This window comes from Dreissena polymorpha, chromosome 14, assembly GCF_020536995.1.
Source record: "Dreissena polymorpha isolate Duluth1 chromosome 14, UMN_Dpol_1.0, whole genome shotgun sequence".
Lineage (NCBI taxonomy): Eukaryota > Metazoa > Mollusca > Bivalvia > Myida > Dreissenidae > Dreissena > Dreissena polymorpha.
The window spans coordinates 52,415,123-52,487,211 of NC_068368.1; the positions used below are offsets into that span (position 1 = coordinate 52,415,123).

The 72,089-nt window shown below is 35.0% G+C and overlaps 7 protein-coding genes across 11 annotated transcripts in view; 2 read left to right on the forward strand and 5 right to left on the reverse strand.

Annotated features, from left to right (window-relative positions):
- Positions 1–1,547, forward strand: part of LOC127858725 (uncharacterized) — a 12,869-nt gene extending 11,322 nt beyond the window's left edge. Inside the window, exon 20 of the mRNA XM_052395960.1 lies at positions 1–1,547. This exon is cut by the window's left edge and continues 594 nt beyond it. The gene's annotated coding sequence lies outside the window, so the exon portion shown is untranslated.
- A 5,112-nt stretch (positions 1,548–6,659) lies between these two features.
- Positions 6,660–18,485, reverse strand: LOC127858302 (uncharacterized). Of its 2 annotated transcripts, none has more exons than XM_052395320.1 (9): positions 18,233–18,485; positions 17,176–17,354; positions 13,738–14,859; positions 11,571–11,738; positions 10,790–10,888; positions 10,125–10,367; positions 9,712–9,879; positions 8,194–8,392; positions 6,660–7,732 (listed from the first exon to the last, which is right to left on the reverse strand). In XM_052395320.1, exons 3-9 carry the CDS (start codon positions 13,934–13,936, stop codon positions 7,579–7,581), a joined length of 1,230 nt encoding a protein of 409 aa, XP_052251280.1. In that variant the 5' UTR covers positions 13,937–14,859; positions 17,176–17,354; positions 18,233–18,485; the 3' UTR covers positions 6,660–7,578. The 2 variants fall into 2 exon arrangements, with proteins under 2 accessions (XP_052251280.1, XP_052251281.1); XM_052395321.1 differs by having other exon boundaries at positions 8,194–8,356; positions 18,233–18,481.
- Positions 18,486–22,487: 4,002 nt separating this feature from the next.
- LOC127858342 (uncharacterized) lies at positions 22,488–37,463 on the forward strand. 3 transcript variants are annotated; one of them, XM_052395397.1, is made up of 12 exons: positions 22,488–22,653; positions 24,685–24,834; positions 29,187–29,365; positions 29,768–29,897; positions 30,437–30,619; positions 30,987–31,154; positions 31,850–32,206; positions 32,942–33,120; positions 33,519–33,648; positions 34,214–34,396; positions 34,775–34,942; positions 35,625–37,463. In XM_052395397.1, exons 2-12 carry the CDS (start codon positions 24,732–24,734, stop codon positions 36,539–36,541), a joined length of 2,697 nt encoding a protein of 898 aa, XP_052251357.1. In that variant the 5' UTR covers positions 22,488–22,653; positions 24,685–24,731; the 3' UTR covers positions 36,542–37,463. The 3 variants fall into 3 exon arrangements, with proteins under 3 accessions (XP_052251357.1, XP_052251359.1, XP_052251358.1); XM_052395399.1 differs by lacking the exon at positions 24,685–24,834; XM_052395398.1 differs by lacking the exons at positions 22,488–22,653; positions 24,685–24,834 and adding an exon at positions 26,350–26,469.
- A 3,190-nt stretch (positions 37,464–40,653) lies between these two features.
- On the reverse strand, positions 40,654–41,376 carry LOC127857370 (uncharacterized). The gene has a single exon (XM_052393768.1). The coding sequence runs from the start codon at positions 41,374–41,376 to the stop codon at positions 40,654–40,656; it is 723 nt and encodes a 240-aa protein (XP_052249728.1).
- A 7,810-nt stretch (positions 41,377–49,186) lies between these two features.
- On the reverse strand, positions 49,187–55,134 carry LOC127858214 (uncharacterized). Of its 2 annotated transcripts, none has more exons than XM_052395194.1 (6): positions 54,978–55,134; positions 51,822–51,932; positions 51,244–51,345; positions 50,601–50,765; positions 49,902–50,064; positions 49,187–49,560 (listed from the first exon to the last, which is right to left on the reverse strand). In XM_052395194.1, the coding sequence occupies exons 1-6, from the start codon at positions 54,982–54,984 to the stop codon at positions 49,254–49,256; spliced, it is 855 nt and encodes a 284-aa protein (XP_052251154.1). In that variant the 5' UTR covers positions 54,985–55,134; the 3' UTR covers positions 49,187–49,253. The 2 variants fall into 2 exon arrangements, with proteins under 2 accessions (XP_052251154.1, XP_052251153.1); XM_052395193.1 differs by having other exon boundaries at positions 50,601–50,768; positions 51,175–51,345.
- Positions 55,135–60,277: 5,143 nt separating this feature from the next.
- Positions 60,278–67,795, reverse strand: LOC127858218 (uncharacterized). Its single transcript, XM_052395204.1, has 7 exons — positions 67,705–67,795; positions 67,353–67,506; positions 65,810–65,982; positions 64,636–64,765; positions 63,332–63,514; positions 62,549–62,716; positions 60,278–61,750 (listed from the first exon to the last, which is right to left on the reverse strand). Exons 2-7 carry the CDS (start codon positions 67,456–67,458, stop codon positions 60,729–60,731), a joined length of 1,782 nt encoding a protein of 593 aa, XP_052251164.1. The 5' UTR covers positions 67,459–67,506; positions 67,705–67,795; the 3' UTR covers positions 60,278–60,728.
- Positions 67,796–71,704: 3,909 nt separating this feature from the next.
- The window catches only part of LOC127857371 (polyunsaturated fatty acid lipoxygenase ALOX8-like), a 3,620-nt gene continuing 3,235 nt past the window's right edge, over positions 71,705–72,089 (reverse strand). Inside the window, exon 3 of the mRNA XM_052393769.1 lies at positions 71,705–72,089. This exon is cut by the window's right edge and continues 495 nt beyond it. Coding sequence (XP_052249729.1) covers positions 72,076–72,089 — 14 coding nt within the window. The 3' untranslated portion in view covers positions 71,705–72,075.

Sequence of the window (72,089 nt, forward strand, 5' to 3'; positions counted from 1 at the left end):
CATTATTCTTTTCAATCGAATAGGACCTGTTTTTCAAAGTAATGCTAACATGTATTAATTCATAAAGTCCTTGTTAAAATCTATGCAATGTGTCAATGCTTGTATTGGTAAAAACGTCCGCGTTTTGGTCTATCATAAATCTACCACCAACAAGCGAAAACTATTGCATGCATACTAATCACAACACAAACAATGACGTTACGATACGCGACACAATTAAATATGAAAGATGTGTAATGGATACAGAACGCATTGAACAGCTTTCTGTTATTGTGTAGTACAGTCGACTTTAACACAAGTGTTTATATCTCGATATGTTTAAGATAGTGTGTATTGGCGTACACATGATAAATGTTTGCCTTAAAAAACCGTCAAAATGTTGGACTAATTTGGATGGATGACTACTTCCCTTAAACTTTATGTTGTTTCTTTGTAAATAATAAATTACAAAATGTATTGTGAAGAAATAATTCGTGTCGCATCGAAAATATAATTGCATGTGCAAATACCTAATAAGGAAAAAGTGTACTAACATAATATACATTTTCGTTTTGTTTTGTATCGTTCTTAAAATGATTGTATAATGTACTGTAAATCACCTTGTTTTTGCTTAACACAAAGGACATTAATAATTGCGTTTTTGTCTATCTACACACTATTGCAATGGGTGGGTATTCTCTTGTATTATTACGGATGATTGTCTTGTCATTGGAACTGAGTGATGAGTAAAGACTTATTAGCTGTATCAAATGTACCTGTATATGTACAGTTCTATAGTTATATATAGTTTTTATAAAGTGAAATGAGTATGCTGTATGCTGTATGCGGTAATACGTGTGGTAAATGCATGCACATTATCAAAATGTCTAAATACTTTGATCAAGTTAGGCATGTCCAATTTGCAGTCATTTGATAATGTAAATATAATGGGATGCAGCGGAGTGAGTGTTTTCGAATCAGCATCATTCAGATTAATATGGCTGACGGTAATCAAAGTCGTGTATATTTTGTGTTGATTCGTTGCCATAAGTCTTTTATTTAACGAAACATGCAACGTTAATTATATTGTATTACAATCACTCGATGATGAATGTTTCAATTACGATAATGCCGTTCGACGCTGCCTCTTATAAAATTCTGAATAGAAAAGTAAAAAGAAAGTAGACAAAGGCAGAAGATGTAAGAGTGAGAGTTCGATGACAAATGCTTCCAGTAGCAGGTGCTCATCCTGATATTTATTTAATGGAATGTAAGTTCAATATAATTTACTGCTTTGCTTTGACCGAGCCTTAATATACAAATGTCGGCCTGGACACACGTCGTCTTGCAATTAGAAATACTACTTTTTATTAATCGAGGTCCGCCACCAATTAAAATATTTCTCATGTTCAAATCAATATTAACTTTTCAGTTGAAATGTTGAATACATTTTAACATTCTTGAAATCTTTTCAGGATTTAAGCGTAAATACCAAAGTTATCGTAGCTCTTATTATGTTTAAACAATAATAGTTGTTCTTTATAATTGTATAAATTTATGCAATTTTGTGTTATTGTGTCGATTTTTATTTCCTATAGATATGCAATGCTATCATGCGCATGTGAGCATGAGCGTTGCTTTTTTATTTACTTTATTATATACACGAATGAATGTGGAAAAAAAATAAGTGTATCAATGTTATCATTAATTTTTATCCTTATGTGTCATCTTTGCTGAAATAATGTATTTGTAAAATTGTAACCGTTTAAGTATATCTCTGTTAATTTTAATAAAATAGTAACCGGTTACATTATAATTTGAGCATTTGATTGATCTTAAAGGGCTTTATAATTGGTTAAAATGTTTTCTTAATGAGCATCCTTCTTAAAACAAAGATATTACTGTGAATGTGATTACACCAGTTCTATTCATTGGTGAATGAAATGCTATTTTCTTTGCCCTGGGTATAAATTTTGACAACTTAGAATGAGCTTGTGCTTTACGCCTAAGATCAGGCCAGCATTTTTTAATTATCTGTTTTACGGGAGCGACCGACCCTTTTTTTCGACAAATACAAATAAAAATAAAAGTCACTTTCGTTTTTTTATTTACATTTCACACGCCGACCTAGTATTTTATCCAAATCTAGAACAAAAAATTGCGCAGATGGCCGAAAATATTGTTCAAAATTTGTTTATAATACGGGTTGTTTTGTTGTGCCAAATCGACTTGTAAAGCGTCAGCGATTTTCATTGGCTATTGCAGCCAATACCACACGCTATTAGCCAATCAGTGAGTATTTAACAAATGATTTTCATATTGCATTTCCGAAATGGCGGACAATAACATCAACGAGACAAATGTAGCATATTTTTAAAAATCAAATTAATTAAAAACGGAGCAGAAACAATTTCAATTAGAAAAGATAATTTTCAGAACACCATTGTTGACATTATGCCCATATTATGTGATACGAAATTCAAAATAATAATGAGTTTTGGAAGATGATGCAGAGGTGTCACCATCGATAACTTTCTGTGTGTTAAAAAGTTTTGGGTAGGTTTAATAAATATGCGTATTTATTAAAATGCATATCCTGTATTTTTTTATAGATAAAAATCAATATCCCGAAAATGTGCAAGAAGTACTACATTACGTTTCTTTATAATGAACATGAGGACTGAACCTCAGGTACTTGCATCAATAATCCCATTCCCCACCCACCCATATATATTCTTTATTTAGAAAAAAAGTATGCAACACAGCTTCTGAAGAAAATAACATTGGGTCCCGATGTTCGTATGTCCGTCAAAGTCACAAGAAAGTTTTATTTATTTTTCTTTACATTATTTTTCAAAAATGAGTTATTATTTAGCCGAAATATGATGTTCTATCAACTGTAAATAATGTTTTCATACTGCAAGATTTGTACTGCAAGGAATGCAATTAAATTTATCACACCTCAGGCTCTGTTGATAAATGTTTTTGGGGCCGAAATTCGGCCCTATTCCTACCTTAAAATAGTATTATTTTTCCCCTATTTCACCTAAAATTGCCCCCTCCAAAACAAAAAAAAAAAATAAAAAATATTTTTTTACTTTTATACCTATGTTGCCAGCTGGTATCTTGCTATAAACCTTTTATTAAATGTATATTTATGTAAATTACATTAAAATAGAGCAATCGTAAGTGTTGAATGATTGGTGAAAAGATGTTGTAAAATTCCCTTTTTTTCGCCGAAAACGACGTGAAATTCCCCCCCTCTAAGGGCCCCGGCCCCAATCCCCCAGTGTAGCAAGGGCCCTGGTGCTCAATCGGCTCTTTGCTTTAAGGGTTATTATTATCTTCACATTTATATAAGTCTCTCTGTTCATTATATATCCAAAACATGTTATTGCTGTTTCTCCTTAAAATAATACAGACAACACATTCCATAGAAATTTTCATTTGAACTTAAACTGTGAAATAAAGAGAGGGACAAAATAATATGTGCAAAAGTTTACACCATTTTATTTTGACAATACTGGGAGTCTTTTACGAAATTTTTAAAATAAAATACTATTTTAAAATATACAATTACATAGTTCAAAAGTTGTGTTCTTTATATAATTTATCTTGCGAGTAAGTTATATACAGTCAGCAGAGTAATTCTACTAGAACAATTAAAATCCTTGCTACATGTGCTATTTAATTCTTTATACGGCTTTCACTTAAGAAAATGTTCAATGAAATAAATCTAGGTTTCTAGGTATATTGTGTCTTTTACCTCAATATTTTGTTGGGGCTAATGTGAAGCCAATGGACATGATACAAAACCTACGAAGATTACCGCCATACAATGTCACATACAAAATAACTATCACCTAACCCGTGCGTTTTGAGAGAATAATATTGTTTAACTCTTTTTTTTATAAGTAAATATTACGCATACGAAACAAGGACGGGTTATTTTTAACTCCAATTGTATGAGTTGATCACACCTAGAGGAAGAAAACACTAACATGTTACACACAAAATATTGAACCCCTGACCCTTGCGGTGTCTTTGTTGTTAGGGATTATCGAAGACATTAATCTATATAAATCAGTTGACCCCTGAAGCGCAAACAGTTTTGACCACGGAGACATGCTTTGAGGAAACTTAGCAAAGAACCACTTTATGGTTGGCATGCAACGCAACAAACCAAAGGGCCTTGCGTTTTCAGAGAATGATTATATTATTTATATTTATAAGCAAAACAGTAACCCCTAGGGAGGGCAAATTTTCTGCATGATTTGAACACACTTCAAAGAGCACCTCATAACGATGTTACATACCAAATATTGTAGTCATGCCTCTTGTGTTCACTTTACATATATAAACACTATAACTCTCTTTGAATATAAAATAAAATGCAGCACATATTTTTATAAGTCTATAACTCACGGTTTCTTAAATAAAATATTCACATTTTATGTACTAGAACTTTCACTACACAAAGTTTGAATCAAGATCAATTCAAGCGCAGTCTGATCAGGATCCAAAGTGTTCGCTTAACATCTTTAGAAGTACTGCCTGAATGACAATAATGTTGAACAGTTTGGATCCTGATCAGACTGCTCTTTTGGAGCCAAAATGGTCGCAATCGCCCTAAGGTCCACTGTCCTGTTATGTGGCTCATTTTTCCCACGATTGATACAAATTATCATGATATAAAGCAAGTCTGTTGTATATTAAGTAGTATTTTTAGTGCGCATATTCCTTCCATGGATGAAAGTTACAAAGTTGGTTGTTATTTAAAGCTATTAAACAATTTAAAAAGTTTTCAATTCTTTTTTATTTAAGTCAAATGCATGCTATATTTGTTATAAACATACATATGATTAACACTCAACAAAAGTTTAATGATCACTATAATACACTACACACCTGGCGTGGTTAATGGTCTCTATTGAAGCAATATAGTATAATACATGCCAAATATTCTTATACATATAAATATATATAAAAATATGTTTACTATTATTATAAAAAGCTTCTACAACAGTGTAATAAGATATATAAAATACTTCAAGGTTAATGCAAGTAAACATAAGGTTAAATTGGCTTAATTTTAAATTTGCAAAAATAAAATAAATAATCAGTTTAGACAGTTTTATTTTATTTTTTTGGTAGACGGCTCACTTTTCATGTTTTTATTTTTATTTTTATTTATCCCCCCGACTCAATTTTTTTGAAAAAAATCCCGTAAAACAAAAATTGAAAATGCTGGCCTGACAACCAATATCTAAAAGCTACATCATAGTACCGTATCAATTCACGAGTACTTTGTCAAACCCATTTGTACTATTTCTTTCAGCGCGTAATGACCCTTTAGTGATGTTATTCATTAACATGCAATTAAAGAACCTCTTAAAGAATTGCTTATAGAATGGCTTCGTTCTGATGATTTCCCCGAAAGAGTTACTTGGATATTCACTCGATATGCAACTGTATATTCATATTTGATTAAAATGAATACTCCCTTTTGCGCCATGATGTTTTAACTTCTTTCGGACTAAATCGCCCAGACAGAACCCCACATACGGTCCTGAAGATATTCATCATGTGTATGCCCAGTGGGTCAGATCCTTCTTCTGTTTATTGGTCAACGTAGTTCTGCTTAAATACATGTTGGCCAGTATAATGTTTACATAAAGCGAGGTCCATTAAAGTCATGTTAATAAGGTCAAACTAATTTGTTTACAGCATTGATGGACGCGCATTTTGCCAATCAATACGAAGACCAATACCAATTTACCATGCACTCTTGTAACGAAATGTAGTTGAACAACCTGAAGGCATTTACATACATGCATCTACTGTTACCAATAAGTCGTGGTATTCTCAGAGGCTAGATCCTTGGCGGTAATAACTAAATGACGCATTTTTGTAAGTCATTTTCGACAAACCTCACTTTAACACAGTCAGCAGACGTATATACATGCCCCACCACCCGAATGTTATTTAGAGTTGATGCATTTTTTGTTCTATTTATTTCATTTGAATCCAGTATTGAATGTAAAATTGTATGTACATCACCCCGTTATAATATTATTATATTGTTTTACAATAATAGTAAAAACACAGTACTTTGCCTAAAATTTAAATTATAAGATAAATCAAAACAAAATGTCATACATATTCATACCACGATGCAAACATGATTAAACACAGCTCTAGTGAACTATTTAATATTAAGTTATTTTCAATAAATGATTTCAATATGTAAAAAAGTGAATGATTTGTAAATATCTGCCTGATCCCCTAAAAATTATGCTCAAGCGATAAGACGCGAACCTAAGATCTCTAACTTGATTTAACGATGATGAAAACACTATTTGCCTTCCAATACGCTTCAAGAAAAAAATCTGTGTATTGTATCTTGCACTCGATGTACGTCACCAATAAATCCCGAAAGATTGCCGTGTATATTATAACGCATTTAACCAACGCGAAATTATTCATCCATAGCTATTTTTGGAAGCCCGGATAAAACAAAAAAGACGCAATAAAGAACAGCTAACGCCATGAGCATTATGATTCGCAATAGGTTCTTTATAGAAGCCGCGTTCGGCTGAGTTTGTCTTGTCGATGTTAATCTGATACCGATATCAATATCAATAACGGTTTATGTTTACATAAATGACACATGCAAGTAGTTCAATACAATTGCATATTTATTTTTAACACATAACCAGCGAATTGTGAAGCGATAACGAAAGATTTTAGTTGCATGGTGTAATAACAATATATGAAGTTCATGTTCTGCAAACATTCTGGAACACGTTTGATAACAATAATTTGTCACAATCAGCACCACACACCATGTTAATGATAGACGTCTACATGGACATACAATAAAACTGGTTTATTATAATGTTTAAGACGCAAATTTTTTCAAATACTTAGGATAAGTGGTGAATCAAATAGCAAGGACGGCATATTACAACATAGCACAAACACTGCATGATACAATAACGAAGCGGCCAACATCAGTCCAATTAAAGCTTGTTAACAACTCAAACCATGTATCAGCGCAATTTTAGTATGTTGTCGTATCGAGGATGCACGATAAAACTTCCGATGCATTTAACTGTATTAAATGTAAACTCTCTTATAATGGAACGGATGCTTCATGATTAACTCAAATTAAGAACACGAAGTTTTCTCGTGCCTTGCATATTGAACGCCATTTAAAAAAACATGCATATGACAATTTCGTAACAGAATGATTAATGTTTTCTATGCTCTGTGCACATAGTCTTCACTTTCATTTTAATAATGGCTGTAGTCCAAACGATTTTAATTATAAACTGGGTATTGAGTAAGTTTCATATATTTGCATTCCGCGTAATGTGAATCACGCACAGAATGAAATCACTTGGGGATGTGGCCCTCAGAATTGTACATAAATAGTCTCGTCGCCTGCAGTTTCTTCATCCCCAACTCGTTCACCAAATCATCACGTTCGAGACTCGTCAAAATGGCACCGTCCACTTGGTTATCTTGAAATGTTTTTACGTATTCGGCGAGTTTCAAAAGCCTTAAAATGTCGCCTATTTCACTCATTGTCAAAGTTTAAATGTTTTCCATGTTGGTTGACGTAGTGTCTTGATCTGTATTCAATATCTGCGTCATCAGGTAAGACGAAGGCGTCACCGCTGGCATACCGAGTTTCACATAATTCCCATACGAAATATGACTTGTGTTTTCACTTTCCTTCGAGACAGGTCTTAAAATAAAAAACAACATCATCATCATCATCAGCAGCAGCAGCATCAGCATCATCATTATCATCAGCATCATCATGAACTACAACACCATCATTATCATCATCATCATCATCATCATCATCATCATCATCATCATCATCATCATCATCATCATCATCATTACCATCATCATCATCATCATCATCATCATCATCATCATCATCATCATCATCATCATCATCATCATCATCATTATCATCATCATTATCATCATCATAATCATAATCAACATCATCATCTTCTTCTTCTTTTTCATCATCATCATCTTCATCATCATCATCATCGTCATCATCATCGTCGTCATCATCATCCTACTCGCCATCTTCTCACCATCAATATTATCAGCACATCATCATCGTACTCATCTTGTTAAACCATCATTTTAATATAAACTTTAATAATTAATGAAAACGCAACGTACATGACGTCACCATAAGCCTCTGAGTACACTGCATCTTCCGTTCCCACTAGTTCGTAAGAACCAGCGTCTTCAGTGACGTCATGTACTGCCGGCTCCATGCTATTTTTCGGGAAGGGACGAACTGTTGCGCGGCCAACGGACGTGTTGACATACGGTACCGCCCCTAAAGACACAATTGTAGTGTATATAAGAGCATACACTAAAGTCCAAAACAGCAGGAAGAAAAATATTTACATGCAATAACCTGAGGCGTGCGATATTGAATTTCCATTACGTTTTGAAATTCGCTCCTATCCTTTTGAAAACAATTTTGCTAATAACCTTCAAAATGTACAACCATCAATGCGACATTCATGAGGGGTTGTTATTAATAAATAATAATAGCAATAGCTATATAGGATGAAACTTGTGTTATTGTTGATAATAATCATCAAACTTGTCTTAGTGCTCTCCCATGCATCGCTCTAAAAGTGTAAGTTAGGTCTTGAATTCATAATGTTAATGTGGAGGATAACAAATTTATGAACTGGATTGGGTTTACACGTATTAAATGCGAAAACGTTAAAGAAGCGTGAGGAATTTGATTCGTAAATCTTAAATGGACATAAAGACGGTATTAAACCAAAATATAGACACGTGTTAAAAGAAAGACTATTGTAAATAACATTGTGAATGCATGTTTCGTTCAAGAGGCTGTACCATATTAACTGTTTTTGTTGTAAACACTATTATAAAAGCATAATTAAACAAATGTACGAGTTGGTTAAAAAAAAATGGACATTGAACTATCAAATGATTCCAACCAATTATTGTGGATGAATAGTAACAGTTCATGGGCAAGTATTGTTCACGAGCACCAAACAAAGAACTAAACATAAGGCAAATAAAATCATTAGCAAGACCATAAACACATGATTTTTCCATTAAACGTTCATCTTGAAAAAATAAATAAAATATTAACCTCCCTTACTAATCGTACAGATTTTTGCACAATGGCTTCACAAATTGTAAGGGCCCGTTCGTAAGACCGTTTAATACAGCCGGTTTAGCATTAAAACAGAGCTCACATTAATTTACAAGAAATAAACGAACACGATATTGATTATGTGTGTTTTGCATGGATAAAACATAAATTTTATAATGTTAGTGTGTATCTTTGATTACAATATTGGAAGAATTCAGCTGAGACCATCGCCAATCACTTTAGTTAAGCACTAGTTAGCTAAAGCATTAACATTGATACGAATTTTGACATTAGAATTTTCGTGGAGTCCAGTGTCAAACGCGCATTCATTTTTAAATTATACTTGTCGCGAAATTGACACAAGTTTTTCGTTTCATGACGTTTATTAATAACACGGCTACATGTTCAAGGATAAATAAAACAAGGGAGTTAGGGTCGTTTAACTTATTTTCACTACACAGCCCGTTCAACGCCCACGGAACGCGTTATTTTACGTAAACACACGCTGCCTCACGCTTAACCTCACTTAATGGTAACCATGTTGGATAGCACACCTTGTTTGCATTGGGAAGTGTTGGTCGGCGGCGGTAGAGGTCTGCGAGCCGGAAGGTCCGGGTTCTTTTCTTCGCTTACATTCACCGCCACGGCAATAGGTGACTGTACTGTCGGAGAAGGCTTTGGTTTCTTAGCGCACACAGGCGCGGGTTTCTTCTCCGCCTTTGCTGAAAACAAACAATGTATCAATATGCACAAAGTTTGATAAATGTATGCGAGGCTTTTTTGATAGATAGATCAATATGTAAATCCGTTCTATTGTAAGTGAATCGTTTAAAGCATAATTAAAATAAGTATTTGAACTTGTTCACATAAATAAACGTATTTCAGCGTGTCGTATATCAACTTTCGTACGATATATTTTAAAAACAATCATAATATAACAATAACACTTATAGTGCAAACGATATACCCGGTTTATCTTTATGTTTCGGATCTTTATGTTTCGGATCTTTATGTTTTGAATCTTTATGTTTTGGATCTTTATGTTTGGGAAATTTATTTGTCGGATCTTTATTTGTCGGATCTTTCTGTGTCGGATCTTTCTGTTTCGGGTCTTTATGTGCCGGATCTTGTGTTGTCAACGATTGTGGTTCTGACAGGGGCTTAGATCTGGTCGGCAGCTCGGGGGGAATCTCATTATAGTCACCATCCTCTGGGTTTACAGATACAAGGATTAAACGACAACAGGAGGAGTAGATACGTCAATACAGCATCAATATAAAACTTAACCTCGCACTTCATTTCAAAAGACCATTGGCTCAAAACTTATCACCAATTTTCCACGACATAGTCGGAATTTAAAAAAAAACTTCATCTTCCTAATTTAAAACGTTGATGGAATTACTTCCTTATTACATTAGATGCATGGCTTTGCGTACATATTTTGTATCACATGTCAACTTGTTTATTATGCATACTACATGTGAACAATGTATCAACGGCATTTCCTACATAAAGTCATTACGTCAGATCCGCATACTAATATTGCCGAATGGCAAGTGAAGGTATCGAACCTTAAGAAATGTATCATATATGACTTCTCACAAACGATCTCAAGTATCTACTTGTTCATACCTTCCAAAATCTGACCGGGAATTTCCGGAGGGTCAATAGTAGGTATGCCTCCGTCGCCCGTCATAGGGTCAATCTTGCGAGTATCGTACTCAGCGAAATCTGAGAATCGAAATAAATATGTAAACTATACAGAAAATGTTAAAACATACGTTAAGCAGCCTAAATACGATGCTTGTTTGCACATCACAACTCCATCAGAAAACGGCGAATCGATTTTATTTACCTTTTCATTCAAACATTCTTAACTTCCAAAATGTCCAGCGTCGGGGCGACAAAATAGGTTCGGTTGGGTCAGTGGAAATAAACACCATTTTACGGATTGTTTCGCCTATCGAATAATAAAATAAACATATTCACCTATCTAATAATTAATATAAAGAAATTTCGAAACTTGAACAAAGTCATATTCATTTCAGTTTTCACATTCATATCGACTATTTAGGCATTCCTTTGAATAAACCACCTTGTGTTCCGCTAGTTACAAATGGCATTGGTCATTAATATTGCCTTTGGCCGCTTTGATATACTTTTAAACAAAAACTTATAAACAAATCAGGCTAAAGTTTCGGTCACATGTCATCGATATTAGCTTCCATTCTTTAGATAATCAAAATTACCCCCCCCCTCCATAAAACAAAACAAAAACAAATACACTCAACAATCACACAACCTTTTAAGTGTATTGTAAACTTGAACTTTGTAGCCGAATATTTAAATATTTGAGAACCATAACTGGGTTTCCCATTTTCCTGTCATTAACTATACCCGCTGAGAACCATACCTGAATTTCCCATTTTTCTGTCATATACGATTCCTTCCGCCTCTTGGTCTAGTTTTCCCATATACGCGTCAAAGTCCGCATCAGGACGGTTCTTAAGGCCTGTGACAGGGGCCATCGACAGGTTCTCTGTCAGATAAATGAGGTTCACTATGGGGTTCATCTTTGGGTCTGAAAAAGACAAACCTGGCAACTTAAGCTTTGCACACATTTGTATTGTAACTGTATATTTACTTCATAAGAGACACCAAGTCTTACATAACTGTTAGTGGACACACAATCGAGATAAACATATGCAGGAGTACGATAACATATTTTTGTGCGGGGAATACGGTAAAAACGGGTACAATACCCTTAATTTATGAATTTATGAATACGAGTGTATTTGCAATTGAGTAATCAGAAGAAACAACGATTGCTAGCTCAATAAATATTTTATGAGAAAGAAGATATGCGTCGTTGTGTTATTTGAACATTAACGCATATCGCAAAATACGAATAAGTGGACGTCTTAAAAGAATGATGATTTAATAATTATTAAATTTGGTTCTTGTACCACAGTTAGATTTGAAACAAACTCTTTAATTATTCTCGTGATATTACAATTCAATCTTCATAAGGATTCGCACGGCGTGTTACCAATCGATGCGTTGAGCTGACGAAAACCGCTAATTGTCTGGCGAGTTTATTGAGCATGTTTGTTTCAACATTTTACTATTGATATTCTTATTTAGGGTGCAGGATCACGTGGTGTTTGGGGTTCCACCTTTTAACTTTAATGGATTTAAACACGACGGTAAGTGCTGCTTTATTTCAAATACCTTTTTAAAACAAGTTTTCTTAAGAATTTCAAATACTGAATAAGACAGATTTTTATGCTGCTTATTGACTTTGTTCTAATAAGCATGTGTTCTTGTTTAAAAAAAATCCATATTTACTGCATTCATTGTACACGGTTATGTTTCACGCAACGTTTCATTTTGTCACCAATTTCAGACGTATTCAATAATTTATTCTTATACCTTAAGATATCGGCACAAGCTGCAAAAGAAACTGTCCTTTATGCACTTTAGATTTTTGCAAATGTATTTAAATAATTTGAGATGTTTGCAAAAAAAAGTTCTTAACGGTGTGATTACATTCTGTCCAGCCCGTGTGAAAGCCCCCTGAAAACCCCGTTGATTCTGCACCCTGTTATTGAGTGAGCTTTCAGCTGAGAACCCCGTATCAGGAAAAGCTGCCACAGACAGAAGTTGTGTTTTCAACTGACTAAAATGCCATGTACATAACGCTCAAATATAAGGCTGCATGTTTATTTAAGGACTCATTTTCAGCACTTTATTTTTTTGTATGCAGCTGTAAGAGGGGATGCCTGAAATTCAACGTTTTGCATAAGTGTAATTGTTTGTTTTTAATACAAACAAATTATGATTGTAATCAAAATACATTACGATGGGCAAATCGAAACAAGTAAACTACAAATTCATTGTAAGCTTTATTGTGAAGGGCACATCCTGGTTTCTGGTTTAGGCAATAAAAAATACTGAATCACGTTCTTTTTCGTCCTTTGGCAAACAAAAGGTGTATGGACGTGTCATGTAATCACTTGAGCATGAGACTATATTTTCATAATGAGAACATATTGTTTCAACACTTAAGTTCTATTTACAGTAATCACATTAAAGTTCCATATTGTCTTTGTATTTACAGAGTAAAATTTACACATACAAATATCAAGAAAAAAGTAAAAACGACCTTGAAAAAAGATATGTGTTAAATCGAATTTTCTTTCTTTGGCAGATCATAGTATTAAAAAGGGGCTTTCGTGAAACGTCATATTTTGCAATAACATGCAAATAGCTTTTAAATTAATTCTTATAAAAATACGTGTTGTAGCTCAGGGTAAGGTTGTGATTGTTCAATCTAATCATAGGCCGATAGAGTTGTAGTCTTAGCAGCAAAAATATAAAAGGTCTATATTGACCATATAAAGAGGCATATGTTATGCATATCTATGATGATTAAATTACCTAATATACCTTGTTCTAAACTATAGTCTTTTTTCTAAGAAATCGCGTAGCAAGGACCTTTTTCACGTGTGCAAAAATTGTTAAGCAGCATCGTAAGATTTAAAGATTCTGGAAAACAAATTTAGTCAATTATAGAATACCTGCTCCATCAATGCAGTTCACCATGTAATAGTGTTCAAGGTACTTCTCCGTAATGAGAAGGTTTCCGAACGAGCTCGCCTTACATCGGGTGGTTCCGATATTGAACTGATGGTCTTCGTGACACGCCAGCTTCACCAGGAAAGGCAACTCGTGGTTATCGAGGAGGAAGTCGATGGTTTTAATATTTCCATTTGGCATCGAGAACAATAGCAACGTCAAGTTTGTATGGAGAACATCGTCAGGAAAAAAATATGCAGTCTTACTGTATTTGACACTGTTCGTAATTCAACGAGTCTTCGAGGCGGAATCGAATACCATACATATTGAGGTCAAATCTTTAAAGATAAGTAATTTAACACATCGAAACCATTCACAATGCGCTTTTATACAGTTAGTTTGGAGAAGTAATATGGTGTCTGGTATGTGTTTAGATAAGCGCTGTAAAATGTTTATATTTAACATAACCTTTCGAAGAATTATTAAGCAGTTTAACGATGATAGCTATCTGAAGTAGGAAATACTGGCATTTATAGTTCGTTACGGTAACTGACTTGACTTAAAATATCGATTCGATTTAAAGCGACAATTAGAACGAAAGTCATTTAAGAAAGAATTGCATACAACATATATATATAATTAAATATTGACATAGGCACATCATAAAGTAAGTAGTATAATTTGTAGTGTAATGTTTTTATTAGTTTGAATAGATATGATCTTGCACATGTTGGAAACTACTCATTTATTAGTATTTTGCTTATCAACCTATTTATAGTCAGTGCGATAACAAATATTGAATTGCTTTTTTACATAATATTTTGTAGATATTGATGTCAGAGAGAAGTGAGAAGTTATCGTCCTCCTTATTTGAAGATATTAGCATTATCTGTCTGGACACACGTGCTACTTTTTCAGTTATTGCTTATATTCTTAACTTATTAATAATATGATATAAAATCTTATTTTGTGACACATTTTCTTAACTTACACTTGTTCGGACCCATGACCAACTGGAACTTGACCTGACTGTCTACAGGAAGTGTGAGGAACCGGAAGTCCGGAGAGTTTGAGTCGCGGATCACCACCCGTGGCTGTGAAGAGTAGCAATGGATCCGAACTACCTACGGAGAAGAGACCGAACAAATCAAGATGTATCCAAATATGTTAACATTTAAAATACTATATAATGTAAACAGTGGTTATGAATGAAGTTAAAGCAAGTATTGCACATATAAAAACATCGGTATTTCACAAATTAACTGAACTTCATGATTGGGTAATTTTGAGAAAATGGTTCAATTTGTTATGCCTGTGTCATATTTGATGGATGGAAAAAATCATTTCATAATTATTGCATAAACTCTATCTATAATGCCCTCTGGCGTGATGCAGACACTTGGCAAAAGGAGGGCTTGAACGGGAGAAATCGTGTATTTACAAGGCGAGTCACGTGCCGTTCAAGCCCTGTTATGTGTTTTTCTCATCCATAAACTGGTCCACGCGCAGTTATTTCCCCTTTTTTTTATTGGATTCCATGAAGTAATTATGAACTTTGTTAATAACTCAAGCCTTCAACATAAATGGGTAACTGAATAAGTAACCGTTTCCTCATGCATGCAGGAATAAAGGCAATGCATATTTCAATCCACTTTTAAAATTATACCATCTGCACTATCTTGACAGCTTTATTAATTGGCAACGTCAATAAAGTTAAGGTTATTTACTAAACACTTTCAAAAGACTATGCTGTAAATGTAAGTGTTCATGTACCTTCAACGTTTCTGTTGTATGCTTGAAATACTTCAGTGACAGTATTAATTTTTGGAGAATTTAGTTGGAACGAAATAAGATGGACCTGTACGAAAAAAACATCTATGAAAACAATGACCTATTCTGACGATATATTTATTCCTCATGACCAGTGAATTCCGAAATAATTCCTCATTTCTAACTTTGCGCACTTGGGCAGGAACGGATTTTTTGAGCGCCCGCAGATGATCATGCCCTCGAAAACGTGTTATATCCCTATATTAATAGGAGCGAGAAATAACCTCTTTATCGTAAAACTATCAATGTATATTACATATAATGATTTATTTTCAATTTTCAATATGAGGTTAAAAATTATTAACCGTTCTTATTAACGGTTACTATAACATACAAGTTTCAATCCACAAAGGCCCATAGTTTTGTATATTTGCGTACTGTAAAATTATAAAATCGAAACGAATTAGTTTTTAAATACGTCGTTATTGTCAAGTATGTGTGTTAGACTGCTTGCATACGACATACGATTGTGTGAGACTTTGTGTAACAGTTTTGCAGAATAGAACGCTTGCTTAAATTTTACGTTCGAGAACAAGGCTTACCTAAATGCACCAAGAGAAGGACCATTATACACACCAATGTGTTAACAACTATAGCAATATCATATAGTGTACACTTGTCTCAGCCTTTGCTTGTATACTGCAAAAGCGGTTATGACACCGGCTGCATTACTTTCGTAATTTACAATTGAGTATTGAAGTGTCTTTAAAAGTTAGTGAGATAATTGTATAGTCGATTAGTGAATAGCGATTGTTTGTTGTGCATTAAACAATTTAAACAGGAAGATAAAATCAGGAAGTAATATTAAATATTAACTTCACATGTTTATTATTACCAGCGCAATTATGGAGTTCAATAAATAGAAAACATATCTAGTTAACTTTGTCACATATACATAGACATCAAGCATTTTTTAGCCAATACATAGTATGTGTATCATATTGGATGTACGCACCATGTGACCATTCATGTAATTTACATTTTCGCATTATTTCCGTCGCCTATAGAAGTTGTGATGGAATGCTACGAGGAAGTATACACAATACAGAAGATGCACGTTTTGGAATATACATTGAGTATTTAAGAGCTTGCTCGGTTTGAACACCTAGAAATCCATGCATGTGGGGAGAAAAAAGATTCGGAGTTTTCTCAGATTGAATCTTCGTCCCCAGGTGGAAAAGATAATACGTTACCACCAGATCACTGCTGAGCTTCATCAAACCTCAAACATGGGCTCATATTCAATATATATATATATATTTTTTACAGTTCTAATTGACGCAAGTGATCTTTATCCTATTAGAACAGTTTCTTTAGACCTTAAGTACGAATAAAATATAAATCGTATTAAGTAAATGAACCCGGGGATTTACTACATAATCCCAAGATAAGTGTGAAAAAAAAATCTATGCAAAATAAAAAAAAAACAATATAAGGTTACACATTGAAGTGTTTTTAGTCGTTTGTTTTGCTTAATGGTGTAAAATATATAAATTCAAAAGTTTTCTACAGATGAATTTTTAGTCAGTATTCCGTAAGAGCTTGCTTCAAATTTTGGAGGTAATCCTCACTCTCATCAAGCAGAATGAGTTATGTGCACGCCGCCTCACCTGCAAGTTGTCATAGCAATCAAAGCGCGTGTCGCCGTACCATCCCTCGAGTATGACCCCTAGCATTGGGAACCTGTCCTTGTAAAGGCGGAAATACTCCTTCATGTTCAGGCCCTTCCGTTCGTCCCACTTGAACATCTGGGCCGCATAGCGCGACATCTTGGGAACTCAAATGAAACCTGGCACAATATAATGTTTATGCATGGGTTTCATGAAAATAATATAGTAATATGCATTTCGATCAAATGTAATGGTCCCTTTTTATAGATTATTTCATTTGACGAACATATAAATTTAATACAACTTGATGTTGATAATGATGATAACAATAAGTTGTAGTATCATTATTATTGTTGTACTTGTAAGTAATAGTAGAAGAAGAAGTTTTAGTAGTAGTAGCAATTATAGTAGAAGTAGTAATAGTAGTAGTAAAAGAAGAAGTAGTAGTAGCAGTAGTAGTAGTAGTAGTAGTAGTCGTAGTAGTAGTAGTAGTAGTAGAAGTAGTAGTAGGAATAGTAGTAGTAGAATTATTAGAAGTAGTAGTAGTAGTAGTAGTAGTAGTAGTAGTAGTAATAGAGTAGTAGTAGTAGTAGTAGTAGTAGTAGTAGTAGTAGTGGTAGTAGTAGTAGTAGTAGTAGTAGTAGTAGTAGTAGTAGTAGTAGTAGTAGTAGTAGTAGTAGTAGTAGTAGTAGCAGTAGTAGTATTAGTATTAGTAGTAGTAGTAGTAGTAGTAGTAGTAGTAGTAGTAGTAGTAGTAGTAGTAGTAGTAGTAGTAGTAGTAGTAGTAGTAGTAGTAGTAGTAGTAGTAGTAGTAGTAGTAGTAGTAGTAGTAGTAGTAGTAGTAGTAGTAGTAGTAGTAGAAAAAGTAGAAGAAGCAGAAGTAGAAACAGTAGTGATAGTAGTAGTAATAGTAGTGAAAGAAGTAGTAATAGTAGGGCATGATACATAATTATGATGAAATAAGGCATGATCTCCGGAATATACCGATTCTGCTTTCGATTTCAACAAATGCCCACCGTATTAATGCCATTTTTTTAAGAAGTTATATAGCACCTACCTTTAAATATTTATTTCCAGCACAGTCATCATTCATACATTTTGCACTCAGTTGTTGCGATATAAAACGAACGTACACTTGAGCTGTCCCACTAAAGTACGCGCTCTTATTATATCATGCATTAGATATCTGATACGTTCGTTTTATCGGCACATAAAGATTATATCTTCATACTGTCTACATTATAAATGCATGTGTAGTTTATTGAGCACATCTCTGAGCTATGTCAAAGTGTTTTAAATGTAACTCTAACAACCTAAATACAATATGGTTTATGGTACCCTCCACGTATTATCTTCCTTAAAAGTCAAGCAACCTTAAATTGAAACAAACAATAACTGCTATAAATAAACTATACAAAGTCTACCCAGTTTGCTCTTTAATATTGTATTATTTGAAGGTACTATTTATAACGCAATTTAAATGAGTTGTCTGAACAAATCTATTTGTTTCTGATAATGTTATAAGTAAGTCAGTTTACAAAATTTATTAAACAATTCGCTATTCAAAATACGGCCGAGCGTTTAGAGTGACATGTACTTGAACAGCTGTCGATTCAGATCCATGCAAATAATATATCTGTACTCATTGACAAATAAAAATAATGTAATTAAATACATTTTAATAACTTAACCATTAAGCACACTACTATGGTTCTCTATATTCGTAAATTCACAAAGCATAACACCTTTAAGATGATACAAACATCAGGTATGCAAAGTTTTACTTCTAGCTTTAAACTCCGTTTATAGTAATATGAAACCACCTTGACCTCGCGTATCGGTTTTTCAAACCCGGAAGAATTGATTGCCAATCGTCGGTATTAAAAGCAAGGATTGCCATTCAATTTGAGTCTGTTTTTAAGTATACTTTGTAAAGCGAGCTTATTTTAGATATCATAAATATGAAGATGCCTAAATAATGGTTGCCTGTCATATTGATATAAGAACATGAATGTTTATGAATAATTATAACCGTCAATAGGTACATGTGTATATTAAACGTCAGACATGCATGCAGCATACGAATTGTAAAATCCATACATTCATCGTTACTAGGAAAAAAAACCCAGCTGCGTTGCTCTGGTCCAATAAATTAAATGCAATTTAATAAAAATGTATCTTCTTTTATTTGAAAAGTGTCGATTGTTTATTTTCATTATGATGTTATAAGGTTAAATGTTCTTTTCTCTACAACATCAGGACATAGTGTAAGATTTGGAGTTCTATAAAAAAAGATTTTAACATAAAATTACCCGATCCGTGGACGGAAGAAGATTAATAATATGTATGTGAGTAATGATGGTTATAAACCAATAACAACGCACTATGGTAATTTGTAGAGGTAGACACAAGTTATGCATTCAGAATTGTCATTACGGATAACTCTTCACTAATAGTAATAAGAGTTCAGAAAATAATATTCTTTAGTTAAGGTATCGCTTTCACATGTGGGCTTAAACTGAAACGTAAGCTTTTGCGCGGGTATTAACGACCAGTAAATGAACATGCAAATAATCACCGTTTCATACTCACGCATCGTCTTATCTCATCTAAATCACGCATTTATTTCGGTGCATCATCGAGTGGGCTTATTAACAAATATCTTGATAGGTAATTGTGGTTTTAAATATTGGCATAAAAGAATACTTGCATTCATCGTGCGCGATAAACAACTGGAGATAAATTTATGTGCAATAATGATCACAATTTATATCACGATTAAAGTCACAATGAGGAAGTTCTATGCTAAGCTTACGGATTCATAATTTGCATTATTTACATTTAATACTTTAAACATTTATATTTAACTTCGGGTAACATTCATATAGTCATATTAGCTCACGAAATGACCGCTATCGACTGCGTCTTAATCCCGACTTGTTCCATATTCAAAATTTATCAATCTTATTAAAAACGTATAATAATTTTACATCCGTTCGGATTGTGTTGTATTAATTGACTGTATTAAAGAGACAATAGGACACACGTCACTGGTATTTAATAAATTTTAAACACAACCAGTACAAAGTCAACTGCTGCAAGTTGTCATTTCTTCAGACGTCTGGTGTAATGGTTCAGAGTTGACTGTTCTGGGAGTCCATCAATTTAATTAAAACACAAATGAAGAATCAGTGAGGATAGATATACGCAAAACAAAAAACCCACGCTGATTGGTAGTTAACACAACTTTAGCATGTTTATGCAACAGTCTTTTGATTTTCATGAAAACAAAAACAATTGGGGACCATCTTCTGAAAAATCGCATGACAAAGAAATTAAACCAACATCAATCATCAGGCCAACAATACCGCCACCAGTATTATCTACAAAGTTATATTGTCCGAAACCAAATTAATAAACCATCAACGCAATAAAGCTGAACCATTTCTTTGTCACAATATGCAACGAAAAATTTATTTTATCCCACTTTTACAGCGAATTCCGTTGATTAAAGCCCCGTTTATTAAATTTCATCTATAATCAACGGCAAGGCTATAATCAATGGCACGAAATGACGTCATCAACTGCCGAACCGGGACTACTTTTTCCTACGCACCTCGTCACCTGTATTTGCCAAGTGCATCAATAATAAAAACAATCTCAAATGTTTGTCAATCTTAATCGAATGGTGTCGAGTATCTCGAGTTGAACGAGCGGCAAACGAAAACGTGCACAGGAGAGAACATCGCAGACATAAGAAAAGTGTCATCCCAAGATGTTCGGCACTTCTGGACCAAGAAACCCCGTGTTAATTTACAAGCTGTACTCGAATATGCGTCCATCTGATTTTTCTTCAGATCAGCACCCTTTCTACCTGGCAACACGCAAAATTGACACTGCATTCCAGTGGTTCTTGCGTCAACAATTGGGTGTCAACAAGCTGGGTCAGATGCTGAAGGCCATGGCAAAAGACGCCGGCTTTCCCGAGCACAAGAGAATAACCAACCACTCAGTTCGCAAATTCCTGGTCCAAAAACTTCGAAATTCAAACATTCCACCCACTTAAATCATGGCCATAACAGGGCACAAAACTGTCGAGTCCATAACCCATTATTCCACCATATATGTTGAACAGCAGCAAAAGTGTTCCAACATTCTTGCTCAGTCCAGTAAATGCAACATCCAAACTGCTTTCTTCTTGTTCACCTTCATGCACTGAAACTATGGTCGAAATGCAGCCTACACAACCACTGTCTACCGTTGAACAAGTTGATCTTGATGTTCTTCCCACCCAGTCACTTCACCAGCAAATGTCTTTCTCTCGTTCGAACAACTTTGCCTCACAATTCTTTGGTGCCACTTTCCACATTCAAAATTTTAATGTGAATAATTAGATTAAATCCAAGTTGTTATTGTTATTTCGTCACGAAATAACCACATATTACAACAAAGAAGCAAATGTTTTGCACCTCGTGTTCTAGTTGATAGTTTGAACATCGAAAGTGAATTGTGTGTGGTGTTCGGCTACGTTGTATACAAATGTAGTTCCTTGTATATAACAACTAAATGTTATATTAATGTTATAAAATTTTAGATTTGCAATTCAATATGAATAAAATTGTTATTAGTAACGCACGACCCTTTTGTCACAGAACGATATTCTGACTTTTTAAAATGACAATTTGATCAGCGGTTATTTTTGGAACGCGGAGTAAAACACTGACCTTGGTTACACTACAGTCATTATCAAAGTACGACAAACACTCATGAAAACTAATTTTGTTAAAATAAAAAGGTTTACTGAATAAAAAGTGGGATAAATAGAATAATAGGTTAGTGTTGATTATAGATCAGGTTTATCATGCTCGGTACGAAAACGAAAAAGCACTCGCCAAGGCTCGTGCTTTTTGCTTTCTAAGCCTCGCATGAAAAACTTTATCTATAATCAACACTAACCTATTATTCTCTATTTATCCCACTTTTACAGCGAATTCGGTTGATTAAAGCTCCGTTGATTAAATATCATCTATAATCAACGGCAGGAAATGACGTCAATATTTCGACGAAATGACGTCATACATCCAGCGAAATAACCCATTCAAGCTAATTTTGTTTAAACAAAAAAGTTTACAAAATAAAATGTGGGATAAATAGAATAATAGATTAGTGTTGATTATAGATCAGGTTTATCATGCTCGGCACGAAAACGAAAAAGCACTCGTCAAGGCTCATGCTTTTTGTTTTCTAAGCCTCGCATGATAAACCTGATCTATAATCAACACTAACCTATAATTTTCTATATATAGTGTTGAACGTAACATAGATTCACAAAGCGAATTATACTAATCGCGGTATGAACAGTAATACGAACTGTTCTTACATCTGATATTATGGTTTACATTGTAAGATATCTTCTTAACCTTCTTGTTACGCAAACTCGCACATGTAAGGAAGGGTAACAAAGGATTAGTGTAGAAGGTAAGATGATTTAGTTAATCTATTTTTTCTTTATTTGTTTTCAATTCATGTATGCAGGTTTGAACAACATTGTTTATTTGTGTAAACTCGGCTTTGTATTTTAAAAATACGGCACACGGTTTTAAAAAATGAGATCATATTGCTTGTGTATTCAAAATCGACAATTGCTATGAGTCATTAAACACAAATATACTGCAGCTATTTTAAACGAATAATACCTGTTGATCAGAAAACGGTGTGCTTGCAATAAACCATCTACTATTCGCTGAACATATCAGTCCCGCTTCGCTGTCGGTATTCTGTAACAATCAGATATATGATTATTTTTGTTGGTCCGCGATTAGTTTTTTTCACGATAATTATTGTTACATCTACAACTAGCAAGCATATTAAAGAAATTATTATTGTACGTTATAGTTTGTTGTCGAATAACCCACGGCCGGAAGTTTAGATATGTAGGGATTAAATCTAGAGTGCGTGATTTTACCAACACGGTTTTTACTAAATATTTATACCATGCATCTTTTTTTTCTTGTGTACTATTTTATGTGAAAGACCGGAAGTTCTTCTTTGTTTAAATGAAATTTGGCACTTGCCGTGTAAGAATATGGAAAAAAACTGATCTAAGCAGAAAGCTTCTTTTTCGCTAGGGATTAAATGATCAATGTTATGCAGTTTGGCCGGTTTTCAATGCCCTTTGGGCCCTGATTTAAGCCTCCTATCGCATTTGACGCGTATCCAATAGAGCGATAAGTTTTTTAAATAACATTTTCTTCAAGTTATTGTTAAGCTTCAAGTTTTTTATACATGTATGCATGGGAAGTGGAAGAAGTAGCTAACTGATTTATTTGTTGAAATATCAGTCGTCCAGGGGGAATTTTCAATAAAAGTTATGCTTGCAGAAAAAAAAAAGATCTATATGCTGCTAGTACAAATCACCACCTGTATGTATTGAATAATTATGTTGTATATTTAGCGTGTAGTTTGCATATCGTATTGCGATGCAACTATGCGCGACACATAACGTATAATCGTACGTCCGCACCATGGTAATCATGGTCGATATCTAGCAATAAAGCGCTGTTTTTTAGCGCTCTATTTTCCTTCTAATAATAAATGCAGTCGATAATCAATCAATCTGTATGTGCGATATAATTTCGCTTTAGTCATTGCTAAAATTGTGGACATCGTCGTTAAAATCGTTCATGAAACAAGCAACAACGATCGCATGCTCACGTCGCAAACAATGTTTTGTTGGACGCGTATGTTTCTATCAAAATTTACTATAAAAGAATCGTCTGAAATGTTATCTGTTTTTGTTATTAGATTTGGGTGTTGAAGTTAAAATAAAATCGTAAAAGATCTCAGCGAAAGTAATTATATCAAAACATAGGTCATAGTTCAAGTTCATTGATCACAATTACAGAGAAATGCACGATCAGCCGTGACTGTCTTGACGGGTACAGTATTTAGCCATGATTTACTTCTCAAAAGACACTGTTGGGTGAATGCTATTCCGTTTTTGCTGATTTCAAAACGGCACAGGATCAAAAGAAAATTATTTTAAATGTTTTGGGATAAGTAGAAGTTTAAAAGCAGTTTTGATTGTAGCTACTTTAAACAGCATGGTAAAAACAAGAAGGAAGTCGTGTGGTGTTGCCGGCAGATGTGAATAGATCTTAAGAAGGAAGATATCAACTCAATAGACACAATATACCAATATTACGCAGTCAAATTCGTTGCAAATGAGGAGGTGATACTTTCGAACAACATCTAATTTGTGACTTTCATTTTCTGGACATATATGTTTGTGACGAAGAGTTATCACAGGTCAATCTTGAGCCAAGCAATAAAACAATAACTTAAAGAGAAAATACAAACTGGTATTGAAAAAAAACCTGCTTCACTCTATAACAATATAACTTTAAAGAATTTGCCGAAAACCAGTCAAGAAGAATAGAGAACGTATTGTGCCAATTACACTTATATTGAGCGTCAGCATATGATTTCTGTACGATTATTCACTTACAGCGGATACCGGTCATAAGACAAAAACAACTTAGAAAGTTGACAGGAATATGGCTAGCAGCCAGCACCAGGATCCGGCACGTCAAGGTCTGCACTCTGCCCACCGTGCCATTATAGAAGGGATGTTCCCAGAGAAAGCTTTCACTGAAGGAGGTCAGTTGTTTAGCGTATATTAGCATACATGCTCCTACGATTAGTACGTATTAGGAGAAATATTACACTAAAACTAATCAAAATCAAGCTAAAATCATGGTCTTAGTCTTGAACCTATCGTTATGATCATACCATATTGAAATAACTATTTAGTGATCGTGTAAGCAATATTTGCAATGGAGTAATTTGCAGAAAATTGTTGAACATTTGAGCAAACCACGGACAGTTACGTGTTGTCAATCATGGTTCTCGGTGCTGATTTCACGACATTTAATGTTCATTTTAAAAATGCCAATTTCACAAATCAAATCGACAAGTCCTATTCATCCCTGATTGCTTATTTATACTCTTTCATCTCGATCAGTGTCAAATAAGTCTCGACAAAAATAGTGATGTGAGAAAAATATGCGCATGGACTCAATATATGACATTTCTGGTTTTTTACTTTACTGAAAGGCATATAGACGGATATACGGACGGACGGACGAACGGACGGACGGACGGACGGACGGACGGACGGACGGGCGGGCGGGCGGGCGGGCGGGCGGGCGGGCGGGCGGGCGGGCGGGCGGGCGGGCGGGCGGGCGGGCGGGCGGGCGGGCGGGCAGGCAGGCAGGCAGGCAGGCAGGCAGGCAGGCAGGCAGGCAGGCAGGCAGGCAGGCAGGCAGGCAGGCAGGCAGGCAGGCAGGCAGGCAGGCAGGCAGGCAGGCAGGCAGGCAGGCAGGCAGGCAGGCAGGCAGGACAGACAGACAGACAGACAGACAGACAGACAGACAGACAGACAGACAGACAGACAGACAGACAGACAGACAGACAGACAGACAGACAGACAGACAGACAGACAGACAGACAGACAGACAGACAGACAGACAGACAGACAGACAGACAGACAGACAGACAGACAAACATACAGACAGACAGACACACACACAGACAGACAGACAGACAGACACACACACAGACAGACAGACACACAAACAGACACACAGACAGACACACAGACAGACACACATACACACAGACGCACAGACAGACAGTTTCATGAGATTCAAACTAAGTTTTATTTTATTTCGATAAGCTTACATTGACCGTTCATATAAGTAGATAGTTTTTTGCCGAGTGAACGTATAATTATGCAGCTTTATCGGAATGATCACGTTCAATATTTTAATATACAGTGCAAAATAAAATAAATAAGAAACTGTTATTAAAACCACGTATTTATCTGTGTGTATGCAGATAAGTAATTAACTAGCGTTATTAAAGGCGTTGTGTAGTACAATTGGTGGAGCCGGAAGTACAAACAAAAAACCTCGCTTAGTGTCAAGTTGTAATAATTATTCCGTGCTTTGAACACAACTCGTTTGTCAATCGATATAAAAATCAATAACCAATCAATGAAAACTATCATAACAGGATTTGTATGTAAACTTTTTTCATTCATTGAGTGGTTTAAGTAAGCATTGTTATGTACGTGTGAGTTATGCGACGTAACGTGACACGGTTAATACTGTTTTCTCCAACAAAACGTGAACATGGAGACGTTTGCAAAGTCTGACATAACTTTAAAGAGTATTATGATGTCGCATCGCGGTATCATTAACGTAATGTTTCCTAAATCGGTATCAAAACCAGGTAAGCATACCTTAAACTTGTTTTTTTTATTTGTTTCTAGTATGTGTTTCATTAATTCCACATATGCATTATGTTGCCATTGAATAGGAAATATGATTTGACTGATGTTTATCAGTTTATTAAAATACATAGTTCAAGGAATATGTGGCTCATCCATTGACATATCACTAATGCATTTATCAACCATAAAAATCGTTTCTCCAAATTCAGCTTGTTTTCTCAGCTGGTGTATGAATGGTAAAATGCACAGTTTCCTCTGAACTGTGTATTTACCACCTCTTATAACTGTCGCTGCACTAAGTATATGCTCATGAATATAATACTTATTTTACTTTTTTGGTGGTGTTAGGGTTAAATAAAGAATTCAACACAACTTATTTTAAGATATCGTTACAAAGATAGATATCAGGATCAGTATCCATGAATAGCTTTTGCCTAGGTTATTAATTCTAGAAATGCGGCTGTATGTATACAATTCGACAAACAGTCAGCCTAAAGTCAGTGTTATAGCAGATGCTGTCGGGAACCTCATGACAGACAGTACCGGGGTCCTGAATAGATCGACAGAATACTACAGCGACCTCTATAACAAACCGCTTCAATCAGACCTCAGAATGATCCTAGACTAGAAGCGGACGGAAGTTCGTAAATACTGAAGGAAGGTTGAGGCAGATGTGGAGGGGGCAGTGCGTAGTCTGAAGAGAAGAACATCTCTGGGAATGGACAACGTCCCTTACGAGCGGATAAACTACAGGGGAGACGACTGCATCAATGACAGCACTATGCCAGAAGATCTGAAAGGAAAAATAAATTGCATAAGAAGTGGACAGATCTGTGACTTTGTCAGGATTTCCCCGTCCTGTTGAATCTTTTTCTTGAGCATACAATACAGAAGACTCTATAAAACACCACACCTAAAACTCCATCGGTGGCAGCAGCAGTGACTTCCAAAACCTCGCCAAGAGACTCTTCAAACCAGCAAAACTATACGGGATGGAGGTCAGCAAGGATTATTGTGAACAGCACGAACGACAACAATGAAGACAATGAACGACAAGAAGTTGAAAGAAGTGACCAGCTTGGGAGCAACCCTGTCTAAGGGTAGTACCAGTACTGAGGTCCGAATGAGAATTGCCGTGGCGCCAGCCCGCAGTAATTGCCAAGCTTAGCAGTTTTGAACAAGCAGCTCCATCCGCTTCCCAAAAAGGCTCTCGTAGTCTCTCTCATACTGTACAGCTGCGAGTCTTAGACAGAACGCTGAATGCAGGCCTTCGAACACAAGTGCCTCCGAAGACTTCTCCGCATCTCCTACGTAGACAACAAGACCAACACGTACGTCTGAATATGACAGCAGCACCTGTTGGCCTACAATAATCCCTCGCGGCGACCATCAAAGACGAAAGCTGGATTGATGTTGGCTCGTAATATGACTCTTTTTTTATACTGTGCTCCAGAGCACACTAGAGGGAGGTCGCCGTCAAGGCCGTAAGAGCAAAAGCTGGATTGACAATGAGAAACAGTGTACGTTCTACACTATGGATGAGCTACTCACAGCAACCCACAACAGACCTGTCTGGCAGAGATCTCTGTGTTGTCGACCCTCATTTCCCTTAAACGGCCAGACCGATCAAGGGAATGATGATGATGAAAAGTGATGATGTATTATGTTAAACGAATATCATTTAGTTTTTTGTCAATCGCTTCTGATGTAGCTTGGATTGACATAAACGAACCTTTTAAGACAGAACACTGCATCTAAATATAAAGTACTTAATAAAGCATTCATTTTACAGTGCATTGGACCAATTGTCTCCAAATCGTGTTATCTCATCAAAACGGAAACATAATTTAAATTACGCATACAAAACAAGTGTAATCAGAACAAATAAGCGTAAGCGCCATTTTTCTTAAATGTGTTGAAAAAGTCAAATTCAGGGAAAAAAGAGCCAGCACAAAATTTGAATCAATACTGTAGATAATTTAGTTGAATTAATAAACATTGATAATATGGTCTTGTGTTTTGTTTCAGTACCGATAGTAAAGCTTCATTGCCACATGCACGTTTGTTTGTCTCATATGAAACAGATCAATTCTTGTTCATATAGACAAAATACAATCACAACCAGTGCAAGGTCTTATTTGAAACAATCAAATTCGCTTCAACATGTTCAATCCTGTTTTGACTACCTTATGAAGGTTTATATTAATCCTAAAACGAACATCAGCTTTGACTTTTGCAAAAACTAAGTGGAAACAAGGAAGTGTTTATCGATGAAATCTGATATTTAGTCGAGCACGGTCTATTAATGTCATCCAATAATGTACATGGTCGCTACTGTAAACATAATGATTGCTTTCCAAATGGAGATTTCAAAGACAAATGGGAACATGTGATGGAAATGAAAACAATGTTTACCGGAGCTTTATATAAATAATAGTTTTTGAACCAAGATCATGAAACGAAGATCAAATTGATTTTTATAATAATTCGCTAAGAGAACATAACATTGTCCAATTCCATCTTTCAAGTGTATATATTCTCAAATATTGTCTCTATATTAAGTTGAACGGGTGAACATAACGGGTGGACGTTTTGAAATGTTATATTCATGTAACTAAATGCCACGTAAATTCGGAACATGTTGTACATTTAAAGCTTTAGAGAAGAACTGGAAATAAATAAATGCTTTCCTTACCGTACATCTGTGTCGCTACAGGTAAAAGCGCTATGCGCGAGCCCGAGCGACAAATAAAGACGATGGATTTCGACGTAGAGAAGAACGACTACAGCGTGCCAGAGTTCTACGAGCACTTTGGCAAGGAGCTGCCTCAAGTGATCATGATCAGTCAAGGATTCTTTGGAGATATCGTAGAAGACACGTTCGATAGAGAAAATGTGAGTTCTAGTATTAGTTGTGCGCTGCTTTAAATTAATGCAAAACATGTTTGGGTTTAACCCATTTTATGGAGTCCAAAATGTTCACTCTACCAGAACAAATCGAACAACTTACAATATAACAATAATGCCCCAGACACAGATATAAAAAGAACACAAATTATTTTCTAAGTCTCCGCATTCGAATATTAAAAGGAAAATTTACATTTTGGGCTACATAGGGTTGAACGTATGCCAAGAGTAACCCTTTTGATAGGATAAATCAATCAAATCATACACTCGTGTATAGATATTGACCTCATAAAAATACACTTTGCATAACAAAGGATTTAAATGTGGCGGAGGAATGATAAAAAGGGATTCCAAAAGCCTTTTAATATTTAATTGGTTTATGAATTACAGATTATTCGCATCCAGACGGTATCTAAGCAACGTCGCGTGGTCGCCAGGGCCGACATGGGAGATCACTCTAAACTGATCAGCATCCCGCTTACATACTCTGTAAAAGTCTGTGTCGTCAAAAAACACAAATGTATGTTCTTGAGAGGGCGTTAAATAAATCGGGTTTCCGTTAACATACCTGTCCCAAAAATGTCCCAAAAATATAACAGGGTATTGATTTTTTAATATTTGGTGCTTTGATTAGTTTTATTATATACCAAAGAGGTTTGTTTTATTTATTTGGTAAGACAGTTATCACCTTAAAACAATTCAGTACAAGCCTAGTATAGCAAATTCTTTGACAAAACAAACTGCAAAACGCCAAACTTTATAAAAAGTGATTAATTATGTTCTTAGCCTCTCATGATTTGTATACAGTTTTTTAATAATAGTCACGCACCTACGCATTGAAGTTAACACATGTTTGAAATATGCATCATTGTGCACGATAAGTACAATAGTATCTAATACACTCAATAGTCTCGTCTGTTATGGAAAAAATCAGTTCAACATAGAAAAAGTGCATGTAAATATGTACATGGCGCTAAACAGATTCAACTTCCTTCAACATTACCTTCCATCTCAGCAGCAAAAATAATGTCACGTATCAAATATAATCTTATCTTTTAGTGAGCACAGAGAAAACCATAAAGGAGGTCATCGAACATCAGAGCCTGCCATGTACCGTGGAGTTCCCCAGGGACAGAACCATCAGCGTGGACGGTCAGAACATCAGCACCAACCACATCCCGAAATTTCAGCTTCAGAAAGCATTTGATGAAATGTACTTGCTTGGGAACTTAATTGTCGACGGTAAGCCTTTGGTAATATAATTCTTTTAGACGAAAGGTACTATATCACGTTTAAAGCTCTCGTTTAAAAGGTTCAGAGATGCTCCTCGCAAAACGATTTGCGAATCGTATCTCATGTGTTTATAGAACCACTACATATATTCAGCGCAAAAGATTTCCCAAAGTAAATTACAATAGTAAACTATACTTTTTATTGGATCAAAACATTTTTTTCAGATAATTGGTAGAAAAACAAACATTGGATTGACGACCTCATGGAAACAATATTTGGGCCTTACCAAGCAGAATTCGATACTTTGTTCGTTAATGTATAAGAAACTATGTGGTGTTAGGTAACATATTTAAGACGTTCTGTTTATTTTATCCAGGCGTCATGAGACCAGACGTGGTGAACGTGCCCCTGTACCTGTCTCAACTTCGCATGGCGCGCGTGATTGGCCTAAAGAACACGCCTACCCAGAATTGGCGAGGTTACCTTGAGGAATTGGAGCGCTTCAGTTCCTATCTGAAATACGACAAAGAGTACGGAAACCAAGGTAAAAGAAAACTATTGTATATGTTTAAGGGATTATATACTCCAAAATGTATGACCATAATTTTAGAAAAATCAAGCGTAAACAATATTAATTAGGGCATCAGTTTACATTTAAGTAAAACATCAGTATATCCTTATCGTTTTACGTGCAATTTAATTTAACGACAATAAGCAACATTGTCAAACAGACTGACCCTTGACGCAATCAATTTAGACATTAAACATGCTACAAAGCCATTTAAACTGGACGGTAAAAGCAACCAGTTTATATGATATTAAACCCTTTGAAACACATTTAGCTCATAGTTAAAAAATGTCATTGACATTACACTAGATTATGACAAGATACACGAGGTGCTATTACAGGAGTAAATAAAAATGATTTTAAAGTCCTATGTATATGCAATTTGGTCGGTTTTCTGTGCAATTAGCTTGGATACATAATCAAACATGTTGCTTTGCAATACATCCGCTATGGAATAAAGATTTTAGATGTATAAAACGCAATCAAAGCTCTGAAACATAACGAAGAAACATTGAAACATCTGTTGCATTGACTTTTCATGAGAGTAGTACAAGCACAAGTCTGGAAAATGAATAATGGCAATTCAGCATATTATGGTAGAAGGATATTATATGTTTTCGTCAGGCAAATAATAACGATTCACAGCAAAACACGTGTTTTATTTATTTCAGGAATTGCTCAATACGACCCATCAGCGGTTCATTCTGACGCCGTCTACGCCTTTGTTGAACCGCAGACATACTCTAACATAATCTCGGTGTTTCAACATCGTCGTGGGAACGACGGTGATAACACAAACTACCTGCTACCTAAGGTTCCCCCACCTGTCCCGATCAAGCCCCAAAGACCACCTCCGCCGATTCCAGAGATGCCAGGCCGTCCGAAGCTTCCCGCGCGCCAATCAAGACCTCCTTCACAGACGCCGAGTCCAACCGTCAAACATGAGGTTATCTACACGAATAACCTTCCCCGTGCGCCCATTCGCCCCTTCCAACCGGAACTCAAAGAAGCAATTGAAATAGTTCAAGGTATAATTTGAAACAATCAAATTCGTTTCAACATGGCCAAGCATGTTTGTCAACCTTATACATGCTTATATTGGATCTAAAACGAACATCAGCTTGGACTTTTAAAACCATATTTTGCAAAAAGTAAGTGGAAAAAAGGAAGTGATTGACGATGAAATCTGATATTTAGTAGAGCACCGTCTATTTACGTCCAATAATGTACATGGTCGCTACTGTAAACATAATGATTGTTTTCCCAATGGAGTTTTCAAAGTCTAAAATGAACATGTGATGGAAATGAAATAATTGTTTACCGGAGCCATATATAATTGAACGTACATACTATTGCAGTTGTCATATATGAAACATACTCGTTGTATTACATTGAACAACTAATACAAACATTCGTAGTACATATTTTAAGTTTAAAAGACGAATAATAAAACGATAGAAACACATGTTTGTTCTCTTAAAAAAATAGTTTCAGAACCAAGAGCATCAATTGTAGATCAACTTTATTTTGAAAAATATTCGGTAAGAGAGAATTAGTATGTCCAATTCCATCGTTCATGTACGTATTTTCAAATAGCATCTTTATATTAAGTTGAAAGAGAGAACATAACTGTTGGACGTTTTGAATTTATATTATCATGAATTTTAACCCCACGTAAATTTGGAACATGTACATTTAAAGCTACAGAGAAGAAATACAAATCATTTTTTTGCTTTCCATACAGTGTATATGTGTCGCAACAGGTAAAATCGGTGTGCACGAGCCCAAACGACTAGTAAAGACGATGGATTTCGACGTAGAGAAGAACGACTACAGCGTGCCCGAGTTCTACGAGCGCTTTGGTAAGGAGCTGCCGCAAGTGATCATGATCAGTCAAGGATTCTTTGGAGACATCGTAGAAGACACCTTCGATAGAGAAATGGTGAGTTCTAGTATCAGTTGTGCGTTGCTTTAATTTTCTTTTAAACATTTTTGGTTCAACCAATGTTATGAAGTCCAAAATTAACACTCTACAAGAATTTATCGAACAACTTACAACATAACATACTTCCTTAGACACAGACATAAAAACACAAATAATTACTGAGTTTCCGCATTTGAAAATGCAACAAACATTTAGATTTGGTGCTAAATAGGGTTTAAAGTATGCCGAAAAGTAACAGTTTGGATAGGATAAATCAATCAAATAACGCTCTCGTGTATAGATATTGACCTCATAAAATACACTTTATATTAAAAAGGATTTAAATGTAGCGGAGGATTTATACATATAAAGGATTCTAAAAGCCTTTTTAACATTTAATTGTTAACGAATTACAGATTATTCGAATCCAGACGGTATCCAAGCAACGTCGCGTGGTCGCCAGAGCCGACATGGGAGATCACTCTAAACTGATCAGCATCCCGCTTACATACCCTGAGACAGTCTGTGTCGTCAAAAAACACAAATGTATGTTCTGGAGGGCGTTAACTAAAAAGGGTTCACGATAACATACCTTTTCTTAAAAAAATTCCCTGACATATAACAGGGTATTGACTTTATAATATTTGATGCTTGGATCAAATAGCAAATATTGTTTTTAAATATTTTTGGTAAGTCAGTATACACCTTCAAATTATGTGTATGGATGACCATTAATCAAATCATAACAAGCCTAGTATGGAGACACTTTGAGAAATACAAACAGCAAAACACCAAACTTTATTAAAAATCATTATTAAATTATTTTCTTAGTTTGTGATGTTTTGTATACCGTTTTTAAATAATAGTTATTGCCTAGGCAAAGAAGTTAACACATTTTTGAAATATGCGCTTCATTGAGCACGATACGTACAATACTATCAAAGACTCACAATAGTCTCGTCTAGATCTGTAATGGAAAAAAACATTTCTTCATAGAAAAAGTTCATATAAATGGTGTCACGGCGCTTAACACATCTAACTTACTTCAACATTACGTTCCATCACAGTAGCAAAACTAATAGAATTTATCGAATGTACCCTTTACTTTAAGTGAGCTCAGAGAAAACCATAAAGGAGGCCATCGAACATCAGAGCCTGCCATGTGTCGTGGAGTTCCCCAAGCACAGAACCATCAGCGTGGGCGGTCAGAACATCAGCACCAACCAAATTCCGAAATTGCAGCTTCAGAAAGCTTTTGATGAAATGTACTTGCTTGGAAACTTCATTGTCGATGGTGAGCCTTTGTTATTATAATTCTTTTAGACGAAATGTATTTTATAAAGTGTTAAACTCTCGTTTTAAAGGTTCATAAATCATCCTCACAAAATGGTCGCGATTTACGATTCGTCTTGTATATGTATATAGTACCACTACATATTTTCAGCGCAAATGATGTTCCAAAGTAAATTAGAATAGTAAACTATATGTATTCTTTTATCTCAGGATAATGGGTAGAATAAAAAAGTTGGACGGATGACCTCTTAATATATATATTTTAGCCCTAACCAATGATTATTCGATACTACATTCTTTCCTTTATAAGAAATGTCTAAATTGTTCATTAAAATGGTTTTAGCAAACATATTAAAGACCCTCTGTTTATTTTATCCAGGCGTCATGGGACCAGACGTGGTGAACGTGCCCCTGTACCTGTCTCAACTTCGCATGGTGCGCGTGATTGGCCTTAAGAACGCGCCTCCCCAGAAATGGCGAGGTTACCTTGAGGAATTGAAGCGCTTCAGTTCCTATCTGAGATACGACAATGAGTACGGAAATCAAGGTATAAGAAAACTATTGTAAATATTTAAAGGAAAGTATTTTCTAAACATTTTCCAGAAAATCAAGCGTAAACAATATTTAGCAGGGCATCAGTTTACATTTAGGTAAAAAATCAGTATATCCTGATCGTTTTACGTGCTATTTTATGGAATGACAATATCCAACATTGTCAAATAGACTGACATTTGACACAATAATTTAAGACCTCAAACATGCTACTAAGCCATTTAAACTTGACTGTTAAAATAAACAGTTTATATGATATTAAACCCCTTAAAACACATGAAGTTCATAGTTTAAAAATAATTGACAGTACACCAGCATATGACAAAACAAACAAGATGTTATTATAGGAGTAAATAAAACTAAATAAAGACCTATATATACATTATTTGGTACGTTTTCTGTGAAGGTAACTTGTATAAATAATCAAGCATGTCGCTTTTCAATACATACGTTATGGCAATAACTTGTAAGATACATAAAACACAATCAAAGTTTAGTTACATAAAGTAGAAATATTGAAACATCTGTTGCATTGTCTTGTAAGCAAAATAGGACAAGCACAAACCTGACACATAAATAATGGCAATTTAGTATATTATGGTAGAAGGATATTTTATGTATCCGTCATGTAATTAATGAATATTTACCGCAAAACACGTATTTTATTTTTATTTCAGGAATTGCCCAATATGACCCATCAGCGGTTCATTCTGACGCCGTTTACTCCTTTGTTGAACCGCAAACATACTCAAACATAATATCGGTGTTCCAACATCGTCTTTGGAATGTCGTAGATAACCCAAACTACCAGCTGACCGACGTGAACCAGCATGAAGACACCAAGTACGAAGAAATCGGAATGGAGCGCGATTCCGCGATGCACATTGATAAGATTGATAATCACAGGCCATCATTGTCGACGTTTGGCGTCTGTCGAATACCAGCGCAGGCTTCGACCTCCCAAATTTCACAGGAGGTAAAGTCAACAATTGGAAGCCTGAAATCAACAGGTTCAGAAAATCGTTCTTTCCAAGAATCGAATTACAGTCCGCTTATTGACAGAAACACAAAGGTTTCCCCACCTGTCGCGATCAAGCCCCCAAGGCCACCTCCACAGATTCCAGAGATTCAAGGCAGTCCGGAGCTTCCCGCGCGCCAACCAAGGCCTCCTTCACAGATGCTTAGTCCTACCGTCAAACATGATGCCATCTACACGAATGATGTTCCCCGCACGTCCATTCGCCCCTTCCAACCGGAACTCAAAGAAGCTATTGAATGTAAGCAGGAACACTCAATTGAATACGATAAGCAAAGAAACACTTTGCAATCGCCAAATCGGCCAGATTTAGTTGATAAACCGTTACCAACCATTAACGACAGCCTTGATGTAAACAAACTGTCAATAAACGATGTATGTGGTTACCTTAAAGTGCTGAGTCTTGATAAATATGAGCCCAAATTTCGGCAAGAAATGATAGACGGGGCGCTGATGGCCGCTCTTTCCAAAGAAGATTTTGAAAAAGAGTTTGGTATGAATGGGCTTGAAGCAGTGAGAATATTTAAGTTCTCCAAAGAAGGTCATTTGCCAAGGTAGACAACAGTGGCTGTAAGTCGTTTGAGTCTTTAAGAAAAAACTAAATCTAGATTAAAGCACTAGTGCTTCCAATGTTTCAAACGCACTATTTACGTAAAATTATACTCTGTTTACGTTTGAAATTAACGTGTATCATAGTATTTCATCATTAGTGGTGTATCTTGTTTCGATCATTAAAGACGAAAAATGCATTTTATGTTTCGTACTCTTTGACATGTAAAATAAAACTTATGTGTTGGTGAGTTTTAGTAATTTTCATAATCATATTGCACTCATTTATTTCACACCAAATGTTTGTTTGAAATATGCGTATAAACGTGTTAGATAATTGATAGTGTTTAATCTTATTTCTAGTCTAATGACACATTATGTTATCAGCTCTGCAATTAAGTGACACACGTGTTTTAGTTTTCTTTTTAATTGTTGAGTATATACTTAATTAGTAAGGTAATCCACTCGATAAACCTTTTTCTCATAATGCTAGTGATGCAAAACGTCGTAAATCACAAATAGAAACACTAGAGATAGATGACCATTGTCAACAATATAATGTGTAGCATAGGTGTAAAGTTTAGTTAGGTGAACATTTCAACGGCTTATAGCACGTATCTAGTTGTTTAAGAAACAAATGCTCAAAGTTACAAATAGATGTATAAGCCCATGTAAATTTGAAGATTCGTGAAGATTCAATTGTTATATGTTTTATTTAGCAGTTTTTAACTGCATCGTATATTGATATTGGGTGTGAGGTATCAATTTCTATTGTAATTTCCATATGTACCTGTCAACAGTAACATAACCATCATCGTCAATTCTTTGAACGTTTTAGCAGTTGAGCGATATATTGTACATGTATGAAATATTAAGTTTTGATAACGGTTTATATATTCTCAAATGTAAACAATAAAATCTTTATAAAACATTTGTGTTGACGATATTGAACGATAGCTATACAATCCTACACGTCAAGAGGTCTAGCGGCTGTAATGGTTACAGTCTCACCCCCTGTACGTCGATAATCCAAACTGAGTTGGATAATTCAAACTGAAGAAAAAAATGTCGGTCGAAACTGAAACTGAAAGATAGGTGATTATCTTATCATTTCTGCTAATTAAGTAACTAAAAGGACGTAATTGATCTACACATGTGATAATGAATGTCTGACACACACATGCGTTTTTAGTTTTGCAATAATTTAATAGTTTTCTATTAAAAACGATAAATTTGTCTTCGGAAAATGCTAATTTTCATTAAATGCGACCTATGTGTTGCATTATTTACACGTTAATTGACAAAAGAGCGAACGAAACTGTAACAGAGATATGCCAAATTATATCATGAATGTCCTAAAAAAAATTACTTTTAACACCTAGTGTGTTTCTGTGTTAAAGTCATGTGTTTGCAGGACGGGTATTCAAGTGTATGGATACAACCAAACTGATATGAACATTTCTGTGGATAATAACCAAACTCAAAATGGATAATGCACAAACTGCGATGTATTGAACATGTTTTCCAATTACAGGTTGGATATTATTCTTTGAAACCAAGTATGTTTAACCAAAAACTCACACGATGTGTATAATGGAATATATAAACTACTTTCAACGAACATCAACATTCATTTATTTGTTATTAGTGATATCAATTTCAAAGGAACTTGCTGCATATATATACAATTGAGATTAGAAGCAAACTAAGAATGCAAAATTTGCATTCCACGTACACAGAGGAGCGATAACACGTGTTCCATGTCATTTTGGATAGCATGAAAAGCATAGAAATTAAAAAAAATGTCCCAACTTATTATTTAATCACTTGATTTAAAGGGATTCGAGTCGAAGCTGCATGTAAAAGTGGCACTTGCCCCGCTGATTCATGTATTTGTCACCATATTAGAGTTTTCGAATATTATTTGAGGCATTACTGATCTGATCCATTAAACATTTAATATATCAGCAAGATTGCATCAAATGGTACATACATATTTAAAGGGCATAGCGGCGGCTAGTATGGCATTTTACTTTCCGAAATATATTTACACATTGAAAATAATATATTAAATAATTTCTCAATGCACAGACATTGATATAAAAAATCTTCTGTACATTATTTATTTCTATAATAATAAAAGGTTTTCACCGTGACCCTTTTCGCCGGCGCGAACATGCATATCTTTCCCTGCTAGCTTTATTTCTGATGGGATAATACCTTCAAGCAGCCTTGATTTATAACCGTATTTGTTTAGTACGGGATCAAATGCAAACTCTCTGTATTTAAAGGGCTTGTCCCCATGGTGCTATATGCAGAGTTTTATTATCTCACTCATAGTTTGTTCATCGTTACTACAAAACACGCAAATGTAGTTTGGCCTGTTCTTATGCGATTCCTATTCTTCACACGGGCACTCCTCTGGTGATGGTCAGGCACTTTGATCATTTTTTTTCTATCACTTTGATAACGCTTTTTTCAATAGTGAGTTGCTGATGTTGTTCATCTAGGTTTTGTGGAATAATATCAGCATATATGTTTGTCCGATAACCTAATTTGCCGGTTGTTTCATCTACAGTAAGTTCTCTAATTTTTAATTTTCTACGTAATGGTAAGTTGTGATAAGGATTATTATTTCTTTCAGGCATTTAAAGTACTCTGTACAATAATAACATCTTTAGTTTTCCATTATCTTCTGTTTTACTTAAAACTAAATCAAAATCATTTTCATGATGATTGTTAACAATGTGCTAAAATGCTGTTTTAAAATCTTGAACTATTTTACAATAGTGGTCATTTTACGTATATCTTTACATAAAGACATCTTGCAGTTTGGTCATTATCCATCGACTTCCTAATGTTAGTTTGGAATTATCCATACACTAGTTAGGTATGTTGATTACTTTTATATGAAGAGTACAAAAGGGACATAAACCTTATACAACAAATAATAGACTGGCTACCGGTTACATTCGGTTACATGCCAATATAACATATATCTATCAACATCTCTCTTTCTTTAAAAACAATATTATTAAGATCCATTAACAATATCAATTTAAATGATCAAGACAATAGTTTTAGCTCTGAAAATAGTCTTAACTTATAAAACTAAGATCACTTAACAATAGTAATCACTCTTAGAACAGTCTAAAAATATAAACTTTTACAAACTTGACTAGAATTACAAATGTTCAAACAGTTTGTATTTTACTAACTTTACTAGAATTAAACATGTTCAGTTTGTCATTTCTTTACATTCTAAAACGCTGATCAAATTATCAAGCTGGTAGCTAAAATCTCTTTCCTTAAATCTAATCTTCAGTCTCAGACATATGAAAACTATTCATTGATTTCACACAAAACCCTCAAGATACTGGGGTATTTGAATGTTTCCGCGGGGCCTTAGGTTGTATCTGCTCGGGCCGGATTCCGAAGCTGCTGTTGGTTCTGATTCAGAGGCTGCTGTCGTGTTGCCTGCTGAAGATGTTGCAGTCATACGAGTAGTTTCATGCGTCTTTGGCGCGCTTTGATTACGAGTTTCAGAATGCATATCGCCATAACGAGGCGGAGATTGCTCGCGAATCTGCACTTCGACTTTTGTCGGACGGATATGAACACGATTTCTGGCATACAGCCCACTTTCTTCACTACGCACAATATATCGATCATCATTGATATTTTCAACTATGCCTTTCTGCCAGGGCTTTTTGCTCTGCTTATGGAAATACACTGATTGACCGATTTTTACTTTTAGTTGATCGTGCGCTTTTTGATTGAACCATTTTTTCACAGATTTCCCACGATTCACTCGCGATTCACAACTTGGCTCTGCTTTCACGCGCGAAGGTTCCATGGGGCGAAGCTTTCGATTCATCATCATCTCAGCTGGACTCCTCTTGGTGTCGGTACGAGGGGTGTTTCGTTGCTCCAGGATCGCCTCCAGCGGGTCCGTACGCGACTCGTGGCACTTAATGATCAGTGTCTTCATGGCTTTCACAGTACTTTCAGCTTTACCATTCGATTATGAGTGGAGGGGCGACGTGATGTGATGCTTTATACCCCACTTCTGTGTAAAGTTACGGAATTCTGTGGACTATACTGGGGTCCACCGTCGGTTATCAGTTCTCTGGGAATCCGAATCTAGCAAAGTGTTTCTTCATTTTGTCAATCACTTGCTGACTGGTTGCAGCTGTCAGAAAATCCACTTCGATGAAGCTTGAGTGGTAGTCTACGACGACGAGGTATAATCTGTTCTGTATTTGGAACAAGTCCGATCCGACCTTGTCCCAAGGTCGTAGTCCATCACTATGTTGTTTCAACTTTTCCTGTTGAGGGGGAGGTTTTCTGTCCTCACACTGTACACATTTTTTCGTGAACTCTTTCATTTCTGCTCTTAAAACCGGCCAGAAGATCGTTTCGCGGGCTCTTCTGTCCATACTATCATAACCTAGATGTGCTTTGTGCAGCATTTCTTTTCTCAGGCTTTTTGGAATAACTATTGCTTCACCTTTGAAGATCACTCCATCTTGCACACTGAGAGTATATCTGAGAGGGTGATATTGTCCGAGTTCAGCACTAATGTCACTTTTTTTCGGCCATCCAGTGATTATCAAGTGCTGAAGCTCTTGCATTGACGAATCGTCTTCTGTTGCACGTCTAATTTCCAGAATTCTTGCATCTGGAAACTGGTCGAATGCACCATTTTTGACATTTCGAATGTCCAACCGATCTGCAGTTTCATTTTCCTTTGATTCTGGGTATGCACGACTCAGAGCATCCGCGATCATGAGACCTGAACCCTTCACAAACTGGAACTCGATGTCATACCTCAGGAGTTTCATAATTATATCTTATAGTCGTTTTCGCGCTTGTCCCAAAGGCTTTTTCAAAATAGTCTCTAATGGTTTATGATCGTTCTGCACTACTACTTTGATTCCAAAGGTGTATTGGTCAAATTGTGTCAGTCCATATAGAATTGCTTGTGCTTCTTTTTCGATTTGCGCTCATTTTCGCTCAGCGGGGATTAGAGCACGCGAGGCGAATTCCACAGGATGTCCATCCTGCAGAAGACATGCACCCAGTCCGTGTTGCGATAAGTCCACTTACAGCACGGCTATTTTTTCAGGATCAAAGTACGCCAAAACAGAGGAGCTCGTGATTTGCGCTTTCACTTTTTCTAAGCTTTCGTCACACTCATTTGTCCATTCCCACTTGGCATCTTTACGCGTTATTTGACGAATGGGCTCCATGGTCGATGCAAAATCAGGTAGAAATGTGCTCATGTATTGCACTAGTCTGCAGAGTTGTCGAACCTCTGTGACATTTTTCGGCTTCAGCATGTTTTGGATGGCTTTCACTTTGTTCTCATCTGGCAAAACACCTTTGTCTGTTATCCTGTGTCCATGGAAGATCACTTCTTTTCCGACCTTTGTTTTTTCTTCATTCAGATAAATATTCTGTTCTGAGCATCGTTTTGCAAGTGATTTCAGTTTGCGGTCATTGTCCGACTTTGCTGATTGTTCTGTTTCACTGCAGCCAACAACGATGATATCATCTGCGATCACAAAAATGCCTTCGAAACCGTTCAAAGCTTCGTTTAGCTTTCTCGCAAAGATCTCACTTGATACACATAGCCCAAATGGTAATATTGACCATCGGAATCGTCCAAAAGGGGTTATCATCGTTGTGAGCTTGCTCGACTCTTCATCTAATCGCACATGCCAGAATGCTTCTTTGACATCCATTTTGGTGAACAACTTTGCCTGGTTGAGATTTCGCAAGACATCATCAAATGTGGTAAGTATGTACCGCTCTCTTTTCAGCACTTTGTTTAGAGGTTGGGGGTCTAAGCAGATACGCAGGCTCCCTGAAGATTTTCGTACCACGGCCATCTGGTTCACCCATTCAGTAGACTCTTCGACTGGAACAAAAATACCTCTTTCTACAAGCTTGTCAAGTTCTTGTTTCACTTGGCCTTGGATGGCGATTGGTATCTTTCGTGCTGGCAAAACAACTGGTTTGGCATCTTCTTCTACGTAGAGCTTAGCTTCACCTAGATCACCAAGATCTTTTTCAACTTTCCCCACAAAGGCATCTGTGTTAATGTTTATCAGGTTCATTTCTTGCACCGTTTTCAACCCTTACAGGTTCTGGAAGTCGTTCGGGACAACGATGAATCTGACATCATAAATATCGTCAGTGTTTGGATTTTTTACAGGCAGTGTCACTTCACCAAGTGGTTTCATCGTCGTTTGTTCCACATTCTTAGTGTAGACGCGTTACCTTTGACCGGTGATTTTCTCACAAATTTCTGGTTAATCGTGTTGATCTCAGCACCTGTGTCGACTTGAAACTTCACATTACAGTCATTTACTACCATTGTAGCTATTACTCGGGTTCTAGAGTCAAATTGTGCTAACCAGAATTCATCACTTTCAAGTTCAGCATTTTCATCTTGGACCATGTGAACGGAAGTTCTGCATTTAGCTTGGAAATGATTCATGTGTCCGCATTTGGAAAATTTCTTGCCCCATGCAGGACATTCTTCGTTTTTCGGCGCATGGAGATTACCGCAGTAATTGCACGGCTGTGATTGCGGCTGTGGTTGGTAGCTTGTTTTGTTTCGCACAGTGTTCTTTTTTGGTCTCGCTGTACTTTGCTGTACTTTGTTTACATCTTTGTCTCTTATTTCCTGGACATGTTTCAATGATTGTTTATATGCTCGACATAATTTGACCGCTTTGTTTAACTCAAGCTCGTCTTCTCTTAATAATAGTTTTTGTAATTTACCTGATGTGGTAAATACTATCTTATCACGGATCATTCTGTCAGTGTCCTTGAAGTTTCAGGTTGAGGCTCGTTTTCTTCACTCTGTTAAGGAATTGTCAAATGGCTCTTGGACAGGCGTTGACCAGAATCTGTGCGATTCAAGAACTTCATTTTAGCGGGGGTTACAATAGAATACTATCATTTGTAGGACCTTGACGGGATCGTTTTTGTGATCCGGGTCTTCTCACGTTGCCTGATCATATATGTCAAGGATATTTGGTCCTGCACAGTGCAGAGTATTGCGACACGCACCTTAGCGTCCTTTTTGTCAGATCCGGTTGCCGTCATGTAGACTTCGAATTCCCGCTTCCACTTCTTGAAGTTCTCCGTCAAATTGCCGTCGGTGACGTTCAGCAAACTAGGCAGTCTGAATGACGATTCTGCCATCTTTCTTCTTGCGTTGATCAATATTCGATCGAAGGTCGGAAACAGTGTCTATTCTTCTGTTTTCTGGCGAGAAAATTCCCACTACGCTGCTACCATGTTGATTACTTTATTATGAAGAGTACAAAAGGGACATAAACCATATACAACATATAATAGACTGGCTACCGGTTACATTCGGTTACATTCCAATATAACATATATCTATCAACAAGGTCATTATCCAATTTGTATATTCCTGTCCCAAACAAATACGAATATATTGCGTTTGCAAACATTTACGCCAATCAATTTTTTTTACATACATATATGAAAGGTTAATAAATAAGTCCAAGCATTAAAACATTAAAAACATTCGATTATAATTGTTTTGGGCCTTAAACTTTCGACCATTTCGTTTACTTTTCACAGATTTTCAAACATATTCATTTTATTTCGACGTAATTGTTTTTAATTGTTATGGGTTTATTAGCGCATTGTTTCCGGCAAATAACATTTTATAAACAAGAAACGTTTATTATGTCACAACTTACCTTAAATAAACGTGTTCTAAGAAAAACATGACTGGATTCTTTATTTTTGTCGCCATTGTTTTGTTCAGTTTGAATTATCCTACTCAGTTTGGATTATCGACGTACAGGGGGTGAGTCGTAGAATCATGGTTCTGCGGTTTTATAATTTTACTTTTGTCAACAAGTACGGTTCCCTTTGTGAATTCTTTGTTTATAGAGACACATTCTTTTTTGTATTCCGCTGTACTTTTTTTATCAGTTGAAGTAGTGTGTTATAATGTTGTTTTTTGCACGACGCATTTTTATGAGCAATCATTGTTCATTCAATGACATTTTACACATTTTAAATATACATGTCATCATACATTATAACTCGACAGCAGGCTGTTTAGCTAATAAGTATTCATGTTGCTCCGATTAATGATGCATATAATAAAAGTCGATGGTTTCATTTGACATAACGACATACAATGTCGTTATTATTTTAAACTTAATTTGATAATATTGAATAATAATGAAACACCAACATGGCAACTTGACTTCCCGTTGAATATTAATATATCCATTATAAAAGTTTGTATTGATGCATTTTTAAACCGGCGCAATATCGGTATAGATCTGTATGAAATAAACTGTTAAAAGAGAAGACTCAATACAAATTTCTTAAAATGCATTTTATCTCTTAGAATTTAAACAATTAAATCAAAACCAAGTTGCATCAGTTTAAACACAACTACGACGTGATGTGTGTGTGACGAGTGGCATATTGCCCAATAGTAAGACGCATGACAATCTAGACTAGACACACAAGTCCATAACGAACGTATACACATGGTTACAAGAAGGTTACCGCCCTTGAACGGTGAACCAAACATGTAATCTCCACTGTGTAGGGCTCTTAAATGAAAGTATTTCACGTGATATTGTCAAATGAATAGACGCAACCAACAGTGAAATTACCGGAACTGTATTTTGGTTAAATGTTCTACATGTTCTTGAAACATTACACCAAATTACACTCAAATAAAAAAATAATAAGATTCCTCTTATTATTTCCAGTAACGTTTTAAGATTTTTTTGCAGAATTTGTTACAAGTACGGTACTTCTATTGCAAATGTCATAAACAAACATTGTAAACTCTTATCAAATTTTACGGCATCATATGTTTCCATTGTTTGTTAGCATTATAAGACAAAATGGTTTACACTTTTTATCAGGTATCAATCATCGAAATAACGAAACTATATAACATCTTACTTTAACTTGAATTTGCATTGTGTGTATAGTAGGGATATTGGTTGATTTCCTAATTTGTTCTTGCTAGTAATAACTAAAACAATGTTGGTATATACTCATTCATTTATTGATTTTACAATCTGCATAAATTATGTGCTGGTTTCTATATAGTTCCGTTATTTGCTTTATTCACTATGTTGTTTTTAACAAAAAATTCCATGTTTGATTTCAGTTCAAATGCAAAAAGGTTAAATTAAAGCCCATCAGTTTAAGAAATATTTGCAGTTCTACACTTTCACTTAGTACAGAGTGTCAGTTGTTTTATTAAATCAAATATATGTATTTTATTATTTGCCGAAGAAAACTCTGTGTTGATATATAATGGTTCTAAAGTTGGTTGGAAGACAGTTCATATTGGTTTAATTGTTGGATCATTGTGGCAATTTCAATATCATTTTAATGGGTATGTTTAAAGTAATGCTTGAATGCAAACACAACTTACATTACTAGTATTAAACATTTTGTTTGAAGATACGATCATCACGTACGTTGTTTATCTGTGTCACAATATGAACTATCATAAGCCTTCGGTGCTTTGCATCAATGGCTTTTATGTATCACATGGAACTCTAGTAAGCAGCGATTAAAGCTTTTCACACATCTTCAGAGCCCCCTCATTCTGTGCGTTAAAGGGACTTTTTAACATATTTTAAAATTGACATTTGCCCTTTTTTCAAATCTTCAAAAAATAAATTCAAACTGCACTACGGACGTTAATTCAAAATTAAAGTATGTTTAGTTTTGGAATTATGATGAAAATAAATCGATACAAAAGCAAAACGATTCACATATTTGTGATGTTTGTTGTTTCCGTTAAATTGTGCAATAGCACTTAGATTATTAATAAGTGCAGACGTAGAACAATAGCCTTGATGTTTAATGTTTACGGCGATAGCCTGTTAATCCAAAGACACCGTTTAGAGCATCGACAGTACTTTTATGTTATACCTCAGAAGTCTTAAACCTGATATACAACACGTTTTTATAAATTGGAACATTTACACCTTTAGTATATTATTCAGAATGACTACCTCTGTCATATGTTCATATGTATATGATTGAAAATAGTCGTGATGTAAGGAGCAACACAATAATTTTCATCAACAAAATAAACCGAAACATGCCCGACACATGGCAATTTTTATATATGAATTAGTTACCTGTTTTTCTTACAAATATTTACTAAACTCCATTCTGCTGCCTCTCACCACAAGCTGCTTTCCCCTCCAAAATTCCTCAAAATTGTGTATTTGTTATACAAATATATCAAAACAAAAAAGTTAGTCGAAATAATTTTTTTATCTATAGATATATAAAGGTATGTGACTACGACCCTTGAAATGCCGATTTCGTCACACCAGCCAATGCCGAAGCTCTCTTCCCCATCCATGTTCAACCGATTTGCAAAATCTTGGTATGAAACAACGCAGAAGACTTCATACGAAAAAAATAAATCAAAGCCTGTTCGCCTAAGTCTACCGTGACGCGGTAATCAAACAACGAACTTGCACAAACATTTACTAGAATCGATCTGGCAAATATGAAAATACATTAAAAGCGTGCATAATTCGGTGGGACAGTTATTTACATTGTAATTGCACATCTCATACAATAACATACTATCAGAATTAAACAAAGTGAACACTTTTTAATATATATATTATTGGTAGCAACTAATGCCGAGTGCCTGTTAATGGATTTGGTTTATTATTTGGTCAGATAATTTTTTCTTATTTCGCAAATATTGAACATTTTGTGTTATCATTTCGTAATATACTGCTATGTGTACCAATTCATCAATGGAAATAAACACAATACAAGAGCTACATTGGATACATTAAATAAACATGTACAAGATAAGTATTGATGCAAAGCATCAAAGGGCGTCGGGAATTTCAGTGTAAAAGGCACTCAATGAAGTAACATGGAACGATTTTTTTCTACTGTAAATATTAATATATTGGCCGATTATTTTAAACAAAATAGAAAAAGATACTGGTATAACCATTATCTATGATTTTGTGTTATAACCCCCAAATAACCATTATCTATGATACTGTGTTATAACCCCAAAATAACCATTATCTATGAATATTTCATAGTTTATTTTATTTACATTGGTTTCCTTTTTTTTACTGGCATCTGTGTGCAGTTTTCATTAATGGAAAAGAACTGGTTTTAAAAAATTTGCTTCATCTTGTAAGCGTAATTTCATATTTTTCTCAACTTCAAGGGGAGATGATTCTGAACTTATTCTTACGTTGCTCATTTACGATAGGGTTTGAGTACTCATTGATATGAAAACACTGTAAACGTTAAATGTGTTTACGACCCCCCCCCCCACCCTCTCACACATATATTTCATGGGCATAATAATAATAACAAAAAATGGTTACAATAAAACAGCATATTTATTTTTTCTAAAATGTCTACATCAAAAAAAAGTTAAAATAGAACACAAATAAATAATTTGATTCTACTGGGGCTCGAATCTTGGGCCTCTCACATTTGAAGCGAGCGTGTAACCACTACGGAACCGCTTGAAAAATCACCTTCTAACTAAGATATTAATAAGTGGCTGTAGTGTAACGGTTATCAATAAAGCAATAAACCGTGTAATCGCTGTGGTCTTGTAAAATTGAAGAAAATACGCGTTAACCAAAACTCGAACAGCAAAAGTATGCGCTATTGTTAGAAAAACCACAAATTAAATATATTTTGATTATGTTTTGTTTTTATACAAAACCAGAAAGTTTCACCGGTTCGCGTATTTGCCCAGTCCCTGTGATATTTTATTAATTAAAAGTATTAGCTTTGCATTATTGGCAATAAATGTTGTAGCAAATGTAACAGGCACAAATGCAGTACTTATTTACACTAATTTACACAAAAAATCACCACTATTCAAGATATTCTGACAACAAAAATGTATACGTTGATCCGTAAAATAACTTCTCCTTCCATAAGCGGAAATAAAACGTATTACATACTAGTCGCCGCACTTCAGTGCGACGCCAATACTAATGGTGCAGGGTCGTCAGGGTACTTAATACAATCAAAAGCAAACTTGAAATTAACCTACGTATCAGAGATTAGAAGTTATCAAACACGTGACTGGATTTAATAAGCCTATCTAAATAAATATAAAACGTTTTATTATCCGAGAATGGAATCGTATTTATAGCCGATTGCGCCAAAAACTTTTTATTTAACCAAAAAAACATAATTTGAAGACACCAAAGTAATTGTGCTCGTGGGGAATCTATAGTTAAACACGTAGATACTAGTTATATACTAAGATAAAGTTGCGGATAACATAACAAAAATTGAAGCACCCCATCAACCAAATGAAAATCGATATTTACTTCCCATCGAAGTTTGTTAATAGCGTAACACAATTCTTAGTGAAATCTCAGTTCGTGGTATACAAATGTATTCAATCCAATCAAGTTCAAACGATATTGGCCGATGGAAACGTTATTTAAAGGCTAAAACTATTGATGTGAATCTTCTGGAAAAAATATGCCATTTGCTGCAATAATTGTTTATACATATACAAACTTGTGTGTAATATTTAATGCTACAATTTAATTCCGATATCAAGATTACCCGTAGCCAAAGAAATAAACGAAAATCACTTTATTTATTTGCCGTTTACAACATGAACAACGCATTCTCGAGAAAACCATCTATGGCATCACTTTGGGATGTGGCTTGTAGTTATGTACATAAAAAGTATCGTCGCCGGAATTTTCTTCATCCCTAACTCATTCACCAAATCATCACGTTCGAGACTTGTCAAGATGGCTCCGTCCACATAATTTTCTTTGAAAATGTCTACGCATTCTTTAAGCTTTAAAAGCCTCAACATGTCGCCAATTTCATTAATTGTTAAGTCGTTTATTCTCTCGATGTTGGCGGATTTTATTTTTTCATCTTTATTCATATGACCATCATCATTAGAAATTATTTTGCTTTCGTTTGTTTTTCCAGGCGCGACAGATCTTAAAAATTGAAGAAAGAACACAATAATCCTTATTATTCTCACTTAAAAATTTTAAGCAACAGCAGCAAGCAATATAATTCATATACGTACTATTATTGCTATTTTTTCTATTCTTGTTTATTATAATAATAATAATAATAATTATTATAATTATTATTTTCTTATTACTAATATAAATGAATATTCATTTATATTACTGTTGTTGGTGTTTATGTTGTTATCAAAATTATATTTTCTTATAATTCTCATACTTAAGATAATGCCATTTGAAAGATCATCTTAAATATCATCGATCGCAAACGGTTACACCGTCCAATATTCAACAATCTGTCAACATACTTTAAGTCATCATGGGCAACCGACAACACGCATTTTTCTGTTCCAACGGATTCGTATGTATTGGCGTTAATATTGACGTCATTTTCGGCTCGATCCGAACTCTTCCACTTGAACGGACGAACTGTTACCTGGCAAACTGACGTGTTGACATACGCTTCCGACGCTGAAAAAGTTGAAAAGTTGTTTTGCAACATACAGAAAGCATGGTATTAGCTGCTTTAATAGAGGGTCGGGTTTTGTTCATTTTACAGTTGTTAAATAAAGTGTAAGTTGTTTTAATCCACATGTCAATCCATATAAACATTTATTAACTCACACGCACGTGGGACAATTTAATGTTATAGCAAAATGCTTTCTCAACAACCAAATATAGGGGAAATGAATACGTTGAGAGTTAGTTTTTTCGCATCATTACTCGAAATATTTACCTTAAAAAGGACGAAGCACCTTTTAATGGACAGTATTGTCTTAAGTGACAATTTGCTTAGCATATGCTGTTATTGCGTGCCATAACTTACATAAATAGGTTTATTTTAACACGAATAAATAACACCGCTTAAAAGATTAATAAAAACCTGGCAATTATGGCGCTTAACTTTATTGCAAAATACATACACAATACACACAACTTTGTGTACGTGAATGCAAATTATTTCAGGCTCAACTATCTCTAAATGGTAACCGTTTTGGATATCACACCTTGTTTACCAAAAGGCATAATGGTTGGCTGCGACAGACGCCTTCGAGCAGGAAGTGCGGGAATTTTCTCATCGCTGAAATCTACAGATAGGGCCAAAGGCGACCTCACCGCAAGTGGGTTTGAACGTTTCTTAGCATGCGCATGCGCGGGTTTGTTTTCCATCTCTGCTGAAAATTAGAATAAATTAACGTGAGGCACTTATGTAAAACTTATTGCAAAGAACTTTGGTGCGACAGCTCAAAACAAATGCAGAAAAGCCCTGTTGAAGGCCATGGGAGAAAATCTTGAAATGAGCTTCTTACAAGGATCTTTCGATCCTCATGTTAAACACAAATGTAGTCAGCCATGTTTGCTTTTTTTATCTCTAAAATACTAGGCAATGATATTTCTTGTTCTTGATACAAATAGGTGTATATCAAGTAAAATAAATGAAATCAATTTTATCAGGAAAAATATCAATGATAAAGATCGTTTGAAGACAATTTTTTATTTGACTGATATATATCTATCCAGCGGGTCGTAGACATATCGTTATAAAATTATCAACGTAAAACATTTAGAAACATCTAATACTTTGCTCGCGTTTATGGTTTGAATCTGAATGTAACAGATCCTTATATGCTTGGTCGTCTTGCGGCTTGCCTTTATGTTTCGAATCTGTGTGTTCCGGGGATTCGGGTTTCATTTTGGGAGTGTATCTGGTTGGTAGCTCAGGTGGCAGCTCATTAGTATAATCAACATCGTCTGAAATGGTAGGGTAAACAGCAGTTAAAACAGCAATATCAATATATACTCTGCATCAACAACAGCCGCAATAGCATGAAGAACTCGCAATTAAGCTAAAAGTGCAATGTCTTCCAGTCGAACTCAATTTCGCAATACATAGTCGGAACAGCAATCTCATGTAAAGAACTATAGAGATAGACGCAACCAATCGCTTATTTAAATCAATTCATGGCTATGCCTTAATATTATAACCAATGTCTGCTATTTCATGACTCATTCTTTATGTGGAAATGATGTCTGCGACATAGCCGCCATGGTTGTCTTGCGGTGCTATACTGTTGTTGAATAATACAAGCTGGAATGCACTTGACGTCTTACGTGAAGCAAATACAGTGTACATAGAAGTGTTCTGCGTGCACTATAATTGTTGATGTGTTTTTGTCGGATTATAGCAAGTATCGAACGGGGGCAAGCTTATATATATAAATCTTTACATATTATCCCAGGGATCTTCTCCGTTCCGGTGTCGACAGGAGTGTTAAGAGTAGGTACACATCCGTCTTCCATCAACGGGATGGTCTTCTGGTTATCGTTGTCGTCAAAATCTGATAATTATAGAGCATAATGTAAATATTATGCATAGTTTCTATAAATGCATGCATGAATGTTGCTTGAAGACTACTCGTATCGCAATTAAAGTACGCTTATTGTGTCGGCCATTTTGTTTCGTTAATATGTTTTGTAAGACATGAGTTACTTTTAATCAGTTAGATCAGGATATTCAATTTAAAAAATCATCACTTTGCAATATTCTTGCTTTATATGTTTCGTATTTTATCAATAGAACTAAAACACGATGAAGAAGTAAGTTCTCAATGCAAAAACGTGCTATAGGTTACACGCGAACAAATAGTATTGATCTATTCTGAGGAAAAACATATTTTAAGCATTATTTTTTTAAATCACTGTGGCTTCTTTTTGCCTTCACGTATATACATGTACGTATCGTATATTTGTACACGTGTGCATTTTGCATTTCAATATTAATGTAGTTATGTAACAAAATGTGTTCGCATATGAGAATAAATTATGCTGATTACTTTTCTTCCTCCAATATAATGCGCATATAGATAAAGTTTGTAGCGAAGTGTATGTGCGCACTTCCTTGTAACAAATTGTAGAATTGTCAAAATTAATGCACATACATATCGATTCTGATGAAAATCTTGCCTCAAATCAACAAAGTCCAATAATAAATAACACATATATGCTTTGGAGACAAACAAGCGAAACAGGAATGAAATGCAAGAAAGTTATTAGACAGATAGAATCGAAATCAAATACAGAGGTCAGCCTTTATCATACTTACATGTATGTACATACAAATCAGGATGTAAAGGTGCATGCAATCAACAAGTGCAATTTATGGACGTACACAAATCGGGATGGGAAGTTGATAACATACAGATGATTTAAGGGCGATTTTTTTAAGGAGGTTTGTACCATTATTATTTGAATACAATTGTTCAAATAAATAAAATAATAACGTAAATGCATTATTTGATAGACAAACGACACTATCCTTAAAGAAATCTTTTCGCAGAATTTCGTATTTAAAGAAATGACATGGAATATTCAAACTAACAAATATACAATGTTTTTACTGTCTAACATAATGTGAATAGTAGCAAAATGAAGTTTACACTATTGCATTCGAACCCGTGACCTCTAAAAGCAAATGCGTATCCCTTATAATTGCGTTGAGTGTGTGTGTTTACAAGTGTGTTAGGTCTTTCAGCGCTTGAGACTCCATTATGTGAGGATCCGGAATGTGTCTCTTGACTCCTCCCTTATTAATTTACTAGACACAATAATGATCTGATGATATTTTGAATTAGCTGCAATTTACAGCTAACTGATTTTCTACTGAAAGATATTTAATGTCGGCGTGGTCTTGGCTGTATTGGGGAGCATAAGTACCCGTAGGAAACCCATTTTGTCCGTTATAAATTTAATTTATAATAACTTATAATGAACTCCAACCAAGCTCATATAAGCTGGGATCAGGGATTCAACCCGGGTCGCCTTGGTGAGAAACGCGTGTACCAACAACTGTACTATCAAAAAGGTTATGTTACCTCTGCGCCACGCATAAATATATGAGCCGTGCTCTGTAAAGCGGGGTTTAATGCATGTGCGTAAAGTGTCGTCCCAGATTAGAGCACATGCTTTTCAGGGACGACACTTTCCGCATAAACTTGAATTTTGCTAATAAGAGACTTTCTTTAAACGAAAAATAACATAAACGCGAAAAGTGTCGTCCCTGATTAGCCTGTTCGTAATGCACATGCTAATCTGGGACGACACTTAACGCACATGCATTTAACCCCCTTTTCACAAAGCACTGCCCATATACTGGTGAAACATAAACTATTTTGTTGCATGCCATACCCTGTTTTCCGTGTAATATAACCATTAAGAATATTTTTATCATACACGTGTGTACTATACTTTTTTAAGCGTCTTTATTGGCTTAGTTTTCGTTCGATTGACCAATCGCATTTTGTTATTTTCTGAAATGACGTTTCAACGTCAAATGACGTCACGAAATGTAAACAACATTCGGGATATATCATTATGTTTGCGTAAATATTTATTCAATTTGCTCATTTAAAAGTGTGTGATAAAAAAGATCAAACACTCCTTGTCATATCATACCATATTGTATTAAACTCATCCAGAAAACTCGTTAGTCAGCTCGACAAAGGCTCGCTTACTTACAAAATTCCTGGACTCGTTTAATGAAATATGGTATGATATGACAACTCGTGCCAGATCCTATGTGTAACACTCATATTTCCCAAAAAATCGAGGAAAAACGTTTGAAACGCGATATTATTCTACCGTTTGCGTATATTGATAATATATTTATTAACCATAATTAACAATTATATATGATAGTTGTCTTGGTAAGGGGTGTAATTTCGCTTATTTAAAAAAACGTCAAAATAGATTTTTGAAATTGTGACAATTATTTTGAAAATCATCGTTTTAACAAAATGTGAACAAGTTCCTTTGATATCAGTTGTTGCAACGCTTCAAATGATTATTTACATCGAAAAGACGGAACAAACCAAATAATATATCGGAATGAAGAAAATTATTATACTGTCATATGTATTATTTATGTACATCACATATGCATTAAATGTTAAATTTTCAACAATAATTAAGCCCCCCCCCCGCATCTGTGTTAATAAATAATCAATTTTGAATAAAGTGATCACACTTTTTTTGTATGTGCTTTGTATAATACGATAATTTTTTAGAATTGAACACTAGCTTTTGTATGAATTAATTCTTGTATGCAAAATTACATATACAGCATTCTATAGAATATAGGCTAATGGATATTAGTGAGTCATGTAATAATATGTTAAGCTCGCCTGATAAACAAAATGGTGAATGCTAAGAATTGGGGTTTAACCGTTATAAAGACACTAAGTTCAGAAACAATAAAAAAACAATAGTAAAAGAAAATTAGCTGATTGTAATTTATATAAATCAAACACATTTTAAAAAGTAAAACAATATTTCAATCTCCATAAAAATTTTGCCAAAATCAACATTAATGCAAATACGTTTCTTACCTTCCATTTTGTTTAGTAGAATTACAAATAACTCATTGAAAAACGCTTGCAAAATATGTTATTTCCTTTTTGTTATTATAGAGTGTAACTATCTACCTATATAATCAACCGCTGTAAAATTGTCATTTTATCGGTTTGAAATCACACACCATCGCATGTAATGGCATGGTAACTCGAAAAAAACACCCGTTAAAAAAAATTACGGAATACCATTAGTGAGATCGTGGTTACACATTAAAATCCAGAGGGCGACAACTCGATAGTACGATAGCGACAATGCGATAGTACAATGGCGACAACGCGATAGTACGATCGCGACAATGCGATAGTACGATGACGACAGTGCGACAGAACGATGGCGACAGTGCGATAGTACGATGGTGACAATGCGAAAATGCAATAGTGCGATAATACGATGACGACAGTGCGACAATACGATGGCGACATTGCGATAGTACGATGGTGACAATGCGATAGTGCGATAATAGGATGACGACAGTGAGACAATATGATAGCGACAGTGCGACAGTACGATGGCGACAATGCGATAATATGATTTCGACAGTACGTCAACGCGATAATACGATGGCGACAATGCGATAGTACGATGGTGACAATAGGATGATACGATGGCGACAGTACGATACGACTATCGCATTGTCGACATTGTTTATCGCGTTGTCGCATTGTCGCCATCGTACTATCGCATTGTCCCCATCGTACCATCGCGTTATCGCATTGTCGCCATCGTGCTATGGCATTGTCACCATCGTACTATTTCACTATCGCACTGTCGCCCGATGGATTTTAATGTGTAACAACGATGGCCCTAACGGTATTCCGTATAAAATAAACTCAATAAAGAACATGGTAAATTCAACCTTGTTTGGGTTTTACATGTCATTGTATTTTTCGGAAACTGAAAATAATGCAAATAACCTTTATGCATTCTTATGATAGATAAACACTGGATAGAGCCGTCTGGTGCAAAAGTATGTTGTTATGTTTCGCCCTAATAACAAACACAACATGTTTTTTGTATTTTCATCAAAACGATGTTATCAGTAAATGTTGCGTACAAAGAATGTTTAATTTCCCTTTGACACATTAGATAATACGCTCATGACATGTTATATCCGCGATAATGGTCCGCCTTGTCGATATAACAAATGGGTAAATGTACATTAACTTATGCTATATATTGTCCTTGATGACTAGGATATCACATGAAATGTCTTATAGTGGTCATACACAACACTATTAGTATGCAATGACCTGTCGTCAAGTTGTACAGATGGACCCAACTTAATTGCCATTTTTAAATAGATATATTTAATAAATAAATCTTATAGATGAAGCATTTTAGATTTGCGTTCCTGTTAGCCGACAGTGTTCCGAATAAGAAAATATCAAATTTCGTGACAATTATCTAAAAGTCTTGACTCGAAAATCATAATTTTATTACATTACCTAAAATATTTCGATTGCGTCCCCACAGGGTCCGACAGAATACTGAGGGTGTTCCGGCTCTTTCGATTGCGATCAGACAGTCGACCTACAGTTGTAAGTCATTATTGCGGACTACTGTATATATTTTACTGTATATGATTATAAAAAGCTTATGTTACAACCGTTTAAATTCACACTTAAACGAATTATAACACACCAAATAAAATGAAGTATAGTTATTTTACTATCAAAATAATGTTCCATTGATTATATCAAGAACTATATTTACGGTTGAAAGCCTTAAAGTTAACAAAATACAAGTCAATACTTATTAGAACACGAACACGAACACTAACAAACTAGCTGAGTAATCAGTCTGCGGGCTAAATATGCTGTCGTTTTGAGTTAAACACATTCTTACACAATATACTTGTTAACAAACTATATAGTTATAGTAACTCTAGCTAATAAATCTAAGTCCTCGCAGTGGTCAACAATAACAAACGACACGTTTCATACTTTACGTTCCGTCGTGATTTCTTTTTGTCATCCTTCAAAACATTTAAATCAAAATAATTGACCTTCATTCGTAAAACTGTAACTGAGTTTTCTAGTTTGTATCATACATAAATATTGCTTCCTCTTGGTCTAGTGTGTAGGAGCATGCGCCAAATTCTACCTCAGGACGGTTTTTCAAGCCCTTGAAAGGTCGTAGACAAAATTTGTGTAAGGTAAATGTGGGGTTCATCTTTATATCTGAAAAAAAGTCATTTGGTAAAATGTCACCATTGAAGTTAAATTCAACTGTAGAGTTATGGACAACACGAGCGTATGAGACACTTTCCAAACTGCACTAGACTTTGTGGTATGCATAGCGCGGAGAAAACAACGCTGGCCTATTCTGTAAACCGATAGAAATGTCATTTTAATGAAAGCATTTTATATCGTCTAGTATATGTGATTTGAAAAGGATTTGTAATGGATCAGCAAGTTTCGTATCAAAATCTTACACAGTCCGGAAAACCCTAAGGTGGAAATTAACTAAACAGAAAAATCCGAGGTGTCCTCAGCTACTGGGGTTAAGCTACAGAATCTGCAAGTTTAATTGGTGCGACAGGTCTGAAATACAGTATTTATAATTGATTAACAGCGTCAATTGGTTTTCCATTCGATGCAGTAGTTAACCATAAGTAATCGCAATGTTTTCTCAAAGAATTTTAGCTGCACACTTGCAACTGCATGTTTACCTCATCAGGCACTGATAACCGTACCCTGAACGAAGTGTGGTCACATAAAATTTTCAATACAGAGTATACAACCACATTTCCTTTACAGGGATTGTTTGGAGGTGAAATACAGATCGATTCATTTAAGTGAATTGTTATCCCTCTTTATGAGATTCTTGATCAATGAAAGGAAACTATTTGTCTTTCGGATATTCTGTGCCTGATTAAATTGTTCCTTCATTAGAGGAAAGAAAACAAAACAAGCATATCATCCTAAAAATATTTTGCGTTTCAAGATGGCAGCGTTTTTTATGCTCGGTAAATATGGGATCAGTTTCGGAGTGAATAATATACACTATGAACCGTGCTAATGGTTATGAATAATTAAAGGATCACATTTGGTTTTGATAAATGGCATCTTATGTGTCGTTGATAACGAAGAGTATAAACAATGACATTTCAATAACTGATACGTTGTTTCACAAATTAAGTACGTGTTAATCTGGTTGAGCCAATAACTAATGCCGTTTTACATGCGTGCAAAACCGTCTATCATTAAATAATGTATGTTCGCTTCTCGTAAAGAATTAGCAAAAAACAAGAATTAAATAAATGATCAAACGGTTACAGTCTTCATGTTTTTTTCACAAACCGTTAATGAAATATTGAAAAAAAATGAAATATTTTATTCGCTCCATTCTGAAGTTCGTATTTCTGTCTTACATCGTATAATCGCCTCGAACGATTCACAAGCGCTTGGTATACTCCCATTGTTGAACTGATTATTGTGTTATACGTAGTTAAAAGGGGACGGGGGATACTATAATGACAGTGGACACCTATCTGTCCGTGCTTATTTCTGCGTGTTTGTCTGTCTGTCTTTAGACACAAACTCGGCTCAGGCGTTCCCCTTAACTATTTAATGTCCAACAGTGAAGCTGTTTGGGTTTTGATTCGTGTGATATGAAGTTGTTCCTTACAAACTACTAACGTTATACCTCTTTCATACTTAAACATTATACAACTTTATGAAATTTAAAATAACGTGGTTCACATTGTGTATTTTCGGTATATAGCATCGTCTCAAAGTCCTTTATATATTATGTGATTGTTTTAAACACTCTCATAATAAGAAAGGTATTCACAAGTCAGTCAGTAAAAGAGAAAGAATACACATATTAACAGTAAAACGAAGTACACAAAAAACACTTTGAAAGTTCGCTTGTTTTACTAACGCAGTATATCAAAACGAGTGTTACGACTTAAGTGTTGCAATTCGTAAACTTTTATTGCTTAATATGTGATCATCAATCTTGATGAAGTATGTTATAAAGCATGAGTTCGTTTCGTTTTATTGCTGTAAAACGATAATGTATTACTTAAAGCCGTATATACCCGTAAATATAAAAATAGGTACAAACACAATTTGTTTTAGTTATACTGCTATGTCTTATTATATCTTGATCCCAATAAACTATCGCTAATTTGGGCTACCAAAACTAGTTATATCATCACTATGAATAATTGTGAAATTTTTGACAAAATATGTTTTATCAAGGGACCAAATTGGAACACTGATAAGAAGTGTGATTGAATAAACAAATCACACCGACTCACTGCACATTAATCTTCCATTTGCGAAAGATTACATTTCCACTGGACGTTGGGTGTCATACATTATAGTCTATTTAAATTATATGTCAATGGCTTTTCATAAAATAAGGACGTCCAACACAGTTTTGCTAAAAAAGAACAAAAGTATTATCCTTATATAAAATATAAACAATCCGAAACAAACATGATGCGTTATAGACACGAAGCTCTTAAAAATAAGCACATATATGGTACTATTTTCATGCAATTATTTTTTGATAACGGCTAACGAAAACTGCTTTGAAAAGTCTTATATGCAGACGACGTGTCGATCAGACTGTTCAACTAGACCTCGTTTATGGCCCAGAAGGATTTCCATCAAGAACTCATAGCGCTTAGTGCGACCTTAAAATTAAAAAAATAGAATAAGGGTTCAATTCCATTCTCCAAAACTGGACCCTTGTGAAATTCCTAAACATATGATTTCTTGAACTGAGCATTATTTAAAATTGTGGATGAAATCATAATATATATGCTCATAGTTATATAAATTGATATTGCAGATAGTGCATTGACGCTGGTGTGAATGCTTATGTACAGAAAATGTGTTTACTCTGATAAAGCTGTAGATGTGTCCAAACTAAACGTACTTTTTACCAGATAAATTGTTACGATATTCGAAAGTGGTCTTGTAGTTTATAAGGATCCCACTTAATACTACACAGCAACTGTTTGCTTCATCAACATGTGTCCGTTTAGTTCATTTAAAATATTAACTGAATTAGGTAAGAGTTTTACTTTATCTCTTTAGGTGTTTTGGGTTTTGATTTTCGATAGATAATAGATAGATAGATAGATAGATAGATAGATAGATAGATAATAATAATGCTTATTATGATGTTGCATATAATCCAATGCATTTCACTAAACGAAAATGTACTCATCCGGCTGATGAAAGGGCTGCTAAGAGGTTGACAGCTTTAAAATCTGTTTTACAAACTGAACATTTGTTAAAAAAACATGTAGTCAAAACAAGTCGAAATTTTACTCCAATACCATCGATTTATATATACATCAAAATAGTACGTTAAACAAGTTAAACATGAATTAATTTCAAATAGCTATTTTACTCCTATATTATTTATTTACATATTAATTACAATAGTAAGTAAAACAATTTAAACATGATCAGATGACCATACAGACAGATATGGTCAGGACAAATCATCAGCAAACAAATATTAAATATAAGTAAGTAATAAAGTCACAACACAAAATGACACACTTCAACACAAATTGTATCGCAAAAGTGCTTTACGTAAATGCTTCAAAATACACAAATATATCATTGATAGGATTTCTCAGGAAACTATATATTCCGTATAAATAAAATAAAACGAATGAAGAATAATCTCTAAGACGTCATTTTGTTGATATGTATTAGCTGTGTCCAACGCACAATGCGTAATAATATCGCGACGTTCTATCTTGGTAAATGGCCTTTCTTTGCGAATTTCAATATTCGCATCGCTTCAAGTCCCGTCATACCAAACTCTTGCTCATAATCTTCTTTTGATAAGTCAACCAACAGCTCACCATCAATCATGTTTTCTCGGAACATCGGCTCGTATTTGTCCAGACGCAGTACTTTGAGATAATCACAAATATCGTTTATAGACAGTTTGACTACATCAATGCTGTCGCTACCTAACGGCACATGTTCAGCAACTTGAGCAGTTGTATCAGGAGTATCTACACTTATGAGTGGCTGCGTTCGATTAAACATGCGTCCCTGCTGACGTCTAATGGCATCTTTAGATTCCTGTCGAATTGGGTAAATAGATGACCTTGGAAGGTCGTTCGTATAGATGACTTTCTTGTCTTCTGTAGGACTCAGCATTTGCGAGGGAGGCCTCGGTTGGCGCGCAGGCAGCTTTGGGTCGCCCTGTATCTCCGGAATTGTCGGTGCTATCCGTTGAGGCTTGTTCGGGACTGGGGGTGGGTCGAAACCGGTTCTAGCGGAAACCGGACTGTTTTGTACTTGCTTAAATGCAGCATTTCCCACGTCAGATGGACTCTGACCTCTGTGTGACAGAACAAAAGACACTGTAGATGCGGATGATACTGGATAAGGTTTCTGACGAGAAACCTGTGGTGCAGGAGGTGTTTTCATCGGCTGCACTTCCGGCACGCTTTTGAAAGGTGTATACGGGGCTTGATTCAAGCCGGTGCAAAAGGTCGCCGTTGATGACTTCGTATTATCTGTAATCTCATTATACAATTCAGACTCGCGTTCCATTCCGATTTCCTCGTAGTTTATGTTTTCATGTTCCTTCTTGTCTGTCGGTTGATATGTGGAGTTATCTATGGAATAATCTACGAAGTTATCTATGGGGTTTCCGCGACGGTGTTGGAACACCGAGGCGAAGTTTGAATACAGCCTCGGTTCCACGTATGAGTAGACGGCGTCTGAATGCACCGCTGACGGATCGTACTGGGCAATACCTAACATATTTGAAGAGGCATATCAATGTGGTTTACAAAGAAATCTAACTTTTTGTATCATTCATACGCCCATTTAATTACAGAAAAACATGTAATGCGCATCGTGTACCTTATAAACTAAAGAGTAAAATCTATAATATATCTTCATTTCAGTGTAGTCCTTTGTTCCTTAAATTAAAGAACAAGCGATACAAATAATAAATCTTTTTTTTTAAATACAAAATAACAGATAACAATGATGTTCATATACATTGGTGAACAACTAATCAAATTTAATCAAACGAAATAATATTTGAATACAATTAAAATTCAAACTGTCTATGCTATGAATTTCATTATGTAGAGCCAGACAGAACGCTCATATGGTTTTATAAACAGTTTCAATACCTTACGTTAAGTTTAATTGACTAAAGAGGTGTTCAAAAGGAGTCAAAAGGAGTCCTCATAACATAAGAGCGTATGGAACGCTTGGGCAAAGAAGTACAAAACAAACTGGTTTTAGTATCGAACGCAGTTGATAGTAAAAATAATATAAAAGATACCAAAGATTGTTTTGTTTTGGTATCGTTTAACTTGTGAAAACAGCCTTACATGATTAAAAAATAAAGCATTCAATTCATTATATACTTGTAATAATTAAACTGGCTTCATGTGTTTTTCGGTGTAAATGCATAATTATTTTAAGACAATTGTTAAGAATATTCAACTATATGTTATTATTTACAATCGGAAATGCTGATTGTATTTGTATCGAATTGTACACTATCAATTGAATATCCCTGAACTTTGCATGCCCACCTTGGTTCCCGTACTCTTTGTCGTACTTCAGATATGAACTAAAACGTGCCAGTTCCTCCAGGTAACCAGGCCATTTTTGAGGGGGCGTGTCCTTAAGGCCCTTCACGATGGCCATGCGCAGTTGAGACAGGTACAGTGGCACGTTTACAATGTCCAGTCCCATCACGCCTTGCGGGTATATGGCAGCATTATAAATATGACTAGATACACATCATGGGAAAATATATTGTTTCACGAGATAAGTAAACCATGCATTTATAATAGATGCTAATTTTAACAAAAATATTACGAGGTGACTTCAAACTGTACGCAAGTATACAAACAGTCTAACTCAAAGTAATCAATTTTTTTTTTTAACTTTATGATTGGATACAACATTTTTTTAGAATTGATATCATAATAAACCGAAATTAAAGATCCTTTGCAATGGTCTTGAGTAGATTTACGACAAAAAAATCTAGTTCTTTGCATTCGATAAAAAAACAGCGGAGATTATGTAATAACGTTATACAAAAATGTCACGTCCTTTAACGTTTTCTGTAACGACGCATCTCATAAAATGTTTTCGAAGCTTGAAACACTTTTGACTAGTCCACAATCCTTGACTACCCACCACGGTTTACGTAGAGAGATATTGAGGCAACTGAAACATATCTTATTTCACCTATATGGTCAATGAGACATTAGGTCATTACTGATATTTTTTCAGTAACGAATGGCGAAATTGAAAGATAATTTTATGTAACAAATCAGTTCATTGTTACCATATTTCTGGAGACGTACCATCAACAATGAAGTTTCCCAGCAGGTACACTTCATCGAAAGCTTTCTGAAGCTGCAGTTTTGGGATGTGGTTGGTGCTGATGGTCTGACCTCCCACGCTGATGGTTCTGTCCTTGGGAAACTGCACGTGACAAGGGAGGCTATTCCCGTCTAGCACCGCCTTGATTGTCTGTTCCGTACTGACTGCGGTAAGTGTATTATTAATTAAGAGAAATGAGATAATCAGATTGAAATACTTGTATCATACACGGCTATTTGTAGTTCAGCCCATATAAAGGTTGTGTTTTTAATTAAGGGATTCGCTTAACTGCGGTTATATCTGCGAGTTGAATTTATTATTTTTATTTCATGTAACACACACTTTTTATTGTTTTAATCAAAGTGAGATAAGTTTGTCAGTAGAATTAAAGTTGATAGCTGATGCGAGCTTTATCTGTGAGTTATTAGTTATCTCTACGGAAACACGTTCAAGTGTGATTGGTGTATAAATATTGAACAATATGATAACTGCAAAATGTGTGAATCATGGCGTAATAAAGCGATTTTCCTCTTGTATTTATATGTCTCTTTGTATTCTTACTCTTTACTTACAGATACGTTAATTCTAGACTTCTAATTCATTTATGGTGAAATATTGAATGCATTTAATGTTGATTAGTAGTTAATTGAAAGATATGCTACTTAATGTTAGTCTAGTTTCTAATGACAACTTCGTTTTCATTAACAATCATAAGAAATTTATATAACAAACATTAAACCATATCAGTTATTAATAACATAAATACTTACGGCACGTCTAATATAACAGTTTATGTTCTATATAAAACGAAATACTGTATATTTAAGTGGATTATTTTGACGCGTATTAGACGTATATGCTTACATCCCATCGTTAAAATGTCATAAGTCCAGACCATATTGCGTTTTGAATAAAAGTGTGTACACTGATGAATTTAAGCGAAATTACTATAAAACCATGCGTAAGCCGTGAATTCGGTGAAATTAAAGTTAAATTATGCATACACTGTGTTGTTTGTATAGGTTATATTTGCAAACAATATGGTCGTCAGGCAAAATAATTTGGAAAGACTAAAATTGAAAATTCTACTTTTTAATGTATTAAATTGTATAATTATAAAAAGGTAATATTCTTTATCATTGTCAATTGCAAGACGCAATGAACCAAAACATTAAGTTATCTAAACCGAAATATATAAATGCAATACTTTAAATTGTTATTTGTGCGGCATTTTTCTTAAATAGATCACGTAAAAACAAATTCAATATTTAAAGCCCTAACATACGTGTGTTCTTCTTGACGACGCAGACTTTCTCAGGGTAGGTAATCGGAATGCTGATCAGTTTTGAGTGATCTCCCATGTCGGCCCTGGCGACCACGCGCCGTTGCTTGGATACCGTCTGGATACGGATTATCTAGAAAGAATATGCACAAGGAATCTTATTTGAATTAGAAACTCCGTAATTCTATGTCTCTTATATCATACACGGTGATATACTGTTTTGCAAAATATTATTTACTCAGCTTCCGTGTGCAAACAGCGAGAAAAAAACTGCTTCAAGTATGCACTGTCCATTAATTGGTCAACGAAACAAAGACGAAAGATAAAGTATTTCATGAAGGACAAAGGCAGTCAGCTTTATAGAATGGGATTTCAATTAACATGGATAGACAGAATGCCATTTAAATACATTCGTAAAATATTTAATCTTAATACGTATAATATAATGAAGGTCAAAACGAAGGCGCTAAATTATTTCCAAATAAGAGCTGAACATTTAAAAGTAAGCGACTAAAAACACTGGGTAACCTGATCGATTCTGCACGTGATCAATTAATTGGATTGCTTTGATCAAACTTCGTGTTCGATCTGCAAAATTTATAACATCGATTGGATTTCTCCTTTTTGGTCAGAATTTATAAACAGTCACATAATATTAAACGCATATATTTCGATAGAAATGAGGCAACTGCCAAAACTATTTATTACCGGGTATATCAAATTAAATTGTTAAGTTATTTGAAAACCAGCCTTGGTATGCACTTATAATCACTTGCGCGCATTCAAATAGATTTATTGTCGTACTCTCCAGATATTATTGATTTAAATGATTTAAACCGCTAACAATGTTTCATTTGTATACAAATTCGAACAGTTAGTGGTTTAATTATTATTTATACCAAGGTCGTAATTATAGTAAACTACACATTTTAGCTTAAAATAAACCACGTGTTTGCTACTCATCGTTCACCGACCGCTGCTACTTATCATTTACCGATCAATAAAAGACTCGACAACGACAACTAACCAAAATCTTTTACTTGTACATGAGTTAATACAATTCTATGCATTTGCTTCCAGAAAATGCAAGAAATTATTACAAAAGTGCCAATCAACATCCCTCTATATCCTTTGTTCCATCTGCAATGTCGCAAACGTGTGCTTAATATTAACTTACCATCGTCCTGTCAAAAGTGTCCTCAATTATATCTCCGAAGAATCCCTCAGTTACCATGACCAACCGGGGAAGCGCCTTACCGAAGCGCTCGTAGAACTCGGCCACGGTGTAGTCGGTAGACTCCACGTCAAAATCCATCGTTTTCACGAGTCGCTTGGGCTCGCCACGTGGACCTGTCGTTATATGATCTTATATGATGTAAGATGAAGTGAAAAGGATAAGTTGGTTGCCTGTTTGTTAAATATAACGTATTAAACAAATAACAAGTATAATGGCAAGATTAAAATTGTCATGAAATGCTCTTGACACATCCATATTGTGTGTGGGTTTCAAGTCACGTGATCAAATTGCAAAGTGTTAAATACAAATCGCATCGTCCTTAAATTTTTATTTGTGAAGCGATTTACATTTGTTATGTACATACAAATAATTTCATGTTTTCTGTGTTGAAATTTTGTTGTTACAATGATAACCATTTAAATAACAAAATCATCTTTGAAAACATCAACACATATACACAGGTATAATACCGTCATGTGCGAGTATCGTCGTCATACCCATTTTTATCATAATCTTAACACTTACCACGGTCATCAGTCGGAGCTTAATCATTTTGACTTCTAGTAACCTTCACGTCACCACAAACAAAAACACGGTTATTTTCTGCAACATGTATACATAGTCCTACAACGGAAAGGAGAAGAGTACCATTTATGATACCCCACTCACAGTATAATTCATGTACAACAATCATATTGTACCTTTTCAGATATATTGCACCATCTACTTCAATGTTTGTTTACATTCGGTTTGCATATCGCGAGTTCAAACTAGAGCTGATCGTGTTATAACGATTTGAACGTATGTAATTATAGAATTACGAATATCGATGGCATACAATGTCTGGTAAATATGATCAAATTTTAGATCTGCATTCTCGTCTTTGTTCCAATGTTTCTTATTAAAATGAATAGCAAACCCCATGACAATGGTCGGCTTTAAAGAGTTTCGTTAGGCTTTCTTTTGCACACACTCAATACACAGGGAAGTTCACCAGTCAAATGTCAGCTGATACAAGTTATATATGGTTCGTTGAATAGTTCAAACCTATATTAACCTACGTTAAAACCATTAAATTGGTAATGCTTTTTGAAAAATTGATTCATGATAAAAATTGGCTATTTTTCCGTGTTAGCATAGCACACATACGAAGACGTGAACGCTTTGCAGATTCGTTTTGTATATCACTATAAGCATGCTGTGCTTCTTCTAAACGTTGAATGCCACCTTTCACTACGAGTTTGTCATACGGTCCATATTACATTTAGATTTTTTCCAGTTTGCATATTAAAGATTGATGCAGCTCTCACAGGTAGATGTACTTATTAAAAACGTCGATATTTAGAAACAGAAAAGTGAGTGATAAAAAGATAATATTTATCGTATTTGGCTTATTTTGACTTTTACAATATACGCGACAAAGTAAAACTGACATATTTTACAAAACTATCCAGAACGATACACAAAGAAGTCATATGATTACCTGGTTTGGATTCTGGTTTAGGAAACATGGCATTGACGATATCCCGGTGTGACGTCATCAGACTCTGTAGGGTGATGTCTAACTCGGAAGCCGAATCCATATCCATGTCGACGTCTGTTTTTTCGACGGTACTACGTAAACGTTTAACGTTACTCTTGTGACGCAAACAAACGTTAAATAGTGTAGCAAAATGCTAAATATACTCAATTTGTAAATTAATTGAAAGTAAAAGAATTAAAGAAATCAGTTCTAGCAAATTCCTAATTACATTAGTCAATAAACGGAAATAAACATTAGTTCATTATATATTAACCCGTTCGGTTTGTTTGGGAAATAAACCCAACATAACTCACAAAGCCAAATCAAGCGTAATCACACGACTCTTAATCAGGTTAAGTAATCCTTACTTCCTGCATTGTGTTAACTATTTTATTAACATATAGATAGCGTAACACTTATTGCGTTTCTTATCTAAATAACAAATTGTTATCTCACTGTGATGTTAACTGTCAGGTAAACAAACTAACACATCTGATAAAATTGCATACACGGTTGAAAACGAAAGTACATTCATCAGGATTTACAAACGACACATATTTAAAAAAAAGCAGATGAGTTTATCAATAAATTCACTCATCTGATTATTTTCTTTTCGCGTTAACTTTGGTTAAATAGCCTAATTCCCGATGTCAACGATCTGAAGGTAAAATCGTGGTAGTTAATAGTATAAGTTAAAAATACCCTTAGTACATTGCTACAATATTAAAGCTACATATACATGTATTTACACCGTAACAGTAAGGAACACATGTCTTGTAATTTATTGTTATAACACATTACTGCGTCCGTAAAATAGGCTGTATGAGCCTCGTCACGCACACATGAGACTTATGTCAGAGGAGTCCTAAGCTATAAGCCATTTGGTCAGATCAATATACCTGGGTGGAAGTTAGGTGGTATTTTCCATATAATGACCCGACTTATATGCAGCCAGCGTAGTTCATGACCATCATGCTCAATTGTGAAGTCTGTGTAGGAGCAACTGTCTTTGTTTTCTGTCTTTGGAACTACTTAACTTTGCGTGAGTGTCAATTTATAGCGGATAAAGAAGACCGTGACGCTGGCCAATATGACATAATACCCTTTTTTGCATGATTAGGCCCATATGAAATCTATATTTGTCCGGAAACGGAGTTTTGTTAAATCTGAACTTCAGATAAAATTGACATTTGTAAAAACTTACATTTAATGATACTCGGCATTATAGGCAGTGTCAAATCGGTGTCACTTCATAAATGTACTTGGTTGGACCACACGCGCAAATATGTAAAAAGTAAACCTTCTGCTGCACCAGAAGGCAATATTTTTTATTTAACCATGCTGTCCCCTTTCAATGCACAGGGAACCAAAACAAAGCTGGAAAGAAAGTTATTAAATAGGGTTTTTACAACTCAATTACCCTATACTCTACCGCTGACAACGGAAATAGGACACCATTGATGCCATGCACGAGGATACGACGATTGCATCCACAAAGCTGTAATAGAATATACACAAAGCAAATCTTCAGCTGCAAATCAGAACGATGGGAAGTGAAGAGTGTACAGACTGTGATTAATGTTCTGTTCTTAGTTTATAAAGCGGTGCGGAGGTAACATATTGTATTTAAATATATATTTTCAAATTCCAAGTTTTACTTTGTAATTTGATCACCATTTTGATATAAATGAAAGATAATGTCATTGAATGTTTTATACACTATCCGTAATAAGGAACGCAACTGTTGGGATCGTAAAAATGTGTGTACGTTTCTGTTCTTTTTCAGTCAGAACAATGTGTGGTTGAACGATTTTTACCGGTTTTTAGTGAGAATCCATTGCAAAAGTGCGTTTTTAGCACTATTGAACGTAACACCGTCTGTGTTGCTTAGCTGAACAAAACATGCTATTGACATTTGTACTTAAAAAGCTTTCATGTATTTTCTGTGTGAAGTCAAAACATTTAATTTCCACTTGTATGCCTTTTTTATTTTGAAATTGCTTTGATACTAGATTATATCATAGCGCACTGACATACGCAATTTTAAATATAATTAACATGAAGTTCCCATTCATTCATGTTACAAATTATATAAATAAAATTGAATTAAAATAAACATACAACATATTCTTTAAATGAAGGTAATTTTCACAATAAGAATTTATGTTTTTTTCCAATTCGAGTTAGAGATATAGGAAAATTGTTAATCCACCTGTAGCCGCACGCACACTGTAACTTGGGTAATCATGTTGCTGGGTTTTCGACTTGTCTAGACATAATTGACCTGTTTATTTAATTACGCAATTGCGTCTTAACGAGACAACAAAGCCGAGAGTATATTTTATTTTCCTTCCCGATTAGTTATTCATGTTTATTTCTTTACTGAATGCAACGCAATAGTCGACCCTTCAACTATCTCTTTAAGGTTTTAAAGTATCTGTTTCAAAAGGCGATCCTAATTACGGAAGTAATAACAACCGTGTCAGTTACAGTTTAACTTGATAACACCTTATCCACTCATAACACTTATAAAGCAGACAAAACACTGCAAAGATTGGCATGGCTTTAGTAGTAATGTTTTGTAACACACCACAGGACCGATTCAACAGTGCGATGAAGTCAAATGCTTTAATATAGACACTTTTGTCTATGATTTGTGTTCAAACGACATATGTACTCGCGTTCAATGTTGCCCAAATTAAAGTTGCGCAGTCTTTAAAACATTTAGGTATGTCATAAAGCCAAAATACATGTCAATAACAAAGTACTTCACATATAAATTATTAAATGACCGCAAATACGAATTGTGAATATGTCTGGATCGAATCTAATCAGTGCTGTATAATTTGATAAGCTAGGGCAATATGCCGTATATTTTTATCATATTTGGGGGTATAGTTTGTTTTTTTATCAGAACAAAATGTCAGGTATACGCTTATATTATATGAACAACATTTTAAGGGCTAAACGCACATCTGTTGTACTTATAATTTTTATAAAAACTCTCGTTTTTGCAAGACTGTGCTGGAAAATGTGTTGCCAATCCTCTTTTAAAATAAAAGTTTAGATTTAGTTGTTCATGTTTTACATGCAGACAGGATAAAATATTGACAGTTAAACTGATCTTAAGGACTAGTCCGTGTATACACCGTTTTTTAATTGGTTTTCTTTTTATTTCCGATGCTTCTATGTTAAAATAACCAAAAGAAACATACGGAAAACAAAACTTATACCTTTATAGCGTTTGTCGTTGCACGTAAATAAAACAAAACACTTATTGTCTCATTTATAATAACTTAATAATAAGCAAAGGCTAAACGCAAAATCGTCCATGGAGTGTTAAAATTGTCAGATACAATATTATCACGATATTAATTAAACAAGGTGGCTTGCGACCAAATCACAGAGTTCGGCTTGCTACTTTAGTGTAAATGGGTATTTCGACGTCTGTTTTGACGAATTCAACGTATTATTCAATAAGTCATCGTTAAAAAAGATTTGTTGTTATTAAAGGGTTGTTCTATTTCATCGTGTTAATTTGCGAATGCTTGTTTAGAGAGCTCATCAAATATGTATTCTTGCTATTTATTTTACAACTTGTTAGAATATCCACACATCATTGATTGCGTCATTACATTTTCGTGCGTTTTAGATTCATTTTATCAACATAGTACTACAATGACAAGACTACGTTTGTCCCTAGTAAAACTTTTACTGCATGATACGGTATAATCATCGTGTTAAACAATGTATAAAACATTATTTTCGCTTCATAAAGCACCATCTTAACAATAATTATTTTGCTGTGTGCTTTTCTGTTTTATGTCATGCAAGCTACAAGTCCCAAGCATCATGCAATTACAACTTGTAATTCCTGTGCAACATATTGTGCGTCCTAAAAGTGCAAAAACATCTGCAGCGGCGGAGCCGTACGTTAACACGTAGGTTGGCATGGTATCAGTTCGTGCGTTCACGTGGAATATGAAATTACGTCGAGGTTGACGCTAATGCGTAAAGTACGGTATGATTGGACCGTTATGACTCAAATTTTCCGGTGCGATTGATGATGTTAAAGACGACAATGATGATGATGATGATGATGATGATGATGATGATGATGATGATGATGATGATGATGATGATGATGATGATGATGATGATTATGATGATGATGATGATGATGATGATGATTTGCCACTTTTCCTTAACATATAAATATAAACTGCGGTCTAAACAACATATTCCAAACAATAATTTTTGTATTCAGACGCATACCTAAATACAGTCATGTTGTAAACACTGTATATAATAAAAAATTCAAACTGAATTGATGTTGTTGTCCACATAGGCAATCAGCCAAACGCCACTGCATTATATGCAATACATTTTGAAATACATATAAGTATGTGTACATGTACTTTGATTTGATCCCTTATTTGAAATTGTGCTCAGTTCACGGAATCATACTGTTAGGAATTTCACAAGGGTCCAGGAATGGATACGGGGGAACCCTCATTCTATTTTTAATTTTCAAGGTCGCACTCAGCGCTCTAAGGTCTTGTTTGAAATCTTTCAAAAGCCGGACCCCTTCCTGGTCATAAACGAGGTTCATTTCATACTCTCCCATCGGCTTCGTGTGTCGTTCACTCAGCAATTTCAGAATTGTTAAAGCATCCACCATGTTTTACCTTCCCGGAA

Coding starts and splice junctions, on each gene's coding strand:
- LOC127858302 (XM_052395320.1), bottom strand. CDS start 13,936: ATGCCAAATGGAAATATTAAAACCATCGACTTCCTCCTCGATAACCAC. Junction 11,739..13,737: donor GAACTGCATTGATGGAGCAG/GTATTCTATAAT, acceptor TGTCTTTTTCAG/ACCCAAAGATGAACCCCATA. Junction 9,880..10,124: donor GAAACATAAAGATAAACCGG/GTATATCGTTTG, acceptor GTTTGTTTTCAG/CAAAGGCGGAGAAGAAACCC.
- LOC127858342 (XM_052395397.1), top strand. CDS start 24,732: ATGGCTAGCAGCCAGCACCAGGATCCGGCACGTCAAGGTCTGCACTCT. Junction 30,620..30,986: donor TGGGAACTTAATTGTCGACG/GTAAGCCTTTGG, acceptor TATTTTATCCAG/GCGTCATGAGACCAGACGTG. Junction 32,207..32,941: donor AGCAATTGAAATAGTTCAAG/GTATAATTTGAA, acceptor GTGTCGCAACAG/GTAAAATCGGTGTGCACGAG.
- LOC127857370 (XM_052393768.1), bottom strand. CDS start 41,376: ATGAAACTCCTGAGGTATGACATCGAGTTCCAGTTTGTGAAGGGTTCA.
- LOC127858214 (XM_052395193.1), bottom strand. Junction 51,346..51,821: donor GAAGATCCCTGGGATAATAT/GTAAAGATTTAT, acceptor CTACCATTTCAG/ACGATGTTGATTATACTAAT. Junction 50,065..50,600: donor TATGCCTTTTGGTAAACAAG/GTGTGATATCCA, acceptor CAACTTTTTCAG/CGTCGGAAGCGTATGTCAAC.
- LOC127858218 (XM_052395204.1), bottom strand. CDS start 67,458: ATGGATATGGATTCGGCTTCCGAGTTAGACATCACCCTACAGAGTCTG. Junction 62,717..63,331: donor GGGAAACTTCATTGTTGATG/GTACGTCTCCAG, acceptor TATACCCGCAAG/GCGTGATGGGACTGGACATT. Junction 61,751..62,548: donor CAAAGAGTACGGGAACCAAG/GTGGGCATGCAA, acceptor CAAATATGTTAG/GTATTGCCCAGTACGATCCG.